General features: G+C 38.6%; 2 protein-coding genes and 1 non-coding gene across 7 annotated transcripts in view; 2 read left to right on the forward strand and 1 right to left on the reverse strand.

Moving 5' to 3' along the window:
- The window catches only part of LOC127807905 (protein PSK SIMULATOR 2), a 22,211-nt gene extending 9,392 nt beyond the window's left edge, over positions 1-12,819 (forward strand). For both annotated transcript variants that reach the window (XM_052346124.1, XM_052346123.1), the window contains 8 exons: positions 5,849-5,942; positions 7,517-7,614; positions 7,885-7,954; positions 8,394-8,497; positions 11,530-11,646; positions 11,852-11,928; positions 12,083-12,127; positions 12,222-12,819. In XM_052346124.1, the coding sequence (XP_052202084.1) occupies positions 5,849-5,942; positions 7,517-7,614; positions 7,885-7,954; positions 8,394-8,497; positions 11,530-11,646; positions 11,852-11,928; positions 12,083-12,127; positions 12,222-12,690 (1,074 nt within the window). In that variant the 3' untranslated portion in view covers positions 12,691-12,819. The remainder of the gene's footprint in view (positions 1-5,848; positions 5,943-7,516; positions 7,615-7,884; positions 7,955-8,393; positions 8,498-11,529; positions 11,647-11,851; positions 11,929-12,082; positions 12,128-12,221) is intronic.
- A 543-nt stretch (positions 12,820-13,362) lies between these two features.
- LOC127809002 (small nucleolar RNA Z279/snoR105/snoR108) lies at positions 13,363-13,472 on the reverse strand. The gene has a single exon (XR_008025014.1). It is a non-coding gene; the product is annotated as a small nucleolar RNA Z279/snoR105/snoR108 (small nucleolar RNA).
- Positions 13,473-17,154: 3,682 nt separating this feature from the next.
- On the forward strand, positions 17,155-50,833 carry LOC127808310 (uncharacterized). 4 transcript variants are annotated; one of them, XM_052346799.1, is made up of 7 exons: positions 17,155-17,564; positions 17,671-17,719; positions 17,849-17,900; positions 18,625-18,788; positions 38,787-38,867; positions 38,957-39,086; positions 47,697-47,800. In XM_052346799.1, exons 1-6 carry the CDS (start codon positions 17,206-17,208, stop codon positions 39,062-39,064), a joined length of 813 nt encoding a protein of 270 aa, XP_052202759.1. In that variant the 5' UTR covers positions 17,155-17,205; the 3' UTR covers positions 39,065-39,086; positions 47,697-47,800. The 4 variants fall into 4 exon arrangements, with proteins under 4 accessions (XP_052202759.1, XP_052202756.1, XP_052202758.1 ...); XM_052346796.1 differs by lacking the exons at positions 38,787-38,867; positions 38,957-39,086 and adding an exon at positions 50,189-50,833 and having other exon boundaries at positions 47,697-47,810; XM_052346798.1 differs by lacking the exons at positions 38,787-38,867; positions 38,957-39,086 and adding an exon at positions 49,797-50,161 and having other exon boundaries at positions 47,697-47,810.
- The last annotated feature ends 21,256 nt before the right edge of the window (positions 50,834-72,089 follow it).

A 72,089-nucleotide genomic window follows, 5' to 3' on the forward strand; every position in this document is an offset into this window, starting at 1 on the left:
GAAGTAACCGAAAGAGAGAGACTATGAGTGAACTGATCAAGGGAAGTCTTATTTTCTGAAAGCCAATAGAGCCCATCCTTTTCGTCAGCACTGCCAATCATCTTCCATGAGAACTGGTCCTAAAAAATACAATGAGAGGGTAGACAAGTTACAATGCAATCCATATCTTGAGTAAGCTTGCTAACAGACAATAGGTTGCACTTTAAATTTGGAACATATAAAACTATATTTAGTTTTAAACCACCAATACTTATATTTCCTTCCCCTATAACAACAGAGGTGTTACCATCAGCCAACAACATTGTTAACTCCTTGTCCCTTGGCTGCCAATGAGATTGAAATTGCTGAAAATTTTCAGTTGATCCTGTCATATGGATTTTCGGTTGATCCTGTCATATGGTTAGAGGCACCCGTATCTATAGTCCAGAGGTTAGGGAGTATATTAGATTACCTCTTTGGACCGTGGATGTTGTAGCAGTAGTAGCTGTGTTGTCAGTTTCTTTCCCAATGTGAGTATTTTGTAACAATCTTTGTAGGAACAACACCTGTTCAGTAGATAGGTTCAACTGCATACCTTTCTCTAGTGGAGGTGTTGCTGCAACTGAAGTTGTGTAGGCTAGCCTCTCTTTTTCTCTCTTACTCCTTGGCTTCCAATTTGTTGGTTTCCCATGTAGCTTTCAGTAGGTATCTTTGGTGTGAAAGGGCTTGTTGCAATGCTCACACCATGGTTTATCCCTTGAAAATTCTTCCCTTTTTGTTGCTGCGAGGGCTGAGCTTGTATGAGAATCGGTGGCTGTGAGCATTACCCTTTTTCTGCTTTCTTCTCTTCTTACTTCCGCAAAGACCTCTTGGAGTGAAGGAAGGGGTTTGGTGCCAAGAAGCCAACCACGAACTTCATCAAGGTCTAAATTGAAGCCTTGAAGAAAGTCGAAAACCTTTTCTTTTTCCAACATTTTGTTGTATTTCAAGCTGTCTGCTTTGCACTCCCAGTTTGGATCATAAAATAGATCCATCTCCTGCCATAGTTCAAGCAATGTATTATAGTATTCGGTCACACTAGAATTACCTTGTTTAGTGTTTCGAATAGCCGATCTAATCTCAAAACACTGAGTTGTATTTTCAAGATTCGAATATATTTCTTGGATTACATCCCACACTTCCTTAGCAGTCTTGTAGAAGAGGTAAGTTCGGCTGATCTTTTGCTCCATTGAATTGATTAGCCACACCATGATGATGGAGTCCTCAGCCTCCCATCTTTGATAATCGACAACATTCTTTGGATGGTGCAATAACTTTCCCTGACAGATATCCATACTTACCTTTGCCTTTGATTACCAAAGCAACCGATTGGAACCACTCCTGGAAGTTCCTGCCATTTAGTCGGTGTTGTGTAATTTGCGAGGTGTGGCTCTCGGTGGATAAGGAAACGCCTGGAAGAATTGCTGTTCGTGGGTTGGAAGACTCGGCAGTTGTGTGGACTGCACGTTCCTTGCTTGAGTCATTCATGATTTCGGAAGTTTCAGGCTTGGATCAATCAAGCTCTCTGATACCATAAACAAACCCTAAGCAACCCTAGATTGTAGTTTCTAGGAGAACCGAGTTGGGAGAAATAGCCAAACTCGTTAAATTGTATTCATGCGAGACTGCCTATTTATACATATTTACTCTATGTTGCAAACCCTATTGTACAAGAGATAGAATCTTAACTAAACTTAAATATGTTACAGATATAGAACTACTTAAAGATAGGCTAACTATAGTACATTATCTTTATTATTTGTTGCATATTGTCAGATCTAACTGATCTGGCAAGAGTTTTCCCAGGAATTCTGCAAGGAATTCTGGAGTTAGGATAGAAGTTTGACCGTAGGGAGAGAGAGAAGTATAGAACGAGAGAAAGAGAGGGAAAATTGAGAGGGGAAATCAATATTCAATTCATTCATAAAATCTTTGGTGGGATCAGTTTCTATTTGTACTGATTCCCACGACAAGTTGAAGTCTCTCGCCCAGCGCAACTTGCCTCCTCCGCGCCACTTGCCAGCATGTGTGGCATGAAAGTTAGTTATTTTGTTACAATATAGGCGGTCCATGACAATACCCGCCCCTTGAGGAATTTCTTGTCCTTAAGAAATACAAAGTAAACTTGCTACCCTAGGAAATTGCTGGAGTAAGTCCGGAAGGTACTTCCACGTGTTGTCAGCCATGGGTAGGTGGTGCCACTTGACTAGTACTTGAATTAATGGCGCCCCTTGTCGGTAGATGACCCACCTGTCGAGGATAGCTTCTGGCTCAGCTCTAGGTTCTTGGTTCCCGTTGGTAGCTCAAGGCTCACTGGTTGGCCCCCCATGTATTTCTTGAGTAAGGATACGTGAAAGACTGTGTGGATATGGGAACTGTCTAGGAGTTGCAGTTTATAGGCTACTTTGCCCACCTTTGCTAAAATGGGAAAAGGGTCGTAGTACCTTGGGCTGAACTTGGTTATGGGCTCGTCGGTGATGGCCTTTATCTGAGGGCTTCTGAGCTTCAAATACACCTTGTCATTCATTGAAAATTCCCTTTTGCTTTTGCCTTTGTCTGCTTGCTGCTTCATTCTATTTTGTGCCATAGCCAGGTCGCGTCTTAGTTGTTGCAGTAATTCTTGTCTCTGCTAAAGGTGGTCATCCACTGCTGCAACATTAGTTAGCTCAGGTGGGGTCAGAAGTAGGGGAGGTTTGTACCCAAAGAGGGCTTCAAATGGTGACATCTTGATGGAACTGTGGTGACTTGAGTTGTACCACCACTGGGCTAGAGCTAACCATTTATACTACCGCTTAGGTTGTTGAAAACACAAACATCGTAGGTAATTTTCCAGGCACTAATTGACCCTCTCGGTCTGCCCATTCGTTTGCGGATGACATGTTCAACTGGATTCCCATTGATTTCATCATCGTTTGCCAAAAGAGGCTGGTAAAAACTTTGTCCCGATCAGATATTATGGTGCGAGGAACCCCATGTAACTTGATGACCTGTTCAAGGAACACTCGTGCAACCTTCCTGAGTGGTGTAAGGATGCGATATACTGATAAAGTGTGCGAATTTTGTAAGTCGATCAACCACCACCAATATACAATCCTTACCCTCTGATCTGGGAAGACCTTCAATAAAATCCATAGAAACACTCACCCAAGCTTGCTCCGGAATGCTTAAAGGTTGTAGTAACCCTGGTGTGGCCACGGTTTCATACTTGCACCGTTTGCAAGTGTCACAAGTCATTACAAACTGAGTTATTGTGTCTTTCAATTTAGGCCAAAAGAATAGTTGTTTTACCTTGTGGTAAGTATTTTGAATTCCTGAATGTCCTCCCAAAGGAGACCCATGTAAGGCCTGAAGGATCTTGTCTTTCACTTGGTGACAGTCTCCCACTACTATCCTCCCCTTATATCGGAGCACTCCATTTTGTAGCTTGTATCCTGTTCTGTTGTTAGGATCCAAGATCAATTGCTCGAGGATCCTTTTGATGTGGTCGTCTGCATCATAGCTGTTGGCCAAACTGCTACATCTCCATGTTCTTCATCCTAGTACCCTCTGCCATCTTTCCAAATTCACCTTAATCGGAACTGGCCCGGATGGGCTCTGATACCAAATTGTCAGATCTAACTGATCTGGCAAGAGTTTTCCCAAGAATTCTACAAGGAATTCTGGAGTTAAGATAGAAGTTCGACCGTAGGTGAGAGAGAAGTATAGAACGAGAGAAAGAGAGGGAAAATTGAGAGGGGAAATCAATATTCAATTCATTCATAAAATCTTTGGTGGGATCAGTTTCTATTTGTACTGATTCCCACGACAAGTTGAAGTCTCCCACCTAGCGCCACTTGCCTCCTCCACGCCACTTGCTAGCATGTGTGGCATGAAAGTTAGTTATTCTATTACAATTATTCTGTTACAATATAGGCGGTCCATGACACATATTATATCTTATAATATCAGCTCTTATAATTTCTCCTATTAGCTAGGAGCTCTTCCTTAATCTCTTGGGACTTCAATCTTCGGTATCCTTATCTTCAGCTAGCTCCATGTGGCCGTGTCTCTTCCATAAGCTATCTTTATCATAAGATAGCTTGTTATCTTATCATCTTGGATTTCCAACACATAGAAAATGATATTTTAATAAAATAACATCCCATTTGCTTATTTAAGACCATATTTGCGGGCCTGTACAAAAGTGCTTACTTAGATTATTGGCAGTTCCAAAAGTAGTGCATACAGTATTGTTGTCAATACTGTATTGAACAACGTACTGGAATTGTAATTGGTATCGTGCAGTATCAGTGCGGGACTGTACTGGATACCATTTTGGATATGCTATTATAATAAATTAATATATATCTATCAGTATAATATATTCTGTTAGTATAATCAGTAAGTGAATGATAAGTAAACATCATTCACAATATTAAAAATTTTAATTAAGCAAAAATATACAGAAAATAAGTAACGGATTAAATAATCTAAAAATGTCAAATCATATAAAAGTAATATTGGATAAAATAATTTATCATTCTTTATACTAGTATTTAAAAATTTAACAAAATAATTAAATGATATAACATATGTATAATATACTGTATATTATAATATATTTAAATTATATTATATATTACAATGTAGTAATATATATTTATATGATGTGATGCATAAATATATATTAGTATATTATAATATATAATATAACTTTTATGTATATGTAATACAGAGCAGTCTTGCTCTTTGTGACGTGACACAACAGAGAGAATAGTCGCCCCCAGCACCTAGTGTATTGGAAATGCAGAAAAATTGAAAGGGAGGCAAAGTATGGTATCGGGGGAATGCTAGTACCCCTCCTTACTAGTCGGTACTGTTCGGTATCGACTGGAACAAAATAGCTATGTTTCTGTACTGCATTTGGGCTTAAAATTATGGTTCTAAAATAAATCCCGGTGGGGTTAATTACACCAATAATCACTCTATTTTGCATTATGTTATTGTTTGGTCACTGAACTTTGAAATGTTATCTGTTAGTCACTAATATTTTAAAACTGTTACTGCTTAGTCACTGAACTTTAAAATGTTACCTACTAGTCATTAATATTTCAAAATCGTTTCTCACTCGTCACTCGTTAGTCACTGAACTTTAAGTTCATGAGTGACGGATGAAAAACAGTTTTGAAATATTAGTGATTAGCAGGTAATATTTTAAAGTTCAGTAACCAAATAATAACAGATTTGAAATATCATTGATTAATAGATAATATTTTAAAGTTCAGCGACTAAATAATAACAGAATGCAAAGTTGAGTGATTATCAGTGTAATTAATCCAATCCTGGTGAGATTTAAAGTAGGTAACAGCATTTCTGGTACATTTTCTTATTTTGTAATGTTATGCAGTACCTTTTCCAGAATTTCTGGAAGATTATGGGCAGAATGTTACCGTGCACGATTTTTTTTTTGTTTCAAAGTACTGATGGAAATCTTTTAACCTGCTTTTGAATTTAATGGTACTTAAAAATCTTACTGATATATGCGTCATGCAGTTATCATCTTGAGTTTGTTGAGAGTAAGTAAACATAGAGGATTCATTTTGAAGACCAAAATCCAATTTGTATTCTTTAAAGCTTCACCTTTTTATTAATAACTAAAGTCAAAGATGCATTTTTCTGTACTGTAATAAAGATTAAAACTGAAAAGCTTTGACTTTTCTGTGCAACTAAAAGTAAAGATATACTTCCGCATGCCAGAAAAAAAAAATAGAAATATAATCGTTATCAAAAGCCTTAAGTTTTTCTGTTAGTTTGATCTGCATTAGGATGCTAACTTCTTCTCAATGTGTAGGAATTGTATCATGAGTTGAATGCTTTAGACAGATTTGAGCAAGATTATAGGCAGAAGCATGAAGAAGTGGAGTCTTCACATCTTCCTCGTAAAGGTTAGAAATGTCAAAATCATTAATCTGTTTCTTCCTAATGTTTGTACATTACTGACTAGCAATTTTGGATATGAAATTTTGCCATGTTATCCTCTTTTCATTCATCGGATATATGGTTGCCTAATGAATCAAAGACAGGAAGACATTGATACATACAGATATATTTATGTGCATATATATATATATATATATTCTATCTTTTTCTGCTTTCTTGAAAGTTTTAATTTGATTCATGTTTCTAACTGGCTTTGAGTGGATAATATGATAGAATTTTCTTTTACTTTCTCTTATTGTTTTCTTTTAATTTTTCATACACTCCCCCTATTGTTTCTATGCTTTTCAATGTTATGAAAGGCTGGTGGTTTTTCTGTGACCCCTTGGAGTGGTTTACAAGAAATAGTTATCTCTTATCCTGTTTGTTTAATATCCAGATCTTGTATTTTGTGTGTGGAAGGTATATGGTTGGTCTTTACTATAATAATTTCTCCTAACTCCCATGGTGTCAGCTTACTGTTAAACAGCCCAATGCATGATGCTTTTACTATCCTGTTTCATAACGTTTGGAATGTATGTGGCCTTATCCCTTATGTGGCATGCCCTTGATTACTAGTAGTTTGGTATTTACATGGAGATATATACTTGTTATGGAATGGGAATTGGATATGGTTGAGTGTTGCTGCTGTTTAGATTTCATAGCAAAATTTTATCATCTCTTCAAGATATTGGGCTATCCTTACTGTTAGTAAAGTGAGAAAAGTAAAGACCGTTAATGGAGTCTTGAACAATTCCCTCATGCTAGAATTAAAAATATTGATCAATATCTTATATTAGCTATCACATTATGCTCCATAAATCTACTACTATATTATAGAGTGGCTTGTGTTAAGTTTTGGGGATATATTCAGGATGCATGCTATTAGTTTCCTGTCTGTTTTTCCCATGAACACTTAGCTTTCCTCTTTTTCTAAAACACTGAAGTTAGCATATGATGAAACATGTTTTTTTAGAACTCTGAAGTTAGCATATGATGAAATATGTGTATTTGTTTAGCAGAAAAAAAAAAAAAACAAGAAATATGTGTATTCTATTTGGTGGGCTCTAATTAACAATGCATACTGTCATCATTACAATATATTTGTGAACAAGTCAAACCTCTGTTCAAATTGTGATGTTGGACATAACTTTCAGATATCTTGTGAATGGTTTTAGGTATCAATGATTATATGTATATGATGCTTAACAAATATGATTTACTAAAAATCTAGATTTCTTTTTAGGAGATGAATAGCTTTATTTTATTTTAGATAATACTGGAATATAGGGTTTTATCATTCACGAACATCTTTCTGTTGTGCTTCTTCACAGAAGTTTTTGTTTAACATTCCCAATAACACCATATTCATTTACGTTTTGTCCATTTTCTTCTGCCATTAATTGAATGAGCTGCAATTCATGTATGGCTATCTTCTGTGGATGTTTTCAGATCTTTGCTGTTTATTGTTGGCATTACTTTCCTGATATCTCGTGCAGTGAGGTAACTCTTGCAATTATATTGCATTTCCTTGTAATTGTAGGAGAAAGTATCATGATACTCCATAGTGAGCTAAAACAGCAAAGAAAACTTGTGAGGAGCTTGCAAAAGAAGTCTCTTTGGGCTAAGAGTTTAGAGGAGGTACATGATTTTGCATCACTTTTATTTTTAAATTCCTGGAAAATGCCATGTTATTGATGACCTTCTGGAAGGACTGCTTTTTGCAACATATATCCAAGGGTCTAGCTGATTTACTATTTTTTCAATTTATGGAACTGGTATTCAATTGCCTTTCTCCATGTAGATGGGTGACTTTGAATATGTTTGATTATATTCGATAGTTGTTCCACCAGGTCTGGTGTGTGGTTGCTTGAGACCAAAACTTCTTTTAACCCATATGTTCTGTTGTAGATTGTGGAGAAGCTTGTTGATGTTGTTACCTTCATACATCAAGAGATCTTGGAGGCTTTTGGTGATAATGGTATGAACAATGTATACCAAGTTAACTATTAATTGTTGCAGTACTTTGACCACTTTTAAAATCATTATAATCGTTGCCATGGTTTTCCTCTGAAGAAATGTTCTTCCCTATTCACCATCCTGTAGCTTCCCTTGGCCAAATAAATGATGATATATGTTCACTGTTCACACACCTAAACAATACTATGGATAACTGATGACATGCACACTATAAGAAACTAAATGATGCATTAACCATAACATTGATTAAGCAAATGCAATGTGCAAGCAATCTGCTCTCTCTCTCTCTCTCTCTCCAGTGCTGATTGTTCATTAGCTCAAGAGAATTACTTATATCATTGAGCCCCCAAGCTTTCAGATATTGATTTGGGGTTCCATTTGGTGACTAAAATGTGTTTAATGTCTTTTCTTCCATTTTCTGCTGTGTCATTTGATGGCAGGTCTGGTACAAGTAGGGAAAAATCCTATTAGCAAACCTGAAAGATTAGGTGTAGCTGGTCTTGCACTGCACTATGCAAACATGATCAATCAGATCGACAACATTGTAAGTTTAATCTATTACCAAGGTTTCATGAATTTACATATACGATGTCTTGTGTTGGAAATTACATTAGCCTCTCCAGCCAAAATTTGTTAGGTGGTGGTGTTAATTTAAATTGTTCAATTATGCTATAGTTCTTAGTATTCTGCAGCATAATTAGGCATAAAAATCATATCTTTAATTCAAACTCTCATCATCACTAACTGCACCTTATCCTAACTAAGTTAGGGTCAGAAGCACAACATTCATAATATCAATTGATTTCTAAAAGTTAGATTAACGATACAAATGCATGGAAAAGAATAATATGGTAAAATTTTACAATGGATGCCCTTTCTATGCAACCGTCTAGTGAGGGAATGAGATAAAGTTCCAACACCATCTCCATTTGAAAAAGTTTCGTCAAATAATGGTAAATAAAGATAATTGATATGGTTGTATTCCGCCATATAGTTGATATTGTGAAACCAACCAACATAGATATAGAATTAATTACAATGTACTTCAGTGTATAAATTAAACTGCTGATTCCCCCCCCCCCCCCCCCCCCCCCCCGCGCCTGCAGCGGGGGGCCGGCCACAGAAAAAGTCCACAGATGGCTCCAATTTTTGCTTTCTCTCTTAACCATTGTTGTTGATGAATTCACCACCTTCTCATTTCATCACAACCACTATTGTCTTCCATCTCCAAACCTCATATAGCTTCCAACCTCCATTCGCCACCACCCCACCCTACATGGCACTCACATTTTCCTCTTTCGGGATTATGAAAGTTTGCGGGGGGTCAGAGTTGCAAAGTGGAAACTTTTACCATTACATTAGTTAGTTTTCCTTAATTCACAAATCTCAATCTAGAGAAATAAGCATCCACAAATAAAAGTTGCTGAAATATAAAGAACTCAAGACTGGTAATTTTTACATGGAAAACTCCAAATGGAAAAATCACTAGACCTATTCTAATTGAAATATTCACTGTGTGAACAATATATTTACAAGACTTATGTCCTATGCCTGTCTCATTGGATTCAAAGGAATTCTTTTCCTTAGTTCTTAGTAAGATTCAAACCCCGTCTAGACTTAATGTATTAATACACTCAATCAATCAACCTAGTAACTGCTTAAGAACCTTGAAAGACTTGTTCCCAATAGTCTCTTATGGTTCAAGGAACTAAAAGCCAAGAGTCTTCACTCCTTGATACAAGAAAGATCAATCAACAATGATGGGGAATGCTGAGAACAAGAATCAAGCTCATATAATGGGAGCACTGGATGTTCAAAATATACATACCAATTATAAAGGATATTCAATCCTGAGCAGCTATTCCTTGATTAGTTGCTTTTTTTCCATATTTGGATAGCATTGCCCAGGAGTGATGCTATTCTAAAGGGCATCCCTAGTACTCTTATTTTGCAAAAAGGTTGTTTCCACAACTCGAATCTGTGACCTTTAGTTACAAGGGAGTAACTTACTGCTACTATCAAGACTCACCCTCAAGGAATTATGCTCTATTAACTTTAATTTGGCAAAAATCTTCACACTGATCTGCTTACTTTTTTGTCTAGTCTCTATCTAACTGTCCGGTAAAGGTGTGTTGACTACTGGGCTTGAACATCTACATCATTTTGCTCACTGTGATCATGGTAAAGGTCTGGTGGATATTAGAATTGTTTAATCTTCAGCTTTGCATTGCAAGGCACATCGTCGGCATGCATATGCCATGCTTTGCCTAGGGTTGGTTCTCAAATTCCACAAAAAGGCTGTCCAGATCTTGTATATTCATCTAGGCTCTCCTTGGAATTTACAATATAAAAATTACATCACCACTGCCTCCCTTGGCAAAAACCACCACAATCCTTCACCATCAGACTTGTCCCTCTCCACTTGATAGCCCTTACCCATCACCACTCAATAACAATCTCCATATCTCCAAAAAAACATATGAATATGGGCGGCTTTTAGAACCTGTCACTCAAAGCTGCAGTTCTCTCTAATTATTTATGCACATGGTTTCATCAATTGTCTCTCTCAATATTTAGTTTTAGTGTGTGTCAAAAGTATTTGGAATAACAAATCCATTGGTGGTTTGGTTCATTGTGAGGATTTCTTGACAAATCTAATTGTGGTGGATTCATTTGTTTATGTTAGTGTGGGTGGTTACTGGCTTAAATTCTGCAATTCTTGCACCAGAAATTGAGATGGTTGTGTTGAATGAGATTTTATTAATTGGCGACGCGAGTCTCTTGTATGTTAATGGGTAAGTGCTGGTTGGTGCGATGAAATGTTGATGGTGAGTCTTGTGGTGGTTCAAGTGAGTTTGATGTTCTAGCAAGGAAGTGACAAGAGGTTAAGATTTTGAGCTAATACACAGAAAAATCTGTAGATATTGCTTTGAAATTGGCATATATGTTGTAGTTGGTGGGGGCAAGAAAAGAAAGATAGACATGGAAGAAGGAGTCCTGATCTCCTGATAGCAGTGCTTGCTAGTGACAATGCAACAAAGGCAATTAATCAATATAGATGGATTCAAAATCCCTATAAATTCAATATAGCACCTATGCGTATGAAAGAATTGTTAGAAAACCAGCATAGTAACTAGTGCTAGAGGAAATCAAAATTGAATCTAGTGCCAAATCTCTTGCTAAGAGGTGCGATGACACTTCTTGAAGATTGTTGGTGCCCCTCCACTCTCACTGTGTAAGGGATCCAACAACTCTTATCTCCAAGATTCAATCCCTTTCCCTCACATTTTTGCACTAACTGATGGGACCAAGTACTTCTTAACCTCATGTAAATACCAAATTAATTGGAATAAGTATATCAAGCATAGAAGTAAATTTTATATAGCATGAGATAACCATTTTCTGTTCCTGTCACTAACTATAAATTAAATGAGGCAAGTCGGTGCAATTTCCAAATATGAGGTGTATTATTGACAAATTTCAAAGCATCTTACCATAATTTGTCCTTTTTCATATGGTTAGTATAGTGTATCCAACTGCTAACTGATTTTTATATGAAATTTCACATGATATTAGGCATCTCGGCCTACGTCGCTTCCGCCTACTATGAGAGACCAATTATATCAAGCATTGCCAAACAGTGTCAAGATTGCTCTACGTTCCCGGTGTCAAACATTGAATGCCAGAGAGGAGGTACGCCTTTATGTGGGATGCAATATCTAATGGTTTTGCATGCTTATTTGAATGAGCTTCTTAAATTATTCAAATTTTACTCATCTAATCTTCATTGTTCTACGTCATATAGCTCCAGGCCGAGGGGTAACTGACATTTTCTTGTTCTCCTATTATAAGTATACACGTAATCCATAAGTTCACATCTGTCTGGACCTTTGCGCAGCTCACAATTCCTCAAATTAAAGCTGAAATGGAGAAGACACTCCAATGGCTAGTTGCCGTGGCTACAAATACTACCAAGTACGTTGAGTTGGAGAGTTTACTAGATATTTCTCTCAACTTTCTGCCTCTATTCTTAAATTTGTTAACTTTTCCAGATTGAGCCTTTAGCTGATGAAATTCTGTTTTAACATTTACCATGAATTTACCTCTTTTTGGCACAACTTGAAAACAGGGCTCATCAAGGTTTCGGGTGGGTTGGAGAGTGGGCAAATACTGGGTTAGTCATTAGCTCTTTCTTCATGCTCTCTGTTTAACCTTTCATTTTCACCCACGCTTTGGCAGTTAAAGCTCTTTGCGGTCTTTTCTTGCAGATTAGAGTTTGGCAAGAAGGGAGCCACCAATAATAACGTGATTCGCCTCCAGACCCTTTATCATGCAGATAAACGGAAGACAGACCAATGCATTCTCGAGTTGGCAACGTGGCTCAACCGCCTAATCAGTGTCGTAAGAAACAGAGATAATGGTGTTAGAACTTTCCCCGTTCGATCTCCAACTTGCAAAGGTATGGATCTGCGGCCTGCAATGCAGCGACTCCCGTCTTCCCGGAAGTCCTACAACGTCCAACTGTCTGTTGAAGATAGACATTTGCTGGAGGAAGTGATGAGCAGGAGAAGGTTGGCTCCTGGAATAAGCAAAAGCCAGGAATTCGTTTCGGCCAAGAAGGGAGGCAGCAGAGTTTGGGCCCTGAGCAGGAGCACTGGCAACTCTCCCAGGCGGCACTTTGAGCATCCGAAATCCAGTTTCTTGGATTTAATGGATGGATTAGATACAACATTTTGAGGATCTTCATTTAAATTTCATTCGAGCATTTTTTGCTCCATTTATTTAATTAATTTGGCGGCCCCTCTCTTTGTTGTATATATACCTACCTATCTTTACCGTATAAGATAGATCATAATTTTACTACTATTTTTCTCTTATTTCGTCCCAAAGAACTCTGCCCAAAAAAAAAAAAAAAGAAAAGAAAAGTTGTGCCATTTCCTTCTACTATTGCATATGTTTCTTAAGAGGGAAAAGTTACCCCTTCTTGGCGTTATTCTATCTCAGCCTCTCCATTAGGGACACCTTCGGTGAATGAAGCATAATTAGTTTGATTGCTGTGTTCTACCTTAAATATTTTTATATTAAAGTCCAAATTGCTCATCTATAAAAATGTCTTTAACTATTTTAATCAAATAAAAATAAAATAACATAAAAATAATAAAATACATCCGAATTAAGCTAAAATATAAAAATTCTGGAATGATACTATTTATTACATGTTAATACTAATTAATTAAATAATACTAATTACTATATATCATTGACTAATAATATCATTTAAATATTATTATTATTATAAATATAATTTATTCGAAAGTAAAAAATATTCTAAATATTTAAAACCCTTTTTATCTTTTTCACCAACCAAGGCCAGGCAAACTGGCCGGCTGTGTGGTCCCTTCAAGCAAAAGGATCAGATTGGCTATAAGGAGGGTGCCCAGGTTGTCGTAACCAGGCTTTGGGGCGGACACCCATCTCGCATCTTTAAGATCGCGAGGTCCAACCACTCATCCTATCCCCTTTTACTGCCTGAAGGATCATGCCATCCCAAGCACTAGCTTTGCTTACTTATTCCACCGCTTCCCTTGTTGCTTCTTTCCTCCGCATCCGATGTGGGATTAGGATATACTTGGCCAGTTGACATATAACATCTTCGATGCCTACCTTTCAGCAGCTGCCATTCCTCAGCTTATGTATTACAATTAGTAATTATATAACGCGTCGAATATGTTATTTTACTATTTTTGAAACGTTTGATGTTTTAAAATGTCAAAAAATATCATAAAAAATTATTTTTGTGTCATTTTTATAATTTTAAAAATATTTTAAGATGATTTTGTAACATTAAAAAAATATTGAAAACACATTTTCAATTTTTTTATTTGAAAACGTATTTCCGTTTACGAAAAGGCTAGACATAATTTTTTTTCAAAATTTATTTGAATATATTATAGAATTTATATATTTTTTATATTGAATAACTATTTTTAATAATTTTTTATATTAAAATTATATTTATAAAAAGGCCTTTATAGTTTTTTTTTACGCATTTTCTCTCAGTTTCCTTTTCTACTTTATTAAAAAAATGCAATTTTTCTCATTTTTATTTCATGCCATATTCGTTTTTTATTTTCATTTCTAAGCAATCTAAATTATGAACGCTCAACAAACATCTCTTAAAAATATAATGCTATTTAGATTTGTATTTTTTTATGCACTTAATTTTAATGTATTATTTATTTATTGAATCAAGACTATACATATATTTATAGTAAGAAATGTACAATACGGTCACGTTGGGTGTATGTATAAATTATAGAAATTCCTTCTTTCCTGGTATAAATTAAAGAACAGTTTCGTAACCTTTGTTATTTTTTGGTCTAGTGTCTCAATTGATTACTTTTTGTAGGTTAACTTGCTTTGGATTGACACTGTCCTTGATATATTATTTTTTAATTTTTCAATAATATATTAAACTTTATATTTAATTTAAATTTATAATATTTTTTTAGTTTTTGAATACTATATATATAGACCTTTGTGTTTTGTTTCCAGTAAATTACTCCCAACCCCTCTTTAGTTTATGTTATTTGTACAAAACCCTCTTATTATTTAAAAATATTTTCAACAATCCCAATAGTTTTTTTTTTTTTTTTTTTGCTTTTATATCCCCTTTCATCAGTTTTTGGTAATAAGTGTGTTAATTAACATTAAATTAAGATAAATTTATTCTTAAATTTTTGAATTATATAAAATAAAAGTAATAAAAAAATATTTAAAGAACATAATCTAGCAAAACATAGGCTTTGTTCTTTGGGGAAGGTGTTAATGACAACTTTAAGTGGCTATTGACAACCATACTTACAAGAGAGAAAGAGAGAGAGCACGTGATTGGTTGGAGAAAACTAGTGTTGAGTAAAAAAGATTATAACAATGTTAGAAAAAAAAGTTGTGGTGGTATTTTTTTTCACCAACGACTGTAACGACACGATATATTAATGATAATGATAAGAAATAACTATAGTAATAACATAATACAATAACGACGATCTTTTATATTTTTCTCTATCTATAGTGGCTCTTTTTCTTATTGTGAGAGATTGTCATTTGTCACTTTTTTAAATAATATAATAGTGCCATATTCTTTGATTTTGTTATTTTATTATTTATTAATTTATATAATTAGAAGAATATTAAGAATAATTTTATTTATATTTTAATTTAATATTAATTAACACTAGGGGCGCCAACAACTAATTGACGAAATGTTAAAGACCAAAAAAACTAAATTACATGGACTTTGACGATATTGTTAAATTATAAAGTATTGGTGCAAATGATATTGACTATAAGGTTTTGAAGGTAATAATCATATTATAAAATTAAAACTAAACACAAAATTTGCTATATAATTGAAAAAATAAAAAATTATTATAAAATTAAAGCTAAACATAAAAATTGTTATATTATTGAAAAAAACTAAAAAAAAATATTATAAAACTAAAAAAAGTCAAAAGTTCAATATCTTTTAAGTAATTTACCCTAATAATTATATACTAAAAATAAAACATTGAAGCACAATGTGTACGTGTTCCTCAAACTTAAAACAACATTTATTTGTTGTTATTACATCTATTCTAACTATGGATAAATAATATTATACACCTTTAAATTTTTTTTTTCATAAAATAATATTTTTAAGTTTATCAAAAAAATACAAATAGCCTCCACATATAAAAAATTAAAAAGGCTCCATGAAGAAAGAAAACTTAAAAAAATTTAAAAAAGACAGAAAATGCTACTGATTTGAAATTGTTTATCTTTCTAAGACAATTTTTTATTTTTTTTTATCCAAATCACTGGATGTTCAAATGGGGAGGATTTTATTGATTTGAACTTGTTTATTTGAATCATCTATTTATAAAATGAATTGAACAACGATTTAGTTGGATTTAACTTTGGCCCATTAAATGTACATTGGTGACTGGTCCATATTTAGATAGGGAGGGGAGAGAAAGGGAAAGAGATTTTGTAATAGAAGACAGTTTGTTTTTCTTATAATTGATTTGGGGTGCAAAGAGGGAGAAATAAATATATTTATAAATATAATTATTATTTTGACTATATTACATTTATTATTATGTTTAAACTTATTTATTTTTTAAATAAAAAAGTATAAGTATAACTTTATTTTCTAAAGCGATTTGGAATTTGGAATCCAGTCTTCCACTAGATAAAAGTTTCACTTCCACGCGAGAGAGAGGCAAATAGACTTGAGTTAGTTTGGCTAAGTCTAAGTGACTTGATCGCTTATAAATTATAATTTTTAAATTATTTAACTTATTTAATTAAACTGTTTGATTTGTTATAAGAGTGTTTAATCTACCTAACTTAAATATTCTTACATCAGCATTTTGTAAAAGCTAGTTAAGGATAACTTTTGTAAAATATTGTTACAAAATAAATTGTGTCGACAAGAGATTTTATCATATTATCATGTATTTTGATAATTTTCAATCATGCCTTTTTCTTCATCTTCTTTAACCTTTGCCTCCAGTCGCCCTCAGTGTCCACCCATCTCTTTCTCGTTGCCATCCTCACCCCAATTGGCCACCGCCTTCAGATTCATCGTCACCATTGGCTGCTACTATCTCCAGCTTTCATTACTCGTGTTTGCCATTTTCATCGTTGTGATTGTCTTTTTGGATGTATATATGTATGTATATATATATATAACATATATAATTTAAGAATATATATGTAATATATATTTAGCACGTATATATATTGTATTATTATTTTTTTAAGAATTATACATAATTTTGATATAGTTTTATCAATACATATTATTTTATAATTTATTTTTATTACAAATTATTATTTTTATATTTTTTATTTATATTATTAAATAAAATATTTATTTGTATCTTTTTATTAAGTATCGATAACTTATCAACTATTTCAAATTAAATACATAATTATTAATTGATAGTTTAAAAATATATTTATTTAAATACATTATCAACTTAAATATTATTTAATTTAAATATTATAAATAATTTAAACACTATTCAATTTAAATGTGATAACCAACTTAAACACTGTTAAACTTAAAAAGTTGAAAAAAAAAAAAAAAAACAGCCACACTACCTCTGAGAGCCAGAGAGGAGTCGGACATGCTTAAAAGTTAAAAAACAAAAAACAGCTACACTACCTCAATTGGGAGGCCCGAGAGCCAGAGAGGAGTCGGATATGGCTCACATATTACGGCCGGTGATTCGGTGGCCGCGATGGCAGCATAGCCGCTGCTTGCGCGCAGCGCTTCACGATCTACTCCGCTCTTCTTCAGAAATCGCTGCTGATACTCCTGGCATCCAACGTCCATCATTGGCAGCCGCCTATTCATCTAAGCGAGACATTCATTTCCGTTCGCGCGGCCTCAGACTGCCCAACGCTCCGGCGCCATCCGATTTTAGGGAAACCGAAAGCGACGACTCGGATCCCGATGCAAAGAAGAGCCGGAATCAGAAGAAGCGCGAGGCTCGGCGCTGCGTTCGGTGGGGAATGGAGCTTGCTTCCTTCTCCAGTCCTCAAATCAAACGCATTCTCAAGTATTACACGTTCGGCCCCTGGTGTTCTTCGGAATAGATACAGAATGTTCGATGAGAACTTTCGAATTGTGTGTGCGTAACTTTCTTGTTGTTTATTGCGTTGCAGAGCTGCTTCGCTGGAGCGAGACGTGTACGACGCTATCATGCTAGTGAAGGTTGTTGTTGTAGTTATTATTATTTTTCTTGTGATTCTTGTTGCCTTACGGTGACAGGTTTTATTTCAGTATTTGAGTGATATTAGTTGGTGTATTTGTGAATAGATGGTGTGTGTTTGTTTGCTGCAGAGATTAGGTCGTGACGTCCGAGAAGGAAAGCGAAGGCAGTTCAATTACATAGGTATGCGACATTATATTACAATTACAAACAGCGTCGTCTCCTGACAAATGAAATTGTTGGAAAGAGCTCCATATTTATTTTCATATTCCCTAGATTTCCATGAATGGGTGAATTTCCTCGTGAACTCAATTCGTGAAATCTGTGTGAACGTCGGGGTACTAGTGGATCTCGTCAGTCATGGTATCAATGGATGATAGGTTTGTCATATCATGCCACCGCTTGTCTTAGAGTTGGGAGTTCATTGTTCACAATATGTACCTCTGCATTCCTAAATAAGGACGCAACTATACTAGTACAACTGGTCCACTGCTACTTCTTCTATGATGGAGCTCATCTGTGATTACCGGTTCACTCATCAGAGGAAAATAAAATTTGTTTTGCAGGTTAAGCAAAATTAGGCGAATGAAGGGCAATAAGTTTACAATATGTTAGTTTTTAAATGGCAAGTAGCTTTGCCAATCTTGATAGCACTTAATCTTACTTTTCAATGGTTAGAAACACTGTTTTATCCAACCCGGTATAAAATAGTTTAGGATGAAATTTAATTAATGACTAGTAAATGAACATCTTTTGTGCTTCTGAATGTTGTGAATGGGAATTTTGTGAGGTTCAATTTAGTGACTCTTTGCTGGGAATCTTATTGATATGTTTTATCCTAGTATGCTATTTGCATGGCAATTTCATGTCCATACGGAATTAAGTTAGCACTGCAAATTACTGTTAGGAAGACTGCTAAGGGAAGTAGAGCCTGAATTGATGGATGGTTTGATTGAGGCTACAAAGGATGGTGATCAAAGCAAGTTTCAGGCATTATCTGGCTTAGAAAATTGGGTGGTTGGAGATGACGAGGAAGAAGTAGAAGAAGCCTATTATGATGATGAAGACGAGGTATGCTATATGATATATTTATTTGTACAAGTTGATGAATTTTGGATTCTAACTTCTTAAATTTGTGGTTGATATATTTTCTCTTATGGCATTGATGGTGTTATGCATTTTCTTACTAAGTAATTTTATTAAGATCTCAAGTTTCTTTAGGGTACATTTGTTTGGAGGATTAGAATTTGTAAGAGTAGAAGTATCATGTGATAAAATGTGGGATTAAATGAGATTATGGACCATAGGATTAGATGGGATTGTGAATGTTACTTTTATGTGATTACCAAGACCAAACATGGGGATTGGGAAGGTGTGTGGGATTGGTGATCCAACCTTCCCCCCCGAGGAAACCTAATGCTGCAAAAGAGACAATTTGAGCTTATAAAGGCTTAGACTTGTTTATTTAGAAGGCTGTAACTAAATAGGCTGTAGAAATTTAATTCTAAATAAACAAGTCTGAGTCATGTACCTTCAGCATAAGTGATTTTAATTCCTCAAACTTTGACTAATACACCCGCACCAATTCTTCCAGTGTCAGCTTGTTAAATTCTTCGACAACATCCATCAAACCTTTGTCTCTAAATCTTCCGCATAGGTTTTTTGCAAATTTTGTCCATTGACAACCATCCCTGTCTTGAATCCAACCTTGAAACTAGGTGTCTCCCATGTCATTAAGGTAAGCAAAGGCCAATGTGACCCTCTATTGTTTTGAAATGTTGTGCACACTAAACATTCTCTCGCACCTTCCATGCACCACCTAGGTTTTTGTTCATCAAATACTAGGATTTCCATTTTAGGTAGGGGCAGACACGACTGGAATTGGGTAGTCTGCACCCCTTGTCTCCTTCCTTCAAAAGTTTCCTTGCCAGCTGGTTCTTCTTCAGTTTCAGGATTCCTAATAGGCTCGTGAATCGTCCCACTTCCGGTTAATATTGGTTTCGATCTCTCCCTAGGAGGAAATTCGGGAGAGAGACTTATTTGGTTTTGTCTTGCAAACATTAGCATGAACTGTTGCAGTTGTTCCCGCATTTGGTTATTTTGTTCCCTCATTTGGCTTTCAATATCGTTCTTCAACCTTTCAACTGCACTGTCCAGCTTCTTTTCCACCCTTGATTCTATGGCTGTCTCCATGGATCCCATCCAATTTTGCAGTTCTGCCATCGTTGCAACTACTTGCTGCAGTTCCAACTCCATTTGCTTCATTTTGGTACCTTCTGCCATTGGAAAGGAAGATTCTTGCGAGATTGCTGGCCTAGGACTTGCTTTGATACCAAAATGTCAGATCATTAGATCTGACAGGAAGTTCTCATTGATTTGGTGAGAATCCGGTTTAGAAATTAGAGGGAAATCAAAAGCTTTTTTTGATTAATTTCTTCTATGCCTTTACACTGAATGCAATCAATAATTATATACTGATTGTGGCTAGTATTTGGCTCCAAAAGGACCTCCACTTTCTAAAGTTGTAGCTTTCAAAATTTTGCAACTCTCTAACTTCCTTTTAGAATAATGACCTTTCATTTGCCCATTCCTACTACCTTAAAATATATTCCCCTTAGTTATTATGTACATGATAGATAAAAGCACTTGTTCCCTCTCCATTGTCTCATTTTTTAGTCAGCGTTACCTGATCCAATGTAGGTAATTCAACAACTTCTTCAAGTCCTGGTAACTGAGGGTCCATGCCTTCACGAAAAACAAACTTACAATCTTCAAACTCCAAGGTTGGCGTAGTCGCCTCCTCTCCCATCTTCACAACCTCTTCTCTTTCCTCATCTTCAGTAGAGAGACCTCCTCAAGTGGAGTATCTTTTACTTTCTGATTGCTGGTGTACAACAAAGGCTCACTTTTAGTTGATTTTTCCTCCAGTGGAAGCTCAATAGCTTCTTCAACAATTACCATTCATTTCTTGTCATCCTGAATTGCCTGATCCAATTCAGGTTTTTCCCTCATTCTTTGTAGCTACCATTCCTATTCTTAGGATCTCATCAACCTCATACATCGCATAAGCTGCATGAATGCTATCTTCATCGCAATCCTTCTCTTCCAATGCTACTTCATCAACTTCCTGCAAATATAAATTGTGATCCCCACTGATATCCTTGCCTGATCTCTCTTCCTTGCTGGAGTCTTTAGTTATAACTGGCTTGTCCTACTCCAATTCTTCCTTAGATTCCGGTGCGACATGATTTGCAGCCTTAGAAACTCCTTCAATCTATTGGTTGCTCTCAGTAGAACCGTTAGGCTGTAACCCATGTTTTCTAAAAATGGCTTCCAAGGCGAGTTCTTGCAACCTTGCTTTCTCGGCTGCTTGTTTCATAGTTGTAGGCATCATCGTCCCTGTTTGTTGCAACTTAATTAAAGAAATTATAGCTTCTAAGTTCATAGATTATAGCTTCTAAAACTTAGAATAAGTTGTAAACTTGTTTGTTACAACTTCTCAGAAGTTGTAGTTAAACAATTGTGGTGTTTGATACCATAATCTGTAAAATAACTTATTTTTGTATAATTGTCCATAATACCCTTAATAATTATAGAATGATAATTTAAAAATTAATTAGTGTATATGTATAAGTTTCAAGTATTATAAAAAAATTAATTAGTGTATAGAGAGAAAGGGAGATGGCGAGAGAGAAGAGGAGATTTGAAAATGGAGATGGTGGTGGAGAAGAGAGACCATTGATTGCGTGGACAGAAGAGTAATTCTTTATTAAAAATAGGGGCAAAATTGTCAAAAAAATGTAACTATTTAATTAGAAGTTGTAGAAACTGGGATACCCCAGCTTTGAAAAAGCTAGCTTCTACCATTTCTAAAATCTAGTAGAAGCTATAAGCTAGAATTCTAAAAGTTAAAAACAAACATTATATACCCACTTTTTTGAAGCTAGAAGCTAAAAGTTACAGCTTTTAAGCTGCAACAAACAAGTCCATCATCTTGACCATTGACCTTAGTTCGTCCTTCACACCACTAATAAAACTTGATACAAAATAGTGTTCCGTCAGGGTTGGCTGAGTGCTCCACATTAGGGAACTTAGCTCCTCAAATCTAACCTGATAATTCGTCACCGATCCCTCTTACCTTAATTTGTTAAACTCCTTAGTCACATTAATCATGTTCTTTCCCCCAAATCAGTCATATAAATTTCCAGTAAAATTAGTCCGCCTAGCCTCCCCTTCCTTAGGCATTGGGGTGTGATGGGGGAGTGTGAGAAGATGATCCTCTTACTTGAATTTCCGATTCCAAGGCCAGTAGCTCCTCTGCCTCTTGTAAGACATAGGTCATAGGGAGGTGTCATGACCCAAGGAACAATAGAAAGGCATCATTGTAATAGGGTTGCAATAGTTTGTTAGGATATTTTTCTCGTTTTGTCTTTTCCCTTTTGTATTGTAGCCTAGGTGGTTAGAGAGCTTTGTTTGGTAGCTAAATGAGGCTATACATATATTGCCTCAGCTATAGGAAGTAGGCATGATGAAAATGAATTGAAAACTCTATTTCTCTCTAATATTTCTCCCTTTTTCTGTCTTTCTCGGTGATCTCCTCCCTTATCTCTTGCTGTTCTCTCCCTCCCAATTGATTTCTCCCCCAAGTTCTTCTCTTAATATTCTCGATCTTCCTCTCATACCCTAGCTCATCCCCAAGGTTCATGACAAATGGTATTAGAGCTGTACCATCCTCGGTTGTGATTCTGTTGCAGCTTTGATTTGAAGGCGAATCCGAATGGGGCTCAACGGTGTGCTACTCATTTGGATCAGAAGGTGATTCCGACCAGAGCCAACCGTTCCTCAGTTGTAAATTCAATCGTTCTTGTAAGTGAGTTGGCTGATTTTTGTCGCCCGTAATTTTCGTTGCCGATTCATAGCGGAGCTAGCAACCTTTGTTAATCTCAACAGAGTTGACAGTTTGGGCAGCCGAACAGAGGTGGGTCGACTGGCGAGCACACCGGAGGCGATGCGAACGGACGGTCATTCATGAGAGGCGACAGTCTGTCGAAGTTGACGTGGACCAACAGGCGCTCGTGACTGTAGCGGACGAAGAGTGCGGGTGTCCTGAGGCAATTTCAAGTCCATCGGAGGTTGACACAGACGACTAGGAGGTCGTGACTGGGAAGGGGTGACACGGTTTGGTCGAGCAATTGGAGGTTGATATGGACGGCCAAGAGATCGCGACTGGTGCAGGAGTTCCAAGCGATCACGATTGTGCAGTGGGTTTCTAGCGATCTTGGTTTGGGCGAAGAAGTGGGTGTCGTGACCACTGTCAAATTACAGTTGGTGATTGGGCAGAGTTAGGGGAAGGAAGCTTTGATGCATCGTGGGTTAGGCTGTCATTGGCAAGAAGTTTGTGATTGGTATTGATCGTGACTGGAGCGGACAGACAGTGAAGCATCCGACCGGTGCATTGCTGGTGCTGCGACTAACTTGCCATAAGCTAAAGTGGATTCAAGGCCAGGTGATTGTGAACTGGACGGCGTCACAAAGAGGGGCAACTTGTAGGAGGTTGATTAAATCTTTGGCCATTGAATTGGATCTGGACGAATCTAGGTAGAATCGTTTAAATTTTGAAGCAACTTGAAGCAGTGCAGGAGACGGGTGATTTTTGGAAAATTGATTTCGATGCCTGGGATGATAGATGGTTGTTGTAGCACTGAGGTTTGGAGTTCGAGAGGCAGACTTCATCAGCAAGCTAACCAAGTGAATTCTGATCCGTTTAGACTATTACCAGCCAACATGGTTAATTTCCAAGCAAGAGAACAACCCTCAGTTTGGACGTGTGAATTTGGGAGGCAAAGCAAGGTGGACAGAGTTCCAGTTTCTTGGCATGTGGCTGGTTTTGCCCGTGAAAGTTCTACCAAGATAGATAATATAAATGTGAGACTGTGGGAGACTCAATTGTAGCAGAAGAATGCTGCATCTTCAGTGGGGTGTCCTTTTCGGGAAGCTAGGGGAGGCAGTTCACACATGAGGCAATTAGAGCCTCGATGGCAGCAAGAGAAGGCTGCATTTTCAGTGGTAACAACAAGAATCATGATCATTTTATCCAGAAGAATCAAGCAAAGGAAAGGTTGAATAAGGAGCCTAGCCGAATTGACAAAAAACCCAATAGCGGGATACATGAAGCGTGCAAGGAATTCGGACATATGTTACATGAACAATTGCAAGAATTTGCAATGATACTTACTAAGAAGTATCATTACAACTTTCCCGTTGAATTCTTCGAGGATTATCATGGGAGTCTTAACAAAGGGGACTTTCTTAAAATGGAGTAGTCAAAAAAGGAGTACCTTGATGTAGGTAGCGGAATTGACAAGGAAGATGGCTGTAACAATAATGCTGGCATCGACATCAGGGGCTTGGTCCAGGGTGTTTGGACAAAAGGAGCATTAAAGGAACACACCGATCCCCTTGGAAAAGAAGTTCTTGATAAGGTTGTTCCAAATGATAATCATGGAAGTCCTAAACTAGAGCTGAATGGTGCAACCAGTTAGATGACAGGGATAACAGGAGGCAACAAGGAGTTTCTGGAATTGGAGAGAAATTCTGCTGCTGAGTATGAAGGCAAGTCGACAATTTGCCATTGCTGCATTTCCTGGATGTTGCTGGAAGTTTTGCAGTAAAATATGGCAATGGGCTGGATGGAAATGAAATTACGGCAGATAGGAATACTTGCTTACCTATGGAAGTTCTGGGGCAACTTAAGCTTGGGATTGATCTTGGGCACTTAAGAACAAGGAAGAGAAGAGGCCTAGAAGGAGAAAGAAAGAAATGAAGATAAATCAGCTAGAAAAGGTGGGAATTGGATGAAGAAACGGCTACTTGTTGCAAGTTGTTGGGGACAAGAACTCTCTCAAGAAGGGGGGAATTGTCATGACCTAAGGAACAATAGAAGGGCATCATTGTAATAGGGTTGCAATAGTTTGTTGGGATATTTTCCTCCTTTTGTCTTTTCCCTTTTGTCTTGTAGCTTAGGTGGTTAGAGAGTTTTGTTTGGTAGCTAAATGAACCTATATATATATTACCTCAGCTATAGGAAGTAGGCATGATGAAAATGAATTGAAAACTCTATTTCTCTCTAATGTTTCTCTCTCTTTCTCTCTCTCGGTGATCTCCTCCCTTATCTCTTGCTGTTCTCTCCCTCCCAATTGATTTCTCCCCCAAGTTCTTCTCTTAATATTCTCGATCTTCCTCTCATACCCTAGCTCATCCCCAAGGTTCATGACAGGAGGGTGCCATGGTTTGGCAGAATTGGATCGGCTACTGCCCAGGAAGGAAAATCCGGTAATAACTGGAGTTGAGGTAGCAAAGACAACATGTTGAACATGCTATGGATCCGCTGGCCATGTTGCTCTATTGTCTTCTGATGCCTCTCCAAGTCTCTCTGCACTCCTCCTTGAGTGACGGCTAGATCCTCCCGTATGTTTTCTTTGTTGAGAGACAAAAACTCTCTCAAGGAAGAGGGAATTGTCATGACCCCAAGGAATCCCTAAGGATATAATAGTAATATGTATTATATGTTTTTCTTTTGGTTGTACTTTCTGTTATAATTGTTAGTACCTTCAGTTGTAAGTCTATAAATAGGTTGGAGCAGTTAGGGGATGGGATGTTTTGAAATGATAATTGAATTAAGCCATTTCCCTCTCATCAATTTTCTCTCAATTTCTCTCTGACCTCTCTCTTTCTTTGTAATTCTTTCCCCAATTCTTGTTGTATTTTCCCCATTTTCAGTCTAATTTCCCTCAATTTCTTCTAAATTCCTATTCAAACCCTAGGGTCGTGACATTCATAAAATTAGCATGTTTAATATATATTTAAAAATTGAATAATAAAAATAATATGACCAAAAGATCCTCTATTGTAAACGACACATTATCTCCGAATAGGCCCCAAATGAGCCTATAAAGAGCCACAAACTAGCCTATAAACAAGCCTACAATTGAGCACTTAAGCAAGTTTGTTCACTAGTTGAACACCCTCAAGTTCAAGCTCGAGTCATTCACTAATTGAGGTTAAAAACTAAGCTCAAATTTGTTTATTTAACTAAATAATAGAGCCCAGCTTCAAGCTATGATGCAATGGATAGCGAGTGTGTAAAGAAACATACGAAAGAAACCCTTGAAAACAAGCTTCAATGGTCGAAGCTTGGCGCTTTCAAAGAGGCGCACAACTGAACCTGTTTTGCGGGAAAAAAACCCGAATAGGCTGCTGTAATTGAATTGATAAAAAGTTGACTACAAACCCTAGTTTCTAAGCATATATATATATATATGTATAGTGTTTAGCTAATCCATCTAATACTTGTAAATAAAATCCAACTAGAATTCTAATAGAAGTAAAACCTTAACAAACATGAAATAGAATTAACATTCTAAAACATATGAAGTATTAAAATTCTAAAAACTTATGAAGTTTCGGCCCTATGGAATTCCCCCCCCCCCCCCCCCCAATGGACTGTTTCACTACTGGTTGGGTTGTCCTGAATTGCCCAGTTTAGGTCGGGTTGGCCATGGGCTGGGTCTTCAAATAGGAACAATGACCGTATCAAACTGCTTGCAAGGAGCTCTATTCATTTACAACCCTACCCCCATCTAATCCCTAAAGCCCCTATATTTTGTAAAATAAAGGTGGTTATTTGTTAAAGTACATTAGTTTCTATTCAAATGAGCATCAATAATTGATTGTTGTTGGAGACTAAATCGATCTTGGGAGGTAGAACATTTAGTTGTAAATATGCAATATGTGTGTTTACATGTTTAATGTGTTGTGATTTGAAAACTTGGAAAAGATGATTATACAAAAGAGAGAAAAAATCAAGTAGAGTGAATAAATAGATTTAAGTGGTTTGACAATATTGCCTTCATGGATAGGAGAATAGCAATTAAATTTTATTAATAAAAAATTGAATTACAAGTGAGGCATATATTATGGACAAAAAACTAATTGCTTTAATTATCTTAGAATCACAAAAATATATTATAGCATGTGCTTCTAACTTGATCTGTTATAGGCCCTGGCAATAATCATTTAATTTTCCTGCTTGGTTAGTGTGCCTTAGAGGGTGAGCCATATGTCTTGACCTTGGAACTCACCAAGCCAACCGTATTGGTCTTAACTCAGAGTTACACCCTTGGTAATGGCTAAGTTATCCTTCTCTTTGGACCACTCCCATCTTAGGACCTTTTTCTGAAAACTCTATTGAAGATGGAATGTACAATTGAGGGGAACACCCCAATTATAGCCTTTTGATTCGTGTCCAAAAGACAAAAATAACTGTCATGACCCAAGGACATAGTAGTAATTAGATAATAAATGAATTTCTTTTAGTTGTATTGTAGTTGTAGTGGCCCACTACCGGATAGTCCCGCTAGCATAGGATATCCGAAAGGAGGTCATCACAAGTGTGATATAGAACAATAACATACAACACCATAATACTATCCTTAGATAAACTCAGCGGAAGCTAACATAAAGGTTTACAACATCTTAGACCATAGTCTAAACAAAATGAAATACAAGGGCACTAACAAATTTTACAACATAAAATTTTCTCACACTTGCCCTCATCACAAATGCTAACATAGACCATCTAATTTGGAAGGTTTCTGTACACTTCTAACCCTGGGCTTTAGCCCCACTGGGCTCTAGCCCCACTGGGCTCGCCCTCAACCACTGCTCTACTTGTACCTGGAATGACATGAGAGTAAACAAGGTGAGCCACAAGGCTCAGCAAGTGTATTTATAAAGCATGGAGATATAGAATCAAAGGTAGGGATAATCAAGATAGAATAAACAACTCTATGAGGAGATATTAATATAACGCGACTCATAAGTTCTCAGTTTACATTAATTTCCCATGCCGTGATTATTACATATATTATGCACTCGTTCCCATGCTCATGCATATGCACCAATAGTAGGGAATTTTTCTGCATAATTCTCAAGGCTCTCACGGCCTATATATATATATATATCCATTCATGAATATATATGCATCATGAAAATACATCAACAAATGATAACAATTTGAGCCACGCCTTCTGGGTTGATGGCCACCTCACCCGCGTCAAGCGCTCATAGGATATTCTTTCTCATCCACGGACTTAGCCGTCGCGCAAAATAATAGGTGCGCAAATCAGTATAATCATGCATCACATATGCATATCCCCATTTCATGTCAATCCTCAATGATTAAGAAAAATCTCAAATCATGCTTAGCATGCACAATTACATAAATTAAAGTGTGCACTATCTTATGATCACAGGGTAAATTTTAATACATTTATTGACTCATACTTATAGAAATGCCCAAACCAATATTTACGGTATATTTTTACCCCAATAATAATCGCAAGGAATCAAAATTTATACATGCAAGAAACACTAAATCTTGCATGACACTAGACCCTAATGAATAAATGTCATTCCTTGAGAAATGTAGGGTGACACAAAACCCTATTTAGATTTTTGCAATGTTCAACAAGAAAACGAATTAATATTGCAAGATTTATCGAAATAAGTAAAATAAAACCCTTTTATCCAACAATAAGGGTTATCAAGAATAATTCAAAAAACAATGGAAGAACTATACAAAAATCATAATTTTAAACGTAGGAATGATAGACTACATAGGAAGAGTTGAATAACAACATATTTCAGAAATTTCCAGATTTCAAGCATATTTTCAAAAATCCAATCTGGGCTCAATATTTGGTCAATTACCACAAAAGATATACCAAATCAAAGCCTAATGAGTATAGTTTCTGGAACATCAACTGGATTTGAAATCGGAAATAATCACAAGGAGATATTCCACAAAAACCGAAACAAGGCAGAATTTGTAACAGTAATTTACAGAATTCTACATAGAATTCAACAAGGTTGTTATGGGTACAAATCATAACCAAAAATTTCAAATCTTATACTGAATCGAAGCCTATGAAGTCTATTTTATAGAAAAAATAAATGGATCACAGTTTGGATATAATCACAGAGCATTATACCCCCAAAACCGAAGCAAGAACAGATTATTCAAAAATAGAGCAGAAAATTTCCAGATTCTGGGCAAGAATTTACAAGGATACTTTAGGCTCAAAACACAGCCAAAAATTCTAAAAAATTTACCAAATGAAGATTATCAAGTCTAGTTTATACAGAAACAAACGGATCTTGAATCGGATATAACCACAGAGAGTTATACCCTAAAGAGTACAACAAGGTCAGTTTACTCGAAAGCAGTAAAATTTCCAGATCTTAGCAGGGATTTACAAGGCTATAACATGATCAAATCTTAGTCAAAAAATTCGATTCTTGTGTCTAAAATGAATCTTAAGATGTCTAGTTTACAACCCAACAAATGGATCTCAATTTGGATATAAACACAAGGAGTTATAGACCAAAGAACATAACATGGTCAGTGAATCCGAGAATAAGAATTTAAGAGCAACAACTTAAAAATGAAGGAAACAAGCCTTCTAAGATGGAAACAAGGTTGAAGAACTTGCATTAAAAGATAATCAAGAGAAGAAGAACTTACACAATCATAAGGAGAAGAAGAAGAAGGAGATCTTGAATTTGAAACAAGAAGGAAGGGAACTTGCCTTAGATGGTTGCAAATCCAAAGAGATGAAGACACCCCTTGAAATTGAAAATTCCATAGTCTCCACTTAAAGCTTCAATGAAGAAGAACAATGGAGGAAGAAGAGACAATCGGGAGAGGGAGAAGAAGAAGGGAACAAGAAAGTAAGAAGAAGAAAAGGAGGGAAAAAAAATGTGGGAGACTTGTCTCCCAACTCCTTTCAATCCATCTCCCTTTTAATTTTCTCTAATTTGCCCTTCATACTAACACACACAATTCACATATCTCTTACCCATTTTGGTCATTTTACCATTTTCTTAATCTTTTTTTTCTTTTTAATTAAGATACCATTCTCTATGCCCATGGCCTAAGCCCAAGTCAAAATATATAGCCCAAGCCCAAGTCAAAATATATGGCCCAATCCAATTAAGGCCCAATGGACTTTTCTTGAGATTTGGGTTCAACCCAATTCATTTACACTTAAGATTTAATTATTTATCAATGGTCTAATTCAAATAAGGCCCAAACCCATTTAGCCCACAACTTTGAGACTTTTTCACACCAAATATTATTTTCATTAATTTACCCCCATTACCAACTCATATAATATTTTTAACAATTAATTAATAAAGGCAACAAGTCTAATGTGCAAACTAAAATACCCATAACACCTAGACCCACTAACGGGTCGTTACAGTAGTAGCCTTCAGCTGTATTGATTTGAATAATTGGCAGCCCTATTGGCGCCAAACCTAGCAATCAGATCAGTATATAAGGGTGATCCAATCTGATTCAAAAGAGAACAATATTATTGAATGAAAATCTGATTTCAAACTCTCCCTCAATTTCCCAGTCTTCCTTGGTTCTCCCTAATCTCTCTCTCACTGTTTTTGTTCTTCCCTAATTTTCTCCCATTTCTTTTGATCTATCTTCCCCAATTCCTTCCCATTATCTCTTAACCCTAGGTTGAACCCTAGGGACATGACAATACCATATTTATCCTTATCTACTAAGGGTCTATCTTTATTTACAAGGGTATCTTTACAAAGTACAAAGGCTCCCATCTTATCTGTAACCACTTGGATAGCCCTGCTATCTTATCTGCAACCACCTGGATAACATTGCTATTTATTGGAATGTTTATCTCCATCTTCCCCGCAACTTCCACCAATCATGTCATCTGCATGGTGATTATCTAGTAATGCCCTCTTGTGTCGTGTCATACAATCTGCCCAGTCACATCTTCGTGGTCGGCTATCTGCATCCTAGCAATATCATTACAGAACGTCTGTAACACTTCAAAATATTCTAAAAATATTTAGAGGCTTAAAGAAATAAAATCGGATTTAATTTTGAAAAAAAATTATTTGGCCAAGTGAGTGGGTCAAATGGCTTAAATATATATATATTTATATATATACATATATAAAATAATAAAGTATAAATATACATATAATAAAAATAAATACAAAGGAGAGTGGGAGCTTGGTAGGCTGCAGGCCCTGCCTAGCGTGAGGTCCCTTTTGTGAAAGGGGACCCATAGCCGGGGGGGGAGCACCAAGGGCTTGCCTTGGGCCCCCTTCCCTCTCTTGCACCGAGAAGCTCCTTTGCAACCAAGTCATCTCCTTTTGACTCCTTTCCCTTTTCTCTTTTCTCTCATGTGCATATAGGTTGATTTCACAAGAAAAGAAGGTTTCAAAAGACAAAAATCCATCATAATCCCTCAAGTTAATTGACTTCTTTATGAGGAAAATTAGGGGTCCTATAAATTGGGGCATGGTCTCCCACTTGAGGTTGAGGGAGTAGAAGTGTAAGAGAGGAGAGAAAATAGAGAAGAATAAAGAAGGAAGAGATAAAACTAGTGAAGGGAAGAAGAAGCTTGCCATCAAGATGACCAATGAGAGCTTGAGAAGATAGGAAGAGTGAGCAAAATCTTTTCCAAGAGGCCCCAAGGTGAGTTTCTCCCACCCACCTCCTCTTATTTTGTGGCCTTTTCATGTTGCATGAGAAATCACTTTTAGAAATGTACGATGCTTGGCTTTTCATTTGCATCCATGATTGTGTATGGTCATGCTATTTTCTTTTTGCGCCACTTAGGCCTGAGGTGACGTGGTTGAGGGATCTTCCAAGAGGCGCTTAGGGCACTAGTTGAGAGAGCTCTTGGAAGCATGCCGACATGGTCACAAGTGGCATCGTAGAGTAGAAACTTGTATTTTCTTTCATACACATTTTATATAAATGTTTTATTTTTGGGGGTTCCTCACTTAGAATGTTCATCTTCTAACTTGGGTTCATCCCCTAGAATGTTCAATTGTTCCTAGTGAGGCAAGTGGTTTGAAGGGAAAGGAAGTTCTTAAAGCATAAGTTTTGTAAGCTTTGTCATTTTAGTGGCATGTAATGTTTTGTAGATGCTATACATGTCTTTATGTGACGCACCAGAAGTATGGATAGGTTTTATTTTGCTGATATCAAGTGTATCAAACATGCTATACTTGTTGAACGAACAAAGTTTTCATTTAAGTCACCATTTTATTTTGGTGGGAATAGATGACTTTTATGGTCATATCTTGAGTTATAGTGACTTTTATGGTCATATCTTTAGAAATTTATGGTCATATCTTTAGAAATTTATGTTAGGTTTGTAAAGATTTTTTGTTGGGACATCCAAAAAGTCTTTTTTTTTTGTTCCTTTTGAATTCAATATTTTGAAATGAATAAAAAATTTGGACTCCTTAATATAAGTTATGAATAAAATTAGGTTTGATTTGTGAAAATGATTACACACACAAAGACCCTGTTTTGATAAATTGAATACAAGAGTTTAGGTGGAAAGGCTAGGCCATTGGAGGTAAACCTCCCCAAGTGTCGCTTAGGAGAATAATCTCTAGTGAATTTGAAAAAAATAAATAATAAAAAAGGAAGGTCAAGAGAATGAAGGTTTTGAAAGCAAGATGTAAATTGTGAGGGTATGTGAAAGGCCTTTATGGGAAATGTTAAAAAAAAAAAAATCTCTAAATTATGATGTGGAAACACAATCTAAAGAGAAAAATGTTTCATTTGGTATTAGAACGAACCTAAAGAAAAAGTTTGCTAGATGAGTAAAGTAACTCGATAGGTATCAAAATTTTAGTTGAAATTGCATGTGGATAATGCAATTTTTATTTTAAACTTCTGACATAGGTATTTGTTTGTATGATGAAAGGACCATGGTGCAAAATGGAGGGGGACTTGCACTTTTTGAAATCCACCTAAGAAATTACTAGGAAGAAGGCGTGGGGAAATATGGTGTAATGAAGTACAACGATCTCTTTAAGTGCCTAGAGAGGGTTGAAAGGGTCTATTGTCGGTGCCCTGTGTTTGTGTCACGGACCTGCTGTTATCTTTTAAATTTTTGCTTTTAGCATAGTTAATTTTCTGCTACATTGTAATTGCTTATTTCCGTTATTGTATTTCCATTCCAGCTAACAAACGGTTAGGTGTCAGGCCACGTGTAAGGCCTGAGGAAAAGACAAAAGAATCTGTTAGGAAAATGGATAAGGCAATAGGCTGTAACTGCTTGAGTGGGCAAGATTCCTACCCCATCGAGTGAGTATATTAACTCTTCCACCCTTTTGGGAGAGGATATTGAATGATTAGAACTTTTTCTCCATTACTCTCTCTCATATCTCTCTTCTTCTCCTCCCTATCTCGTAATTCTGCTTCTCCTCCCTATCTCTGTTTGCCCTTGAATCACACTGATTCAAGGTAATTCTCATTGTCCTCCGTGACAAATTGGTATCAGAGCTCGATTCCAGGCTAGGATTGTTGCTAGCTCATGGCGGAAGGAACCCGCATGAAAAACATGGAGGCTCAACTGCAATAGGTTAACTCGTCCATGACCGAGGTCTAGAGACGAGTAGACCAGCTCGAGCTGGGAAATGCTCGTAACCACGAGGCGATCATGTCGGTCGATCAAAAGTTGGATGGAGCATTGGTTCAATTGCGCGAAGAGATGGCTCAGACGAGGGAAGAACTGGGTAACCAGTTTCAGCAGTTCATGTTGATGTTCACACGACAAAACCTAGTCAGTTTGGCCCCCGACTTCCCTCCCCGAGATAGAACGGAACCTCTCTTACGTCACAATATGGGTCACATCAGGCCGTAACTCCTGATATGGGGAATGGTCAAGACGAGGGGGAAGGAATGATACAGGATAGGGGACGTGATGAGCAAGGACATCGCCCACAAGCAGGTTTCCCCATGCTCCGGATGGAGATACCTATTTTTGAAGGTGACAACCACCTTTGGTGGGTGCAGAAGTGCGAAAGAATGTTTGAATGGTACGACATACCAGAGGGTCGGAGAGTTGCCTTAGCAACTACCTACTTTGATGATGTCGTGGATGTATGGTACCAAGGCTGGTTTAGTGTGAGGGGTCAGCTTACGTGGGGAGAGTTCACTGAGAAGCTGTGTGAGAGATTTGGGGAACAAAGTATGATCGACATTATTGGAGAATTTAACAAACTTAGGCGAGTGGGTGAGCTGAAAACCTACTTGAAGAGATTCGAGGAGCTGCGATCTCTCATGAGTAGTCAAGACCTGCACCTGTCCAAAGCATACTTTGTGTCCAGTTTCTTGAGTGGTTTCAGCGATGATTTAAGACCAATGGTTAAGATGATCCAACCTCGGATGGTGGAAGAGAGTGCCAGGTTACAGGAGATGGTAGTGGAGGCATTGATGAAAAAACAGAGGCAGCAAACTAAAGTTATGACAACAGGGCCCTCCCACCAAGGGGGGAGAGGATTAGGCCGCGAGTGGGCAGGGGGCATTACTGGAAGTAGGCCCCCGGCGATGCCCTAACCAAGTGTTAGGCACAACGACCAGAGGAGACTGCCTGGCCTATGCTTCAGGTGTGAAGACAAGTATTTTTCAGGGCATCAATGTAAGCGCCAACTTCTCCTTTTAGAGGGCAACTCAGAAACACTGGAAGAAGAGGAAGGAGATAGAAGTGAAGAAGATGAGGAGTCTGGTAATGAGAATAATGGAGAGAGATCATTCCATGCATTGAAGGGAGTGACCGACAATAAGATAATCAAGGTGGAAGGGAGAGTGAAGGACAAAGGCTTGCTGGTCTTAATAGATAGCGGAAGCACCTATAGCTTCCTGGATGGGGAAACCGCTAGGAAGCTGAAGTGCCCACTCTCTAATACCCAGCCCCTTAGTGTGATAGTAGTGGATGGGGGCAAGATGCTGAGCAATTCAGCTTGTTATGGGTTTAAGTGGGAGATGCCAGGAGAAGGGTTCGAAGCGAATCTTAGACTGTTGCAATTGGAAGGCTATGACATGGTGCTTGGGGTGGATTGGATGAAAGGGATGAGTCCCATAAGTTTCAACTTCAATAGGATGGAAGTCTCCTTTGATAAAGGAGGAAAGAGGATGACATTAAAAGGAGGAAGAGAGACTGGGACATGCAAGCTGATAACTGGGAAGAGGTTGCATAAAGCCTTCAGGAATAATTGGAGCAAGCTGTCTTAATTATTTTCAATTGTAGCTGCGGACGAAGGATGGGAAAAGTTAGTGATGGGTGAACTAAACGTAGTTACTTGCAGCCCACATGGAAGAATTGACCAGGTATACTCTCAGCACCACCTTATTGATGAACTACTTATTGAATTTGGGGACTTATTTGCTGAACCCAACACCCTACCACCTTCCTGTAACCTGGGCTATTCCATCAATCTTAAGCCAAATTCCGAACCCATAAACATCAGGGCCTATAGATATTCGCCAACCCAAAAATCAGAAATCGAAAAAATGGTTAGGGAAATGCTGAACTAGTCCTTCATAAGGCCCAGTCATAGCCCATTCGCCTCACCAGTGCTATTAGTTAAAAAGAAAGACGGGGCCTGGCGCTTCTGTGTGGATTATCGCCAATTAAACACCATAACCATAAAAGACAAGTTCCCAATACCCCTAATAGAAGATCTCATGGATGAACTACACAATGCCACCATTTTTTCCAAGCTGGATCTTCGATCCGGTTACCATCAGATCAAGATGAAGCCTGAAGATACCCATAAAACTGCTTTTAGGACCCATCATGGACACTTCGAGTTCTTGGTGATGCCCTTTGGGCTCACCAATGCCCCAGCCACTTTTCAGTCTCTTATGAACCAAATTTTTGAACCATATTTGAGAACGTTTATACTAGTCTTCTTTGATGATATTCTTGTGTATAGTCCCTTTCTTGACCAGGATTTAAAGCACCTGAAAACTACCCTAGAGGTCCTCCGATCCAATCAGCTGTTCATCAAGAGGTCTAAGTGTTCTTTTGGCCAAAGCCAAGTGGAATATTTGGGTCATTTGATCTCAGGAGACGAGGTGACAATAGACCCGAGGAAGATCGAAGCTATGCTCAATTGGTCCAAACCTACAACACTGAAGGCATTAAGAGGATTCCTCGGTTTAACTGGCTATTACAGGAGGTTTGTAAAAGGTTATGGGGTGTTGAGTCGGCCACGAACATAACTATTGAAGAAGGGTAACTTCAAGTGGGGAAAGGAGGTCGAGGAGGCTTTCCAAAAGCTTAAGGAAGCAATGGGAATAGTTCCCACTCTAGGATTACTCGATTTCAATGAACCCTTCACATTGGAGACTGATGCATGTGGGGTAGGCATCGGTGCAGTTCTCCTACAGAAGGGTAGACCATTGGCATTTTTGAGCCAGGCCCTAAGCGCAAGGCATTTGGGATTAAGTATCCACGAAAAGGAGTTCTTAGCAGTGTTGATGGTGATGGAAAAATGGAAGCACTATCTAGAGGGCAATAGATTCATTATTAAAACAGATCATGAGAGTCTCAAGTTTCTATTACAGCAAAGATTACACACTCAACTGCAGAAAAGAGGGATGACTAAGCTGATGGGGCTCGATTATTCGATACAATATAGGAGGGGCAAAGAAAATGTGGCGGCTGATGCCTTATCAAGGCGCCAAGAAGAGGGCAGCACTTCAGCAATTACTGTGGTAGTGCTAGAATGGTGTCAAGAGGTTATTGACAGTTATGTTGAGGATGAGCGGGTGAAGAAGATGTTAGAAGAAGCGGTGGTGTTTCCAAGAAGGGCTGACGGCTACACCTTAACAGAAGGGCTGTTGAGATACAAGGGGAGGATTGTAATTGGGAATGGAGGAAACCTCAAACAGAAAATATTGCAAACTCTACATGAGTCACCAGCGGGTGGACATTCTGGTATTCAAAATACTTACCTGAGGGTTAAGCAGATATTCCAGTGGCCCAACTTGAGGAGTGATGTCAAGAAGTTTGTGTTAGCATGTGATATATGCAAGAGGTGCAAGCTGGAAAATGTGGCCTACCCAGGTCTCTTACAACCTCCGCTTATACCAGACAGAGCATGGACTAGCGTGGCCATGGACTTTGTTGAAGGAATGCCTAAGTCAGAAGGAAAAGACAGTGTTATAGTGGTGGTGGATAGGTTTACCAAATTCGCTCAATTTATTGGGTTAGCTCACCCTTACATGGCCAAGGAAGTGGCTCGGCTATTCATTGACAGGATTGTGTCCTAGTATGGAGTACCAGAAACCATTGTTTCAGATCGTGATAAAGTGTTTACAAGCCGTTTTTGGCAAAAGCTTATGGGATCAATGGGAATTCGGCTCAATATGTCAACAGCCTACCATCCACAAACGGATGGGTAGACGGAACGAGTTAATCAGGTGCTAGAAACCTACTTGAGATGTATGTGTATCATGCAGCTGAAGCACTTGCTTAGGTGGCTTCCCTTAGCCCAATGGTGGTATAATTCCACATACCACACAGCCTTAAAGATGCCCCCCTATGAGGCATTGTATGGGTTTAAACCCTCGCTGCTGCCAGCTATAGGAGGGCTGTTTACAGAGCTATTAGTGGATGACCACCTGCAATAGAGGAGGGAAGTGGTGCAACAACTAAAACAGGAGTTGGCCTCTACTAGGAACAGGATGAAACAATTCACGGATAGAAAGAGAAGTGACTAAGAGTTTGAGGTGGGTGAGCAAGTATACTTGCGGCTCAGGTACCAGCATTTGAAGTCCATCAGCCAGAAGCCCATCACTAAATTAAGCCCTAAGTACTTTGGCCCGTTCACCATAACAGACAAAATAGGCAAAGTGGCCTATAAGCTTCAGTTACCGGAAGGTACTAACATATACCCGGTTTTTCATGTATCTCTCCCTAAGAGATCCACCGGGACTGAACAAGTCAATTCAGCTTTGCCCGCACTACCTAAGGGGAAGGAGAAGGGTGATCAGAAGGAACCAGAGGCTATCATGGATAGAAGAGTGATTTACAACCAAGGGGTTCCCTTCATTCAAGTTTTGGTGAAATGGGGGCAAGAGGGTACTCATGATAACACTTGGGAGTATCTTCCAAGTTTATTGCAACGTTTCCCAAAAGCTGCAAGCCTCCTTAGCGTTTCTTGAGGACAAGAAACGTTTTAAGGGGGGGAAAGTTGTCACGGACCTGCTGTTATCTTTTAAATTTTTGCTTTTAGCATAGTTAATTTTCTGCTACATTGTAATTGCTTATTTCCGTTATTGTATTTCCATTCCAGCTAACAAACAGTTAGGTGTCAGGCCACGTGTAAGGCCTGAGGAAAAGATAAAAGAATCTGTTAGGGAAATGGATAAGGCAATAGGCTGTAGCCGCTTGAGTGGGCGAGATTCCTATCCCATCGAGTGAGTATATTAACTCTTCCACCCTTTTGGGAGAGGATATTGAATGATTAGAACTTTTTTTCCATTACTCTCTCTCATATCTCTCTTCTTCTCCTCCCTATCTCGTAATTCTGCTTCTCCTCCCTATCTCTGTTCGCCCTTGAATCACACTGATTCAAGGTAATTCTCGTTGTCCTCTGTGATAGTTTGTTGGAGAAAAAAGATTATAAATCGGGACTTATGGGTGGCTCTTCAAGGTATGCAGAGAGGAAAGCATAGGGACTTATGGGCGGCTCTTCAAGGTATGCATAGAGGAAAGCACAAGGACTTATGGGTGGCTCTTCAATAGAGTAAGTGAAGGAGTCGCAGAATATTGCAAGGACTTCACAAAAAAGGTAACTCGAAGTTCCCTAACATGTGGGGACTGTCACCCAGGGTGGATGAAAAAAGACGGGATCCAATGGGTTGGTTGACCAAGATTAAGGGGACTTTACCAGGTGAACCCTGAATCACCCTAGAACCCCAAGAAAGTGAATTAGATGAAAGGTATAGTGACCTTGATGAATTAGACAATATGGATGACCTCTAGGTGGTAGTGCCTAATTAGGTGGTTATCTTGATAGTTATGTATTCCTACGATTTTGAGGTTTTATATGTGGAAAACACAAATCATTCGGGTCTTGTAATCCAAATGAGTGATGTAACCTTTTGGGGAGATTAATGAAATATTACTTTATGGCTAAATGACATTGCAGTTGGCACGAATTGATATGATCATCATATTCATGTGGGAGTGTCCAGGCAAGATCACCAATATAGGGACGACGACCCATGTGGTAAGAGTTTTAAACTTTAAATTGCTTGTTGTTGCAATTTATTTTTTTAAAACTTTTGACTTAGGTTTTTGTGTTGTCCTTGATGATAGGATGTTGACCCCACAGGAGGCACGAGAGGAAATGATTCGGTACACTTACTCATGCCAGGACAAGAGTTTGATCGGGTGAAGGATGAGGGAGGAGGACACCATCCATGAATTTCTAGATGTCATGGACTAGGTAGTACGCCATTTTTTGCTAAACATGATAGTGCCCAGTGTTATTAAAGGCTCAAGGCACACTAAGGCGCAAAAGCGTGTTGGAGCCTAAGACGCAAGGTGCAAGACGAGGTGTGAGCCTGATAGAACTAGGCGCATGCTTACTAAAAAAAAAAAAGGAAAAATATATATCCTACTTGAAAAATAAGGAATATAATAAGTCTTAACTCCTAATGATATATTTACAAGTATGTTATCAAGGAAATTAAAAAATTCAACATATACTAATGAAAAAGAACAATAAAAAATGCCAAAAGATGTAATCTAAAAGTTTTTTAGTCAACTTAAATTAAATCTTAAAAAAATTTATAGGTCTTAAATCTTAATCAAGATTAACTAATTATGCATTTTAAATAATCTAAAAATCATCCTCATCATCAAGATCAAACATTTTTATATTTTCATCATTATAAGCACCATTTTTAATATCTTCTTCCACATCATCTACTCCTCTTATTGGATGATTTCTATGGTTTAAAAGTGTGATGATAGTTTCATACATTTTTTTGGTAGGTAATATATTAGACTTGAATTTGCATCTTTCTTTGTATAATGAAAACTCAGCCTCTGTGGTGTTTATAAATATTGATCACGTCAATAAAATGTTGATCATTGGATATTAAGTGTAGTTTGACTTTTTATTACTGGAATAATATAATCTTAAGTGTAGTTTCCCTTTTTGTCCACTTCTTGTCTCTGGAGATCATCGGTGATATATAGAAGCCTAAGAAAGATGGTTGCAAGTATGGGGGTGCTGTTTTGGTGACTTAATATTGCATTTTGTTATTGTATGCCTTGAATTTGTTCAATTCTCCCTATCCATCTTCATCTAGTTCAAATTCAATTGGAGCATTTAAAGTAGTAGCTTTTTTACTTATTGTCAAATTTGTAGTTGAAGCAATAAATTTAAACCCTAAATAGTAAAAAATTAAATAAAGTAACAAACAGTGAAATAAAACCTTGAAAAACAGCCCAAGGCGCCTTGGGACTTGCTGTGTCTTTTGGTCTACGCTCGCCCAGGGTGCGCCTTGAGCCTAAGCGTGCCTTTAATAACACTGATAGTGCCTAGCCAAGTAAACCTATAAGTGCAAGATGTCATTAGCCGAATTAGAGAAAGCTGCAGGCCGTTTGCCAAGGAGGTGTGACACTAGGGCTAGTACCAAAGCTACTTGGGATATATGATGAGACTTTGGGACCTTTTTTCTATTGGAGAGCTCGACTCATGTGATTATGCCTTATCACTCTAGTCGAGCTGTGGGTGACATCGATGATGGGAGGTCGAGGTATGGTTTCAAGCTAATAAAAGGACCTGCATTTAGGTGTCACGGGCAGAGCCTAGTGGTGAATCTTTTGGTAAGCTTTGAATTGGAAAGGGATGACGTTCACCATATATAGGTCACCAACTTGAAATTGTACCAAGCATCTCTTCTAGTCAGCACATTTTTACTTCCTTGTCAAGGAATGCCTTGGTCTCGTTTGCCTTCTCTTGCTAAGATCTTGCCATAAAATGGGCTTTCGGGCTACAATCTCTGTATTGGTTTTCTATTGTTGGTGGGGTCATAGGTTGTTGATCGATCGCAATCTCAAATGGGCTCTTCCTTGTAGACTCACTCCTCTGAGGGTTATAAGAGAATTAAGCCACGTCCAACAACCTGGGTCTAATAATGCTGGTTTGCATTGACATAGTGTCAAAGATAGCACTCCAAGAGGCTATTCACCTATTATGTTTGGGCATCGGTTTGGGGGTGAAAATTCATGGAGAAGTGTATGCTGAGCCCAAGAGTTTGAATAACTCGTCCATAGTTGTCTAGATGAATTGCAAATCCTGATTGTTGATGATGGTCTATGGCAAGCCCTAATATTTGCCACATGTTAGAAAATAGTAGGGTCATCTCTTTGGCTTTACAATTGGACGATGCTAGGATGATGGTGTCGTATTTGGAAAAATGATCCACCACCGCTAGAATGGACCCACATCCCTCAACCTTTGGTAGAGCTGAGATAAAATCCAAGGAGACACTTTCCCAAGGCCGATTTGGGATGAGCAACGACTCCAGTAAGTCCCCAAGGAATTGGTGTTCGGGTTTGTCCTACTAGCACACCAAATAGGTCTTCACATATAACTCCACCTTGTCTCGCATTTGGGGCAAAAATAGGACCTCTCCAACAAGGCTTAAGTCCTTCTCTGTCTTGGGTATCTTGCCCATTGTGTATCATGGTACTCTTTAATGAGGTTCCGTTGTAGGTGGCCCTACTTTGGAACATGGATTCAATGCCTCTTAGTGTAGAGTATGCCATCCTCTTCCTAGAAACGCCTTATCTTCTTCTCTTGAGCCAAATCTATTAATAGTTTGGCCACAGGGTCCTAGCCCATGCCTGTGCAGATACTTTCCAAGAGATCCCCTTGCACCAAGTTGATAGGCACCAGCTTTGCCTTCTGGCTTAGTGCATTTGGCATGATGTTGTGTGACTAAGTTTGTACTCTAGGTCATAGTCAACTCCACAGGAAGTCTTACCATCGGCACTACTTCGGAGACAACTTCTTTTGCGTTTGAAAGTAGCTGGTGGCTACATTATCGATTAGGATTCAAAAGTGGGAACCTAACAGGTAATGTTGCCATGGTCGCAAGCATTAACCCATTGCAGACATCTCCTTTTCTTGAACGGTGTAGCATCTCTCAACCTTGTTCAACTTCCGATTCTCAAAGGTAACAAGATGTTCGCCTTGCATTAGTACTCCACCAGTTGCAAAGTTTAAGGTGTTTGTTTGTACTTTGAAGGGTTGATTGTTATTAGGTAGGTCAAGGACAGGCTCCTGCACGACTACTGCCTTCAAGGTATCGAATGCCTCTTGGCATGCCTCCATCCACTCCCATGCCTTCACTTTTTTTAGGAGGTTTGTTAAAGGGGCTGCTTTTGCCGATTCAAGGAAAGAGCAAAGGGCCGATAGTAGCTGTTAGTTGGTTGGCTGGGGTTAAGAGGTTAGTTAGTTAGGCTAACTGTACAACAACTCATTCCTTACTATTACGTTAGTTAGGTTGCTATTATATTGATATAGGATCTATATAAAAAGACTTGCTACTGTGAGAATGTATCAAGGAAGAATAATAAGCTCTTTCTTTCTCATTGCTGTCTCTCCCTCCCTCTTGTTCTCTATTTTTCCCTCTTTTTGATTCTATCTGTTCTTTCTCCCCTCCTCATTCTATCTGTTCTCCCTACATAAATTTATTTTTCTTGGAATTTTGCTTGAATTCCTTCAATTGTCCAACCACAACTTGAGGGCTTGACACTATTGAACAGAGATGTATTGGCTTTGTAATTGGTATTGTGTCAATATTAGAAATGTGAGGAGATATAATGATATATGTATTAGAATTATTAGTATAATTAGATATATTGCATATTGTTGTATGTTTAATTAGGCTAAGCCCATAGGTTAAGCTCGTAAGTTATTAGGCTCGTTGTGCCTATTATAAATAACACATTAAGAGACTAATCTCGTAGGTTTTTCTCTCATAATTATTTTCTTACATGGTATCAGAGCCATCGGTGAGAAAAACCCTAGCCATCGTTGTGTATCTTTTTCCAACGGCCTTCAAACCCTAGTTTTCTCTCTTCACAGTCACTGTTCATGCCGGAACATCATTGTCTGGTTGTCGTTTGCTAGAACCGACCCCACCCTAGGGTTCGCCGTCTTCAGGTTGAGTTGCTGCTGGAAAATCGCAGCCGTCGAAGCTCCCACGCGCCCCTGCCATGCACAGCCGTCCACCCCCACGCGCCGGCGCCTGAAGGCGTGTCCGCCGGCCGTTTTCTCCCAGCTTCTCCAGATCAGCTCACCTTCCTTCCCTAGGCCTATTCCCAGTGTCAAATCCTCGCTATGTTTGACCTCAGTGACGCAGTTTCTGTTGGTGTTACTCCCGCAACTACACCTGTTGCCCCTGCTGCCTCTCAGTCCTTTACTGTCTCCAATCTTGGAACAACCAATATCACCACTGTCAAGTTGATAGGGTCTGCCAGGGCAGCCTCCGTCAAAATGTTGTTCAAAGGGTAAGGCCAAGCCGATCATCTTACCACAAAGGCTGAAAGTGTGCCAGAAGTCAATCGGGCTAGATGGGAACAAGTTGATGCCCAGTTATGCAGCCTCCTATGGCAGTCTATTGATCCATCCATCATGCAGCTCTTTCGCCCATTTGAAACCTGTGTTGACGTGTGGAAGGAAGCTGAAGAATGTTGTACGAATGACATCCAATATTTGTACACTGTGGTATCTAATGTCAAGAATCTTAAGCAAGAGTCGTCCATGGAATCTTATTTGGGACAGGTTTGGGTTGTCATGCAAGAATTTGATGCTATTCTTCCCATTACTACGACCAAGACCGAACAGGTTGCTCAAAGAGAGAAGTTTTTTATGGTTATTGCTCTTTCCGATCTAAAACTAGAATTTGACGCCATTAGGCATCAAATCTTGACAAGCTCCACTAATCCTACCATGAAGGACTCTTTTAGAAGGTTGCTAAACATTACCGGTGCACATGGTATGTCCTTTTCTTCTCATGTTGTTCCTTCAGCCGAATCTTCAGCTCTTGTGTCTTAGGCTTCTCACTCAGGAGGAAATAAAGGCTGTAATAATAATCGGCCACGTCCACAGTGCACCTTTTGTAAGAAATTGGGTCATCTTGAGGACAGGTGTTGGAAGAAACATGGTCGGCCAGCTGCTCCGCCTAGATTATCTACCAGTGCAGCTCATGCATTCTAGAGTGATCCTAGTTCTGCCCAATCTGCACCGGGTTCACAATTGATACCTATGTTTGCAGCTGAGTATGATGTCTTTTTGAAGTTTCAGGCGACCTAGCAATCTCATCCTGGTAATCCGTTGCTAAAAGCCCATCTCTTGGTCCTTGGATTATAGATTCTGGCGCTACTGATCATATGTGTGGTAATGAACTTATTTTCTCTTCATTTACTTATTCTGATACCTTGCCTACAGGTACCCTAGCTTGATGGCACTAGAACTGCAGTTAAAGGGATATGTCAAACCAAACCCACTTCGTCTTTATCTTTAAATTTGGTTTTATATGTCCCTGCCAGTCCTTTCAATTTGATTGTAGTTAGCCAGCTTACTAAAACCCTTAACTGCTCAGTCACTTTCACTCGTACCTCTGTTTGTGTATAGGACCAGGGTACGAGGCGGACGATTGGTGTCGGGCATGAGTCACAGGGTCACTATCATCTTGCTGTGCCGATGGCTTGCACCAGTGCTGCTTCCTCAGATCTTCTCCACTCTCGTCTTGGTCATCCCAGCCTCTCTAAATTGAAGAAATTAGTTCTTAGTTGTCATCGTTGTTTATTTTTGATTGTGAGTCATGTCAACGTGGTAAACACGCACGTAGTTCTTTTTCCAGTAGTGTCAATAATAGGGTTGAGGCTCCATTTTCTCATGTGCACTCTGATGTATGGGGGCCTAGTCGTGTCAATTCTACTCTTGGTTTCTCATATTTTGTTACTTTTATTGATGACTTTTCTTGCTGCACTTAGTTGTTTCTCATGAAGAGTCGGTCTGAGTTGTTTTATGTCTTTTAGACATTCATTGTTGAAATAAAAACACAATTTGGAGTTTCTATACGTGCTTTACGTAGTGATAATGCCCTGAGTATTTTTCTTCTCAATTTACTATTTTCATGACTACTCGTGGCATTCTGCATCAATCTTCTTGTCCTTATACACCTCAACAAAATGGTGTTGCCGAGCGTAAAAATCGCCATCTCATTGAAACTGCAGGAACACTATTTTTATATGCCAATCTTTCCACCAAATTCTGGGGAGATGCTGTTCTTACTGCGTGTTATCTGATCAATCGCATACCATCTTTAGTGTTAAAGGACACCATTCCACACTCTCTTTTGTTCCCCTCCTAGCCTCTTTATTATGTTCCCCTTTGTGTATTTGGATGTATCTGTTTTGTGCATTCTTTTTCACCGGGACAAGATAAACTTGTTGCCAAATCCCTCAAGTGTATTTTTCTTGGTTACTCCCGGTTGCAGAAAGGCTATAAGTGTTACTCTCCTGAGTTGAACCACTATCTTATGTCTGCTGATGTCACATTCTTTGAACAATAGTCATTCTTCTCGGTTGCTTAGCTTGATTCATAGCGTCTTGACCAGGTATTGCCTATTCCTTTTCTTGCGTTGCCCTTATTAGATCTATCTATCTCCTTCTCAATGGATTCTCCACTTTCATCTTCCGGTCTGCACTCCCTGGATCCTCCACTTCTTACTTATCTCCGTCGTCCTTATCCTGCTCTTGGCACCGGCATTCCTCTTGACTGTGACTCTCCTGACTCACTCTCTCCGTCAGTGGTCACTCCTGCCATGAATCCTGAGCCCGACAACCTTCCTATTGCACTCTGCAAAGGTACACGGTTTACTCGCAATCCACATCCTCTTTATAACTTTTTGTGTTATGACCGTTTGTCACTTGTTTATAGTGCTTTTGTTTTGAGCCTTTCTTCTGTTTCTATTTCTAAAACAACAGGTGAAGTCATGTCCCATCTTGGTTGGCGCCAGGTTATGTTAGATGAGACGGGTGCTTTGCATTCTACTGGCACTTGGGATTTGGTGCCTTTGCCACCAGGAAAGACTCCTGTTGGTTGTCGGTGGGTGTTCACCCATAAAGTGGGCCTCGACGGACAGGTGGAACGTCTTAAAGCCCGCTTGGTTGCCAAAGACTTTACACAAATCTATGGGCTAGATTACAGTGATACCTTCTCTCCAGTTGCTAAAATGGTGCATCTGTTCGCCTATTTCTCTCTATGGCCGCCACACGTCATTGGCCGCTCTATCAATTGGACATTAAGAATGCCTTTCTTCATGGTAATTTGCAAGAGGAGGTTTATATGGAGCAACCACCTGGTTTTATTGCTTACGGGGAGTTTAATGTAGTCTACAAACTCAAGAAGTCTCTCTATGGCCTGAAATAATCTCCACAAGTGTGGTTCGGCAGGTTTAGTACTGTGGTTCAAACCTTTGGTCTCACTCGAAGTGAAGCTGATCATTCAGTTTTCTATCGATATTCTTCTTTTTTATGTATCTACCTCGTTGTTTGTGTAGATGACATTGTTATCATAGGGAGCGATTAGGTTGGTATACAAAATCTGAAGGAACATCTCCATCAGCACTTTCAGACTAAAGACCTAGGCAAACTCCAATATTTCTTGGGTACTGAAGTTGCTCAATCAAGAGATGGCATCTCAATCTCTCAGAGGAAGTATGCACTTGACATCTTGGAAGAAACTGGTATGGTGAACTGCAAAACGATTGACACCCCAATGGACTCAAATGTCAAACTCTTTCTGGGACAGGGGGAGTCTTACTCAGATCCTGGAAAGTATAAAAAATTGGTAGGCAAACTGAACTATCTCACAGTCACTCGTCCTGACATTGCTTTTGCTGTGAGTGTGGTGAGTCAGTTTCTTAATTCTCCATATGACTCTCACTGGGATGCTGAGATATATCAAACGAGCACCGGGTAAAGGGCTACTCTATGAGGATAAGGGGTATACAGATATTTGTTGTTATGCATATGCAGATTGGGCCGACTCTCATTCTGATAATCGGTTGATCTCTGGATATTGTGTTCTCGTGGGAGGAAATCTGATTTCTTGGAAAAATAAGTGTTGAAATCCAGAATGATTTGAAGAGGATTTGGAGGAGATTGTGGTGATTGAGATCACAATATTTGGAAGGTTTAGGCTGATTATTTGGGGCTGATTTTTTGGGTTAAATCTTATGTTTCCATTTTTGTTCTCTATGTACATGATAAATAGGGATCTAGTATGTAAAGGAAAAAGAGAATAATAGAATAGAAGTTTGATTTACTTTTCTCGTTCTCTACAATAAGAAACAAAATGTAGTAGCTAGATCCAGTGTAGAGGTAGAGTATCGGGCTATGACTAATGCAACTTGTGAGCTCATCTGGCTTAAGCAACTCCTGAAGGAACTCAAGTTTTGTGAAGTGTCCCCTATGAAGCTTGTTTGTGATAATCAGACTGCCTTGCACATTGCTTCCAATCCAGTGTTCCATGAGCAGACTAAGCATATTGAAATCAACTGTCACTTTATTAGAGAAAAGCTGGTTGAAAGTGTTATTGTTACAGAGTTTGTTAACTCCAGTGATCAACTTGTCGATGTCTTCACCAAGTTTCTAAATGATCATCGGATAGAATATATCTATAATAAGTTTGGTGCATATGATATCTATGTTCCAACTTGAGGGGGAGTATTAAAATTATTAGTATAATTAGATATATTGCATCTTGTTATATGTATAATTAGGCTAAGTCCATAGATTAAAGCCGTAGTTTATTAGTCCCGTTGTGCCTATTATAAATAACACACTAAGAGACTAATCTCTTAGGTTTTTCTCTTATAATTATTTTCTCACAATATGCTTATATGCTTGGGAAGTTGTAGCTTGCGTACACACACACACACACACACACACACACACATGGATATGTAAGAAATATAAAATTCTCAAAATTAGGAGGTCTCCTTACGTTGAGCATTCTGTGCAGGGTTCCAATAACTACATTGACGTAGCAAACAGATGGTTTGATGGCCTCATAAACAAGGATGTTAATGTTACCAAAGAAATCTATTCGGTTCAAGATGTTGATTTTGACCGTCAGGTGAATTGAGACAGTTAACTTTGGTTTTGCATTATTGACTAATATGTTCTTTCCTTTTATTTTACCATATACAACAGCAAATGCATCCTCTCTCTAGAGAAAAGACAATGCATTCAGCATGCTGTTATATGTTATTTTCTTTCTCCATTCTCTTTTTTTAAATGGCTGCTTGAAGTTAGCTAATACCCAATGTTCATATAAAATATTTTGAAAAAGACCAGCATTTAAGAGACTTGCGCCGCAGGGCTCCATTTAAGAGACCAGTATTTCCCTTCCTAATTGGTGCACTAGAACTCATATCCAGGACAAAGAAATGAACTGGCACCATGCAGGATAAATATTGTGATCCTCTTTACTGTGTCATGCCCCAAGTTTAGGGCTTTGCAAGGTGTTTTACTTCTAGTATTAATGTTGCTGTGTGCTGAAACATACTCAACATAGGGAGTAGCATTTGATCATAATATAACTTCAAAAAGAGGCTTGTTTGGCCAGCTTACTGGATTTTGGGCGGCCTGCAAATGTGGGAAATTGGGAAGAGTTCTTAAAATATGGAATATATAAATTTGAATTAAACAAGTTGATTGGTTGCTGAGGCAATTAGTAGTAAGTTTATTTTTGACACCCTCATATTCAGATGAAGACTATTAACTTAGTGTAGTTCAGCACTATGTTATCTCTTTCTAGGACTACACTGTCCTGGTAACAGGTTTCTTTATCTGGGCTTGAGAGTATAGGTCTCATCCGAGTTCTGGGCTGTGCCACGTTGGAGTGGGATATCTGTCTGCATATGCAACTTTATTTTTGAGAACAGCAGCATTTCTCTATCATATTGTGCATCTAATATACTGTATGAATATCTTACTAAGTTCTGCCAATATTCTTTATCAATTCTTATTGGAGGGTGAGCGTCAGTAGCAATGGTTAAGTTGCTCTCTTGTGAGTGGAAATGTCACAGGTTCAAGTTGTGGAAAAGCTTATTTACAAAAAAAGTAAAGGGAAGGTTGCATATGAAAAGACCCTCTCCTTACTGTTGCAAAGTGGAACATTGTGCACTAGGGATACCCTTTTCTGTTCTCGTTGAAACAAAGTAAAATATTGGGCACAGTATTCTTGATACTGGTTTCTTTGAAAATTGAGACTGTCCATTTGATTGATAACATTCTGCATATATGTAAAAGAAGTGTGATTTGAGTTCAAATTTCCCCCTCTTTTTCTTGCTGCACAACTTGCATAGTTTAATTGACAATTCATGATAACAAGAAGATTACTTATCTGGTGAAGTATCCTTTTAAGTAGTAACTCATGCATACCGTACTAGTTGTGCGCTTATTCTTCATAAATTGCAGACTGTCTTGGTTTTCGAGCTAGAATATCTATTGAATTCTTCATGAACTGTAAATTTTTATGGAAGTTGACGCCTTGATATAATTGCAATACTTGTAAAAATACATGGCATTGATTGAAAAAATTGTCAAGTTGTATTGAAAAAAAAGGTAAAGTTCAAAATTTTTCTTGTAATTTGGCCCTTTTGGTATGACTTAATTATCTCTAGCTTGGTGAAATGACATAACCATCTATATGGTTCTTTTGTAAAGCAAGTTTAGTTATTTTATTTTTTTCATTTCTCTTTCTTTATTAGGACCAAGTCTCTCTAAAATGAAATATTTTCCATAAATTCTTATTTTTAATTATTTTTTATTAGTCTATCTCTTCTTTTATCTGTAGTTTTCTTTTCCTGTTTTTCATTTTCTATGAATTTATTTTCTTTTTTAGACAGATTATTGTTTTTCATTTTCCTTTTTAGTTTGAAGTTATTTATGGTAGTTTGATCGTAAATATTGATATGTGTTTTTCATTTACCACAAGATGTTGTTTCTTGAGGGATCACTGGTAAATCACAAGACAAAGGGAGTCTGATCAAATTTTCGTATTTAATTGTTCTAAAATGTTTTACTTATGTTTTTGAAATATCTTAATTTTATGCAGAGGGAATTCTTCTTTCTACGAGGACATCCATGCGAAACAAGTAAATATAGTTTGTTGATGGGGGGCTTAGTGATATAGAACCATAGTTCAGGAGTGTCAATGTTGTTAGCCATTAACCTTATGGTCGTTTCGTTTAGTTAATAAATTGAAATTTGTTAAATTATCAAATTTCATCTTAGCAAATTTGGTCATAATTCTGAGGGTTATTTTGTATGTTTCTTCTTTTGAGAGGAATTTAGTAGTATTAAGTCATAGTTCAGGGGCTATCAGTCTAATTAATCCTTTTTTCGTTGTTGCCAGCACAACATTACTGTTATCCATTAGCCTTTTTAAAAAAAAAAATGAATTTACATGCACATGCATCTTGTTCTCACAGTAGCAATCTTGTACAGGAATTACGTAGACTTGTGAGGGAAGTACACTCCTTGCAGGAGCGGCAAATAGCAATAGAGGAGAATAAGGGCAGGGAAGATGCAATACTGATTGGTGCCAAGCGGTCACTCACCCATTTTCTACGAACCCTTGCAAAGCAATTGCCAACCGAGTAGAGGCAGAGCCTTATATGGTCTGCTATGGTCTTTTACATCCCATACCCCTTTACGCATTCAGGGTGATATGCAGGAATTAGTGTCTCCTTCTCCACGTCCACATTTATTTGAAAACCGTAATTGGCAACCACTCATCTCCAAAAAGATAATGGGTCCACATTATCCTTCCCTTCTATAGCAGTTTCTATCTTAGGCCTTGCAATCTGTACCCAACTTGCCTCTTCACTCATTCTTCTCACTAGAATATATACTTTAACCACATCACCACTTCTAGCTAGATAATTTATCATGTTGTAGGTGCTGTTGAAGATGGGTTTTGTGGGTGACATAGAGGGTTAAATATTGGTATCTGTTGCATTAGAGATAGCTCTAGCTGGTTTGCTAATATCGGCGTGAATCTTTGATTGCTTGTACTAGCAATAATGGATCAGTGTTTTATAACCGAGGTATATACTTATATGGATCTGCAGATACTATGGCTTCAGGGATTATGATGTGTTCTGATTGATTTACCTGCTCAGGTTTTCTGAACTGCTAAAACGAACTCCTGTTTGAATAACAATAGTAGGGCTTGCGCTGCTTACAGGTAATGGTGATGTATTGCTGCTACCCTATTGGTGCAACTATTTGAGAGTTGCTAGTTGGCTTTATGTATTCATCCATTTTATAGTTAAATCACCTAAAGCTATATGTCATGCGGTCCATGGGACCATTGACGCACGGTCCCTACTTGTCTCAATTGAAGACCACAAATTAGCAGCCCCTCAAATTTCAATCTCTTATCATATAGGATAATATTTTTATGCTTCCACTTGAGCCTGCCTTTTTGCATAAGTTGATGGCGGTGAATGATCGACGGGTGCACATCAATCTTTTTTAAAACTCGTCGTCACATCTGCTGATATAAAAAATCCAAATGAGTAAAAACATCAGTTTCAGGTGGGTTTTATCTGTGCTGATGTTTGCTGTTTTGATTATTTTGGCAGCTGACAAAAACTCCTAAATTATTAAAAATCCTCAGGTTTTGAGCAGAGCTTCAGGGTTAACTGTACTGGTGGGATTCATCAGGGTTCTACAGCTGCCATTTTCTTCCTCTTAACACATCAGAACAAGAACCATCGCTCTCTGCAAGGTTGTTAACATTAAGATTTTAAATGGTGTCATAAGATGTTTATAAAATTAGATCGTAAAATTGAAAGATTTTATAGAAAATTAAAAATATTTTTTATTTTATATAAATATATATTTATAATAATATATTCTTTATTATAAATAAAATATATGTACTTATTTTAAAATTATTTTATTTATTAATTTTAAAAATATTAAATAATATGAAAATTTTAAATATTAAATCCATCATTTATCATTAATTCATCATTTATTCATCCATGATCAAAATTTCAAACAACAAAGATTATCATTTGATACATCATAACAAAATAATAGAAAAAAATTAATTATTAAGGAGGTGGAAAATATATGCCTCAAACACCATGGCCAAGTAAAAGGCTTGCAGCCCATTACCACCACCCAAGGCCATGCTGAGCTCGCGATCGAGAAGCCACGGCTTGTGTCTGTGAAACAACCAACAACCATAACCATGGCTTGCAGCCATGGAGCCACAGCCCATGGTTGTGGAGCTAAGGCCTGCAGCCATGGAGGCATGGCCCGACCCATGGTCATACTTTGGCTTGTTATTGCACCTTGAACCGTAGCCCGCCTTAGTGTGGGGTCCCACCAAGCTCATGAAAAATTTGGTGTGTTGTCCAAGTATTTTTCGAAAAAAAGGGTCCCACACAACGTGTAAATATGATAACTCTGATAGTTAAACATCATTCCAAAAAAGGGATAAACATCATTCTTAAGAAGTTTTATCCCTCAAAAAGAGTAAGATAAATATCATCTATAAAAGGTAAATATTATCCATAATAATCCTAATTCCAATTGAACTAGGATTAATAAAGATAAATGTTATCTACAATAATCCTAATTTTAAGACACTTTGGATCACTCTATATTTCTTTATAAATAGGCAATCACTCATTATAGAAAAAGTACGTCTCTAATACTAATGTAAATACTGTTCTACAATTTTTATCACTCTTAGTGTCTGACTTAAGCATTGGAGTGTTTATCGAGGATCTTTCCGCGCCCTCTGACTATTTTCTTCCTCGTAGACTCAGACGGCTTGACGAGGACGCTTCCTAGTAACTAAATTCATTGTTGTATCTTGAGAACAACAATTGACACCATCTATGGGAACTCGTAGAAAAAGCTAATTAGTTTGTCTGGAATGGCCCGGACTAGAAGTACTACTAATTAACAACAAAAGCAGGATGAAATAGAGGTGCAATCACTAGAGCCATAGAGACTCTAGACAACTCTTTCTTTGGGGCACCAGACGGCTCATTTCCCAGAACAACAGATAGCTCATTTCCCGGAACAACAAAAGGCTTCTGCCTCGAAACACCAGAGGGTTTCTGCCCTAGAGCACCAGACAACTCCCTTCCCAGGACACCAGACGACTTCTCCCTCAGAACACCAGACGATTTCTGCCCTGGAGCACTAGACGACTCTCTCCCCAGCACACCAAATGACTCCTTCCTCAGGGCACCAGATAGTTCCTCCCCTGGAGCTTTAGATGGCCCCTCTCGCAGGGCACCATATAGCTTTACCTCTAGGGGCACCAGATGATTTCTTCCCACGAACACCTTGGGGCTCCTCTTCAAAACCAGCCAAGTATACATCCTCAGGCTCTACCAAAAGTTCTACGTATGGGAAATCGACATGGTTTTTATCCGCCAGTATCACTGGGAACTTATCCCCAAGGTCATTATAGGATATCGCCTCAAAACTATTTTGGATTTCACTCCCAATCCCAACTTGAATATTACTTCCAGAACAAACAAAGGCCTCGTACAACATAACTTAATCCCTCGGGGCATACTTTTTCCATGGTGCCACGAGCAGAATACAAAGCTCTACAGCGCCAACATGAAGAAGGAATATGAGTATTACGAGAAGCCATTGATTTACTGAAGAATATGGCCCCCCAGATAAATCTACCATCAAATCTCAGGAAATTTACAATCGGATAGAGCCACCTCATGGAAAGACGAGAAGAGAGTTCAGAGTCTACACCTAAACAACACAAAAATCAGTCTCATCATACCACCTCCCAAAGAACTTGTACTTGAGATCATTCTCTTTCCCAAATACACGGAGAGGAGAGGGGAAGAGCGCTAAAGAAGCAGAAGGGTACCCAAAGAAGTTCTCGAACAAGAAAATATTTGGAAGATGCTGAAAGTATGTCTACAGATAAAGAACAGCCTCTCCCTAGAGGCATGGTACAAAAGAGTGATGAAATGGAGGAACCATCAATAATTGGTGAAACAACAAACATGGAAAAAATGATCGAGAAGATCCTGGAGCAGAAAAAATTGTTGCCCACACTTGATGAGCGGTAATAGAAAAAGAATCCCCTTCACATCGACTATCATGGACACGTCTCTACATAGGAAATTTAAGATGCCGTAGGTGAGTATGTACTCAGGCAAAGGTGATCCACACAATCATGTTCAAAATTATGAATCATTGATGGTCTTACATGGATAGGGTGACGAAATCATGTGCAGAGCCTTTCCCTTAACTCAAACAGAACATGCTCGAGCTTGGTACAATAGTTTACTAGAGCATTCCATATCCACTTTTGAAGAGTTGAAATATGAGTTCACAAAAGCTTTCATCATAAATAGCTAACGGAAGAAAGACGCTACACATATCTTGAGCATTAAGCAAAGTGGTAAAGAAACGATACGCCAATACATTGATAGATTTCGAAACACCACACTGGAGGTTTGAGATTTGCAAGTAGGAGTAGCTATGGCAGTTCTACTACATGGAACACGATCTACATCATTACAGAAATCCTTGGCTAAAGAACCACCAGTTTCTCTGGACGACTTGTTTATGAGAGCAAACAAATATATTCTACAAACAGAGGTCATAAATACTGTGGGGGCGAAAGAAGAAAAGGATAAAAAACAAAATGGACAAGATCCCAAAGACCACGACAATAGAAAAGAAGATAGGATAAGAAGAAACGATAGCGCCCCGAGGCTGCAGTATAAAAACTGCACTCCGTTCTCTGATTCTCGTTCTCATATTTTGGTTGCTATTGAGAGGACTGATCTATTGAAATTTCCAAAGAAAACATATCAACTGGTGGGAAGAGATAGGGAAGCCTATTGCCAATTTCATAGGGCATATGGACACAACACAGATCAATGTTGAGAACTAATGAACCAAATCGAATCCCTAATTAGAAAAGGGCAACTACAAAGGTATGCTCGAACAGAAGAAAGAGACTGGAGAAGACAGGGAGAAGAAACAGGAAGAAGGGATCGTCGTGTAGAAGTAAGGCTAGAGAACAACCAAGGAAGATAGGAAGGGAAAAATTCCCCGGTTGATAACCAACCAACCAATCAGGCAATTTATATGATATCATAAGGAGAAACTATGGTAGGTCATACTTCATCTTAAAAAAAAAACATATGCACAAAAGGTTTACCAAGTTAATTTAGTAACACTAGTACAAGTTAATGAAGAGGCCATCACCTTTACAGTTGCCGATCAAGGAGAAGTTATAATGCCTCGTGATGACCCCCTGGTCATCTCAATAATAATAGCTAAATACTCGATGGGAAGAATATTAGTAGATGGTGGTAACTCAGTCAATTTAATATATTCAAATTGTTTTGAGAAAATGAATATATCCAAAGATCGCCTGAAGCTAGTACAATCCCCCATATTCAGCTTTACTAGAGAATCAGTCCCCATCATTGGGGCAGTACAACTTGCCATTACTCTAAGAGCAAAACCTCAGAGTATCACCATGATGGCCAATTTTATGGTTGTTGACACCCTTCCTAAGCATATAATGTTATTCTGGGACGTTCGCTCCTCAATAACATGAGGGCAATAATATCCACCGGATATCTATTAATCAAAATCCCAACAGATCAGAAGAAAGCACGAAATTGTTATGTCTCCTCCATAAAGAGTTAAACTTAGAAAGCAACTCTTTGTCTTTCTATTGTGAAACAACCAATAAACAAGCCACAACCTGTTGAAAAATTGGAAGCAATGTCACTACACCCAGATGATACAGATAGGATTGTTTATGTCCCAGATGATACAGATAGGATTGTTTACGTGGGAGGTCAACTTCCCAAAAAAGACAAAAAAGACAATAAAATGCCTAAGAGAGAATGTAGACATTTTTGCATGGACATCAGCAGACATGCTAGGCATAAGTCCAAAGGTGATATCTCATCGCCTGAATGTCAATCCCAACGTCAAGCCAGTAAAATAGAAGAAGAGAAATATTGCTCTCGATAGGCAAAAAGCACTTGATGAAGAAATCGACAAGTTGCTGGTGACAAGATTCATCCAAGAAGTGTACTATCCTAACCGGTTGGTGAATGTGGTCATGGTAAAAAAAGTAAATGGAAAATGACAAGTTTGTGTGGATTTTACTAACTTAAATAAAGCATGCCCAAAACACTCATATCCACTCCCCAGGATTGATCGACTGGTGGATGAAAGATTAGGATACAAGCTACTGAGTTGTCTTGATGCTTTCTCAGGATATTATCAAATCATGATGCACCCACCACATGTAAAGAAGACTGCTTTTATCATTGAAAGAGGGATATACTGCTACAACGTCATGCCATTCAGGTTGAAGAATGTTGGGGCAACTTATCAAAGAATGGTGAATAAAGTCTTTAAAGATTTGTTGGGAAATACTATGGAGGCATACGTAGATGATATGATAGTAAAAAACAAAAGCGGGGAGTCCCATGCAAAAAAGTTGTCAAAAGTCTTTGATGTATCGTGGGAATACAATATGTGGTTGAATCCAAGCAAGTGCTCTTTTGGAGTTCAATCGGGTAAATTCCTAGGCTATATGATAACTCAACGAGGCATTGAAGCCAATCCCCAAAAAATCTAGGCAATCCAAGATATGAAACCCCAAACGACAATAGAAGAAGTTTAGAGATTGGCAGGAAAATTAGCCACTCTCAATAGATTCTTGTCAAAATCAGCAGAAAAGAGTCTTCATTTTTTCCAAATTTTGAGAGTATGAAGAAATTTTAAATGGACGGAAGAATGCCAAAAGGCCTTTGATGCACTGAAAGATACTTAAAGGAAGTCCTTTTGCTAACTAGACTAGAGTCTGGGAAGCCCCTGTTCATGTACCTCAGAGTCAGTGAAATTGTTGTCAGCATTGTCCTACTCAAAAGAATTGAGCAGAGAGATCAACCCGTCTGCTACGTTAGCAAGGTTCTCCAAGGAGCCGAAACAAGATATCCTTATGTTGAGAATGTTGCTTTGGCCTTGATAACAACTTCTCAAAAACTGCGACCTTATTTTCAGGCCCATCCTATTAAGGTCTGAACCAACCAACCCCTCTGGCAAATTTTACAAAGACCTGAGTATTTTGGACAATTGACCAAATGGGTAATTGAATTGGGAGAATACGACATTGACTTTCAGCGTCGACAAGCTATCAAAGGATAAGCCTTAATAGATTTCATAGTAGAATGTACACACAAAGAAGAATTAGTTGGGGAATGGAGTCTGTTTGTGGATGGAGCTTTTGGTTCATAAGGAAGCGAAGCTGGAGTAGTATTAATATCCTCTCGAGGGGATATTCTCGAATATTCACTACGATTTTCCTTTGCAAGCTCTAATAATATCGCAGAATATGAAGTCCTAATAGCCTGGATAAGCCTGGCCAGAAAGATGGAAGGAGAAAAGCTTATGGCGTACAATAACTCTCAATTGGTGGTACAGCAATACCAGGGGCGATACGAAGCCAGAGAGCCATCCATGATACAGTATCTTCAAAAAGTCAAGAACATGGAACAACTCTGTAAGGAATTCCAACTAATCTAGATTAATTGAACATTAAATATTCATGTTGACGCCTTATCCAAATTAGTAGCAGCTAAGGAGGCCAATGGACGAAAAGTACTTGTGGAAACTCCCCAAAAACCCAGCATCGAAGAATAAGAAAATCTCATAATAGAAGTTAAGAAGGATTGAAGAGCGCCAATATAGAAATTCCTGAAGACAGGGCAGCTACCAGAAAACCCCATAATTGCCAAACAGGTGAAGAGGAGAGGGGCTAGATTCACAATGATCGATGAAATTTTATACAAAAAAGCCTTTACAACACCCCTGTTAAAATGCTTGGGGTCCTCAAGAAGCGGAATACGCCTTAAAAGAAACTCACAAAGGGATCTATGGAGAACATTCGGGAGCAAGAGCCCTTGCTACTAAGGTAATTAGGGTAGGATTGTTCTCGCCAACACTACAGAAAGATGCCCTTGAAAAGGTTAAAAGATGTGACAAATGCCAGCGACACGCATCGATACAATTTGCCCCAATAACAACAATGCAACACATATACCAACCTACTCCTTTCGCATAATGGAGATTGGATATTTTGGATCCCTTCCCACAAGCCATAGGATAAAGGAAATTTCTCCTGGTTGCTACAGACTACTTCACCAAATGGATAGAAATGAAGGCGTTAGCTCTAATAATAGAAAAGAAGATCGAAGTTGTGGTGTGGAAAGATATTATATGCAGATTTGGCATACCTAGAATTCTTAACACTGACCATGGGAAGCAATTCGATTGTGAAGCATTCCGGGTATTCTACAAAAATCTAAGAATCCAACTCTAAATAGCCTTAGTAGCCTACCCACAAGTTAATGGACAAGAGGAAGTCAGTAACAAAACTATCTTGCACGGGTTGAAGACATGATTGGATAATGCAAAAGGTGCATGGGAAATGAATTACCATCAATCTTATGAGCATATTGAACCACGAGCCGAGTTTCTACAGGAGAGACCTTGTTTAACTTGGTCTACGGAACATAAGCATTGATAACTGTAGAAATTGGGGTCAAATCCCCCCGGTGGAGTAGCTTCAATGAAAATAAGAACAATGGGGCATTATTAGAAATTTAGACATGATTGAGGAAAAGAAAGAACAAACAACCCTCAGCTTAGTTGTCTACCAACAAAGAGTGGTTAACTATTTCAACTCAAGGGTCAGAGCTCTCCTATTATCAGTAGGAGACCTTGTGCTTCGAAAAGCTACTATCACAAATGCTTTACAAGAAGATGGTAAACTGAGGGCTAATTAGGAAGGCCCTTACTGGATTGCAAGAATGATTAGGCCATATATGTGCACCTTATAAACACTATAGGGTGAGGATCTGGGAAAAACATGGAACACCAATCATCTCAAATTATATCATTCTTAGAAGTTAGTTCTAGAAATTGATTCTTAGTGTTGTAAATAAACCCCAAGCTTATTAGGGGATGAATCAATAAAATGTTCTCGTAAATTTCGTTTTCTTTGTAGACCATTCATAAACAAATATGGAGAAAACAGATAACTGCTAGGATGTCCAAGGTCGATAATGTTGGTAGACGAAAAGACTCACCTTAGACACCGCAACGAAAAAAGACCATTAAGATGTTTGGGGGTTAGTAGATAAACAAGACTCGCCTCAGACACATGCGACAACCACTAGGATGTTCGGGGGTTGATAACGTAAGTAGATGAAAAGACTCACCTCAGACACACACGGCGACAAAAGACTGTTAAGATGTCTGGGGGTTAGTAGATAAACAAGACTCGCCTTAGACACACGTGGCAACCACTAGGATGTCCGGGGGTCGATAACGTCAGTAGATGAAAAGACTCACCTCGGACACACATGGCAATAAAAGACCGTTAAGATGTCTGGCCGTTAGTATATAAACAAGACTCGCCTCAAACACACGCGATAACCACTAGGATGTTCGGGAGTCGATAACATCAGTAGACGAAAAGACTCGTCTCGGACACATTAGGAAACAAAAGACCATTAAGATGTCTGGGGGTCAGTAGATAAACAAGACTCTCCTTAGACACATGACAATTGCTAGGATATCTGGGGGTCGATAACGTCAGTAGACGAAAAGACTTGCCTCGGACACATGTGGCGACAAAAGACCGTTAAGATGTCTGGTGGTCAATAGATAAACAAGACTTGCCTCAAACACACGCGACAATCGCTAGGATGTTTGGGGGTCGATAACGTTAGTTAACAAAAAGACTCGCCCCGGACACACGCGGCAAAGAAAGATCGTTAAGATGGTTGGGGACTCACTTCAAACACTTGCGACAAAAACACACACTTAGAACTTTCGAGGATTAATAGTGTTAAAGACTCACCTTGAACACATGCAGTCAAGACATGACAAATTTGCAAAGTGACAATCAATAGACATCTATGTGCAAAATAAGATATGAGATGCTCAACAAGTTCTTTGGTCAAATCAATTTAGCTAAAGAACTGGGGAGCAATAAGCATCAACGGCAATCAATAGACATCTATGTGCAAAGTAAGATAAGAAATGCTCAAACAAACTCTTCTACCAAATCGGTTCAGCCAAAGAACTAGGAAACACTAGGCATTAAGGCCAAATAGAGCAAAGGCAAAAAAGATAAATTTTTTTGCCAGCAAGTCACGACCAACCAAAAAATAACCTGATCTAAACAAAAGACATCATCTCAGTACATGTTTAGGAACAACCAAAAGAGAAAAGTACAATAGTAAAAGGGGCAACACACGATCACTCATCAGTAGGAAGGACCACAGGGTGATCAGAATCCTCGCCCTCGTCCAAGCTAGTAAATGCGCCAATTGCCTCAAGAGTGCCTGGTTCATCGGCATAAGGCTCCCAAGGGCCTAACATGTTCTCCAAATTATCTACCATGGAGTGGCTAAGATAAGAGTCAAGGCTTAAAGCCCTGGGTTCATACTTACGCCAATCCAAGGAGTCGGCACTCGCAGTGGCCTTAGAATAAATCATGTCATCAAAATTCTCACCAGGTCTACGAGACTCGAGGAAGGAACAAGCCAAATAAAATCTAAGCTTAGCAAAGCCTCTAGCATACTCTTCCTTCCTCTCAAAACAATCACGGGAAAGGCAATACACCCGAACTGCCTCTGCTCGAATCTGGTCTCGTCTCCTCTCTAGTCCCCGTTGTAACTCATTCTCTTGAACACAACCTTGATCAACCTCCAGACGAAGAGAATAGCAGGCCTAACTCAGTTAATCCACCTCACACTCTAAAACCCCAACTCGGTGGTGCCTTAAGCTGAGCAAACTGATCGCAAGACTGATGCAAGGAATCAATTTCCTTTTGGGCATCGCTAAGAGCCTAATCAGTGTGCTGGGATTGTGTAATTAATTTACCACGCTCACAACGTTAGTAGGAAATCCTTTCTTTGAAAAATTTGTGATGAGCTCGAGCATGAGCATGAGCTATCACTATGTGTTGAACTCTTTGAAAAGGAAAAAGGGAAAGACAAAGAGTAAAAGAGGGAAAACCAAAAAGAAAAACAAGATAAAAGAGATAAAGAAAAATAAAGGATGAGAGAACTTACTCGAACCAGATCACGCTTAGGATTTTCCAAGTACCCGAGAAATTCACCACTGAACAATTCCATCTCATCACGAGGCAAGATAATAGAATAGACCAAGCGAGAACCAATCCATGGGTCAGAAATCAAATCCGAATCAAGCACCCCTGGACTAATCGTAACATTCTTTCTTTTGAGAAGGGTACTCTTTGACTACCCGACCAATTTTTGGGAGGATCAAGGGATGACTGCTACTTTTCGAGGAAAAGTGAGCATGGTCAGGGCGAACAGGAGGAATCGCCTTACGACGAGATCCCCCACTCTACACAGGAGGAAAACTAAAAGGATAAGCCTCAACCTCTCATCAGCATTGCGAGCTTGACCCCCGACGAGGCTTTGTATCAAGAATGACAGGGGGATTGGGTAAAACCGGTGGGTAGTTTGAAGAACAAGAAGGAACATTGGATGAAGGCACAACTAGAAGAGGCAGCAAATCAACAACATCATAGGAAGTCCTAGGGCGTTTGCTAGCCTTATCACCCCAAATAGGAGGTGGCTCACTAGGTCCCCCCAAGGCAACTTCTTTCCTTTGAATAACATTACCAAAGCGACTCATACTTGCACAATAAGAAAACAATCACTAGTCAAAAAACATTTGGAAAACAGAAATTAAAGATAAAAAAAAAAGAACTAATAAATACCCTCAAGCGGAATTTGTTCCCCACAAGGGAAATGGGAGGGTATGTGAGATTCCTCCATCAACTCTTCCCCCGAAGAGAGCATCATTGATATCATCATCGTCGCCTGACGGAGGCCTAGTCGTCGAAATATCACCTAAAGTCTTAGAAGCACCAATTAAGCTACTGGGAACAAGACCCCAATTGGCAGTAACAATATTCCCTTCTGACATAATATCTCGAAACGAAATAGGACCTGGAGCCACCAAGCGCTCAATCTTAGCCTCAAAGCTACCTCGTAGTTCTGAAGGGCGTGAGATTTTTATTGCACTCTCCAAATGATGATACTCAAAACACCAAAAATGAGGGGTCACAAAATTATAAGAGGGATGAATAACAAACCATCTATCCTCAAAATCATTGATCTTACTTGGGGCCTCAATAAAAAGTCGCTCCACAGAAAGCACCTGCTGAAAAGTATAAAAATTAACCTGCTGATCTAACCCATGAAGGCTGTAAAAACAGTTAAATAACTCAGGGGACGCATCCACCCCTCTTTGAGTACACAAAATAGAGAAGGCAATCAATAACAACCAACCATTGGGATGAATTTGAGGAGGTGAAAGGTGAAAAAAGTGAAGGAAATCTTGACCAAAGTTAGACAAAGGAAACCTAAGACCAACCCTCAAAGAAGCTTCATATATGGCTACCTAACCTACATTGACTAAAGCTGGACAATACTTTGTGGGATAGGGAAGTCGCATATCATAATCAGGAGGAAATGGGAAAAAGGAAGCAATCTTGTCCAAGTCATCTACCCTCAAAATAAAAGCCTTCCCTAAGGATTTGCCACTAGGAATTTTTGAAATTTCTCGAGTTACCCTCTTACACCTCATTATAATATAGCAAATAATGAGTAAAGCCACAAGGAAATGGGAGATAAGCCAAAAAACCTAAGAACTCAAGAATGTTCGGAATTAAGAAATATTGCCACAAAAGATGAAGCTAGAAGTAGGAGACGAATCTGGATCTAAAGCGAGGGTTGCAGTGGTTGAAGGCGAAGCAAGGACCGTGGCGGATAAAGACGAAGTGGAGACAGATGGAGGCAAAAACCTCGGTCGTTGCTGCGGTGGCAATCCGATGACCTCGACAGTTGGAGGCGAAGTTGCGGTGGCTAGGGGCGATCCGACGACCGTGACAGCTAAGGGCTGTTGACATCTACGAAGGTTAAGGGCTGTCAATGTAGGTGGCGGTTGCGGCAGCTGCAGCAACTATAGCGACAACAATGTCTGTGGGTGAAGAAGCAAAGAAGAAGATATTGGAAGAAAAATGTTCTGGAGAGAAGAAATAAGGGGGTAAGTGAAGACAAAAGTGGACCTCTTTCCCTTTTTATAGTAGGAAACTACACACAAAATATTCACTCAGGCAAAAATTTTATAAAAGATACCTCCAGAAGAGCCCACAAAAGAATAAGAGTGTGAGAAATAATTAATTAAAAAGGATTTCTCTTATCCTTAGGAAACCTAAGGAAAAGAGTAGGGAGCAATTGATACATTATAACAAAATAAGAGAAAAAAATTAATTATTAAGGAGGAGAAAAATATATTCCTCAAACACCATGGCCAAGTAAAAGGCTCACGGCCCATTACCACGGCCCAAGGCCATGCTAAGCTCGTGGTTTAGAAGCCACAACCCGCGTTTGTGAAACAACCTGCAGTCGTGGAGCCGAGGCCCGCGATCGTGAAGCCATGACCTGCGACCGCAGAAGCAAGGCTTGCGGCCATGGAGGCATGGCCTGACCCATGGTTGTACTTTGGCTCGTTGCCGCACCTTAAACCGTAGCCTGCTTTAGTGTGGGGTCTCACCAAGCTCACGAAAAATTTGGTGTGCTAGCTAAGTATTTTTCAAATAAGAGAGGGTCCCATACAATGTGTAAATATGATAACTCTGATAGTTAAACATCCTTCCAGAAAAGGGATAAATATCATCTCTAAGAAATTTTATCTCTCAAAAAGAACAAGATAAATATCATCTATAAAAGATAGATATTATCCATAGCAATCCTAATTCTAGTCGAACTAGTATTAATCAAGATAAACGTTATCTACAAGAATCCTCATCCTAGGACACTTTGGATCACTCCATATTTCTCTATAAATAATCACTTTTTCCAAAAAAATAGGGGCGGATCCATAAATTTATGTATGGGGAAGCTGAATTTTTTTTTTTTTTTTAGATGTAGAACTATACATCACAAATTTTGGGGTGTGTTGTAATTTTTTTGGGGGACTAATTTATTATTAAAAATTAATTTTAATTGTGGGTTGCCTTGGGCTTCAGCCCAGAGTAGCTCACGTGTAGATCCGCCCCTACCAAAAAAGGTACTGCTCTAATACTGGTATAAATACTATTCTATAGCTTTTTTCACTCTCAGTGTTTAACTTAACCATCAGAGTGTTTGTGTGGGTACCCTTACACTCCTTCTAACTATTTTCTTTCTTATAGACTAAGCCAACTTGACGACAACGTTTCCCAGTAACTAAATTCATTGTTGTATCTTGGCAACAACACCATCATTATCAACAAACATGGTTAAAAATAAATAAAAATATTAAGTTATAAAAATAACAAATATTGTTAAACTTTTACATTGTGTCATTACACTAATTAAGTTATCAATATCAAAGAGGTATATTTGTTTCTTGCTAATTATCAACTTTGATATAAAATTAGACCCACATATAATCTAATTGTGACATATTTAAGATTAATTCTTTGAATCTCTACCTAATTATAAATATAGATAACAACATCACAAATGAGAATGTATACACACATGCATAGTCGCACAGCACACTCATTCACTCACTAAGCACATCAATTAGATGCAACATAGAGCTCAGCACAGTGCACACACAACAATTGATTATCGAATTTAGTAAAATATAGTCACTCGCACTCACATACCTGGGTTGGATTTAATTCTTCAAACTTTCAAGGTGAATGAACGAAAAAGAAATGTCGAAATAAGATCGATAACGATTAGGGTTTGCAAAAGGACACAAGCAGCGAACGCAACAAACATACAAATACAATAACGTTTAGGGTTTGTAGAAGAACCAAAATGGGAGATTGATAATGATTGTATATATATATATATATGTTGGTTAGAGATGAAAATATTTTTGTCTTTAACCTTGAAATTGTGGGCAAGACTAAACTCGTAAATTTGGACTTGGTAAACTCATAAACCTAGACTAGTAAACTCGTGAATCGGATCCGATTCTATAAAAACTCAATCCTACAAGCAAGTTTATCTCATGATTCGTGTATCTCATGATTCGTAAACTCGTAAGATTGTAAGAGTTGGCTTACGATTTTAACAACAATACTCTCTGTTGCAACATCTCAAATTCATCAAATTCAACAATTGGACAATTGCTGTCCACTATGGGGGTTTGTTCTCAATTTTCCTCTCTTATTTTCAATATTGCCGGCAAAATTGTAGTTTAATCAGACAAGAGTTGCTCTGACTAATTGAAGCATCACTGAAGTTTCTCCCTCAAATAAAATCTTGGTGGCACGAGTGAACGCATGGGCATGTCAACTTCTTTGCTTACAAGGTGCCTATCTGTTATATCCTTTTTCCATTATGACAAAGGCACGGGGCTTTATGAGAGAATCGTATAATATCTTCAAGTGGCCCCAATTCGAATTGGTGGGTTATTTCCTAAACCAATTAGATTAAGACTTGTGTTGGACAGGTAATACTTAATTTTGAATTTAGTTAGTCTTTGATGACTAATAAATAATCTTGAAAATATATTTGGCCACGCCTACCCATGCAAGCAAATAAACGTTATGTTGTCCACAGATAAAATCGTTCAAAAACAACCCCTTTGATCATATGTACACATCGATAGTCTCCTGTTAAACCGACTGCAACTTTGATACGCAAGTTGTTACGTTTGTATGGGGACTGATGCAAGATTGGCGGAGAAACCAACAAGGATTGCTGCCTGATCAGCAATCTTGTCACCTACCTTGGTGTCATCCCACGCCGCCGTCTGGGGATTTTCCACTCATAGGACATGCAGTGCACAATCCATGGCAGAAAGGCTGAACTTGGGCTCGCTGGTCAGAGTTTGCGGCTGCCTGGGTGTGTGAGGTCTATGTATCTGGGCTCGAATTCGGTGAATCGAAAGGAAGGACAAATGTATCTGTTGCGCCTGCGCAGGCGCAGCAGCAATCCCTTTCAGCTTTACTATTTAAAAATATTTTAATTAAAAATAAATATTATCTTGAGATTTTAAAAATAGGAATAATTTTTCTTGATTTCACAAAAATTGTGTCTTTAATTAACCTCTGTTAAAATTTTAAAATAATTAAAATACCCTTACCTCTCTCAGTTCTTTGCTATGTTTGACGCCATCCCAGAGTTAAATAATGAGTTTTGGTGGTCGTGGTTGCAGTCCGATTTAAATAATGAAACCCATGGCATTTAGTAGTTTTTTACATTGGGTGAGCATATTCGAAGTTAAGTGGTTTTGGTGGCTGTGGTTGCATTTCGATTTAAATAATGAACCCATGGCATTTAGTGGTTTTTACCTTGGGTGAGCATATTCGAAGTTAAGTGGTTTTGGTGGCTGTGGTTGCATTCCAATTTAAATAATGAACCCATGGCATTTAGTGCTTGTGGTTGTCTTTTTTTAAAATAAATAAAATTAAAGGTATCAAGATAAATTTGAAATATTTTTATTATCAAATTATTGAATGATCAAGATAAAATTAAAGAATATTTTAAAATTTATAAATTTTTTAAAATCTACTGATAATTATATTTTATTTTTTTATGTGTTTATTAATACATATGATAAATACTAAGATAAAAGTTTTTCTTTTATCAAAATATCCGTATTATCAAATTTATTTAAAATTGTTTGTTAACATCAATAATAAATTTATGATTAAAATAATATTTTATGATTAATATAAATTGTTAAATAAATAAAAATAAAAATAAAAAATAATATTTTATTTTCTAAATCCATGTTTAAAAATAAATTTAAAAAGAGTTCAAAAGTAAAAATAATTATTATTGGAATTATAATAATTCTACCTAAATAATTAAAAATGGCCAAAACATATTTTCATAATAGATAATAAAATATAAAATTAAATAAAATAATTTAAAAATTGGTGAAAGGAATTGTATTAGTTAATAAAATATATATAGAGAGAGAAATTTAAATTTTAAAAATTAGTAAAAGGAATAATGTCATTCAAATTTTAAAAATTGTCAATATATATGATAATTTAAAAATATATTAAATAATATATTAATTATAAGACTTAAATTAATAATTTTTTTTAATAAATTTAAAATTTTAAAATATATTAAATGACATTAACTATTTGTTCATTCCTGACCAAAAAGAGGACGATTGGAGGCGGGGCACGGGCTCTAGTGACGAATCCGTCTGAGAGGCGGTCGGCACCTGTATGTACTTTGATGGTCGAGTGAGTAAGAGAATAAGGAGACGGAATGTATCAGTAAGTCAGAGATCAGAACATACATTGGCTTTAAAGAGAACTGGTTCATATAGGAGGAAGAGATGTCTTCCTGTATGCATACGTCGTGCGTTTGTAGATGATGAGACTGACTATCCGGCGTTGGTGAAGGTTCATAGGTGGTGGCATGGTGGTGACGGGACCCTCATTAATGTGGATGAGATCTGCCATTAATGAGGGTAGGATCTGAGGCGGCCACGCGAATACCCAGTGGAATTGTAATGATGCCGTGGCAGGCTGGCGCTGGGCCGAGATTGGGTCCGAACAGTCCATAACCCCCCAAGTCGGATGCTCGAGAAGCGAGCGTTCGAGCTAGAGAAGGGGAAGTTTGGACGATTTTAGTTGCATACGCCAGTTTTGGAGAACTGGATGTCTGATTCGAGGCACGACTTTGGAGTTAGGCCTAGGTAGACTCGAGGTCCGGCGTGCTTGTCTGATACAAAGCACGACTTGAGAGCTAAAGTTTTGACTAAGGCAGGCTCGAGGTCCTATGCACCTGTCTGATACAAGGTGTGGCTCGATAGGGCCGAGGAAGCCTCGAGACCCTAAAATAGTGATGAGGTTGTGCCCTTGGTTTGCGTCGGTCTGGGTCCCGAGCACGGTTATTGGAGGATTGAGGTAACTTGAAGTCCTGAGATTGACCGCGTCGGTCTTGGTCCCGAGCACGACTATTGAAGGATCGAGGTAACTCAAAGTCCCGTAGGATCCCGAGTACTGCAAACGGGGAATCGAGGCGAGCTCGAGGTCTTATGATAGATCGCGTCGACCTAGGTCCGGAGCACTACAAAAAGGGGACCGAGGTTGGCTTGAGGTCCTATGACAGTCTGCATAGACCTAGGTCCGGAGCACTACAAACGAAGGACCGAGACGGGCTCGAGGTCATGTGACGGATCGCATCGACCTAGGTTCGAAGCACTGCATGTAACATTCCACATCGAGCGATAGGAAGGACCAGAACAACTTACTCTGATGAGCCTACGTGAACTTCCCAGGAGGTCACCCATCCTTGAACTTCCCCAACTCAAGCACGCTTAACCCTGGAGTTCTTTGCTTACATTCAGCCCAAAAGGTATTAAGCTGGCGTTGTTTCATTCCTTACTTATCCTCGATATATACTACAATTCTTTGGGCTCTTGGGGTATTACATTCTCCCCCCCTTGAGCACATGACATCCTCGTCATGCGACCTTACAATCGGTCCTAGATCTTACCCTTTTGCATGACCAATGTGGGATTCACCTAAGGTGCCTACACGCACCCCCCTTAGGGACTCAGCATTCTCACTAAGATTTGCTCCACCACCGCGCTCAGAGGCTCGGGGATCGGTTCTGATACCACATGTAACATCCCATATCGAGCGATAGGAAGGATCGGAACAACTTACCCCGATAGGCCTACGCGAACTTTCCAAGGGGTCACCATCCTTGAACTTCCCCATCTCAAGCACGCTTAAGCCATGAGTTCTTTGCTTACATTCAACCCAAAAGGTATCTAGCTGGTGTTGTTTCATTCCTTACTTATCCTCGATATATACTACCCTTCTCTGGGCTCTGGGGGTATTACATTGCAAACAAGGGACCGAGGCTGGCTCGAGATCCTGTGGCGAACTGTGTCGACCTAGCTCTAGAGCACTACAAATAGGAGACCGAGGCGAGCTCGAGGTCTTGTGACAGACTATGTCAACCTAAGTCAGGAGCACTACAAACGGGGGACCAAGAAGGGCTCGAGGTCCTGTGACGAACTGCGTCGACCTAAGTCCGGAGCATTGCAAACGGGGGACCGAGGCGAGCTTGAGGTCTTGTAACGGACCGCGTTAACTTAGGTCCGAAGCATTATAAATAGGAGATCTAGGCGGGCTCGAGGTCCTATGATGGACCGCGTCGACCTAGGTCCGGAGCAGTGCAAACGGAGGACCGAGGTAGGCTCAAGGTCTTGTGACGGACCGTGTCGACCTAGGTCTAGAGAACTGCAAACGGGGGACCGAGGTTGGCTCGAGGTCTTGTGAATGACCAATGGGGGACCGAGGCAGGCTCGAGGTCCTGTGACGGACCGTGTCGACCTAGGTCCAGAGCACTGCAAATGGGAGACCGAGGCAGGCTCGAGGTCTTGTGACGAACCGCGTTGACCTAAGTCTGGAGCACTGCTAAGAGATGACTAAGGCGAGCTCGAGGTCCTACTAATACTTGTATTGAATGAGTTACGAGTAATAAAATGAAAAATTCTTGGGTTCCTTATATTTAGCGGGTCGAGTCAGTCTTTAGGTGACCTAAGGTCTGTTTATACTGTGCCTGTTTTATACAAGGCTAACTTCAGGGAGAGTGGCCAAAGTTACTCGAGGCCGAGGCTAAACTGAGGAAGTTCGAGATCTGTTAATGCCTGTTTGATATAAGGCTGTCTTTAGGGAGAGTGGCCGAGATTACTCGAGGTTAAGGCTAGACCAAGGAAGCTTGGGGCCTACCATAAAAAGAACTTGGGCTTGGACCCGCATAAGGACATAATGCATAATAAGTGGAAGTAACTGTCTTAATTGAATGAAGCGTATTTTGATTAAATGAAATAATAAAATAATTGCTTAACTATAGTGTTTCAACATATTGGCCATGTTCTATGATCTGGGCAGTGGTTCTCCTGGAGGTTCGGTCAAGTGGTAAGCTTCGCTACCGAGGCTGTTAGTGACTCGGTAAGGTAGAGCTATCGTGGACTACCTGTTCTGGGCAGGGACCCTGGCTTATTGGATGAAGCTCTTCTGTGGGTTGGGGACGTCTATGGAGTAAGGGTATGGGTAGCTTGGTGGTGTTGGTGGCGACTACCTTCTACGTCGCAGTCAACTTGCTTATTGGGTTAGTCGTGTTGCCGGTTTCGAGTCAACTCAGCAACTTGGTTCTGGAGTTGTAGGACGGTCTGGAGGAGGACTTCTATAACAGCTGAGTTTTATGGGAGACGGTTCACATTGTTTGGCTCCTAAGCCGGAGCGTTTCTAGTTCGCACCATGGTAAGGTGATGGGGTCAGCTTGAGAGGCTTTTGTTAGATTATGGGGTAGGTAAATTTTACCAGGCCCCACGGTGGGCGTCAGATGTTCCTTCCTGACCAAAAGATGATGATTGGAGGCGGGGCGTGGGCTTCGGCGATGGGTCTGTCTAAGGGGCGGCTGACACCTGTAAGCACTCCGACGGTCGAGTAAGTAAGAGAATAAGGAGAGTGAATGTATTAATAGGTCAGAGATCAGGATATACCTTGGCTCTAAAGAGAGCTGATTGATATAGGAAGATGAGATATCCTCTTATATGTATGTGTCGTGCGTTTGCAAGTGATGAGACTGATTATTTGGCGTAGGTGGAGGTTCCTAGGTGGTAGCATGGTGGCGATGGAACCCTCATTAATGTGGATGTAATCCGCCATTAATGATGGCAGGATCTGAGGCGGCTGCGCGAATACCCAGTGGAGTTGCAATGATGTCGTGGCAGGCTGGCGCTGGGCCGAGATTGGGCCTAAGGAAAGGGCTGAGATTGGGCTTAACGATTAGGCCGAGATTGGGAATGTCAGATAAATTTATCTTGAAAGAGGAAAATAAGAGATTACGTAAAGACTTTTTTAGAGATAGTCATATAACCTTAACAAATACGTTGAAAAAATCAAACATTCAAAATGCTTTTTATATCTAACATTTTCTCTTTCTTATCTTGATTAACAAACACCTCCTAAAACAAGGTTGACTTGCTAACACCCTTATCTTGACATCTTCAATCAACAAATATAGAAGAGGAAGAGTCCCAAGAATAACAAGACCAACCCCAGAAAACAGGACTTTTGTGAAATAAGCAATGAAACCGAAGAGCCTAATGGACTCTTAGTTTACAATATCTTTAAACAAACAAGTTTGGCGCTGAGCTCTAAAATTATTTTCTCATAAATTTACATCTCAACAGTAATTTTATGAATTTGATTAATTGTGATGAATAGAGGAGCTGAATTTTGTTAGATATTCCTAATCATATATTCATAATAATCTACTGTAGCTGACATCTTTTGAATGAGGAACACATGTCGTATTCGGAGGGGTTCTTTTCGGTTTAATTTATTTCCTGCGAGTAGGAATGGTCCTAATCTGGTGGTTGGGTCTCCCAACCTAATGCAGAAGGGGTTGGACGAACAAACCTGGCTAATTCAAAGATTTTGGATGTGGAAGTTATGATATTATCTTCTATTGGCAGTTGGTTTAGGTTTAGACTCTGCTAAACTTCAACCAATGTCGGCCAAATTCATGCCTGATTGTCCCTTGCAACCAATAAATGCGACAATAATTAATGTTACCATTTGAACGGGAGTCCAACCAAATATCGTAAAATAAAATACAAAATATTATCCAAAACGTGATGCAGCACGACGGTAATATTATTTTTTTAATACATCACTGTTAAATGAGTTTGAGTCAGTCTAGAACTTCTGTTTAGAAAAATAGAACTGTGGCCAACTCCACTTGCAATTGGAAAAATACTGCATAGGTTTAGTTTATTATTTTATTATAATAATAATAATCAACTTAATAATAGTTTAGTAGGAAGCCACCGCACGAGGTTTATTGTCTACCTTTGGCTGCCTCAAACGGTTCAAAGTTAATCTCTTCACGTGATTGACCATGTGTCCAGAGAATTAAAAACACAAAACATGGCTTTATTATGATTTGCCAGTCAAATATGACTCCTTCAGTGAGGCTGCCCCAGATACCTCGGCGGCTGCCGCCGGCGGCTGGCTTCAGTTGCGTCTGTTGGTGTACATTTGTTATTGTTAGAATCATGAGGAAAGATGATATCATCAGGTTATAATATATGTTTAAAAAGATTATATGTTATTGTTTTTTTTTGCCTAACACCTTTTCCAATAAAGATGTGACACATGACTAATACTATCATTATCAGTTATTACTTATGTCATTATTGTTGAAAAATAAGATGAAAAAAAAATACAAGATGATCTTAATCACATTTAAATATAAGA

The sequence above is a fragment of the Diospyros lotus genome, chromosome 8 (genome assembly GCF_014633365.1).
Source record: "Diospyros lotus cultivar Yz01 chromosome 8, ASM1463336v1, whole genome shotgun sequence".
NCBI classification, from domain to species: Eukaryota; Viridiplantae; Streptophyta; class Magnoliopsida; order Ericales; family Ebenaceae; genus Diospyros; species Diospyros lotus.

Coding starts and splice junctions, on each gene's coding strand:
- LOC127808310 (XM_052346796.1), top strand. CDS start 17,206: ATGGCTCACATATTACGGCCGGTGATTCGGTGGCCGCGATGGCAGCAT. Junction 17,565..17,670: donor CAAATCAAACGCATTCTCAA/GTATTACACGTT, acceptor ATTGCGTTGCAG/AGCTGCTTCGCTGGAGCGAG. Junction 47,811..50,188: donor ATGTTGATTTTGACCGTCAG/GTGAATTGAGAC, acceptor AATCTTGTACAG/GAATTACGTAGACTTGTGAG.